This window comes from Salmo trutta, chromosome 15 (genome assembly GCF_901001165.1).
Source record: "Salmo trutta chromosome 15, fSalTru1.1, whole genome shotgun sequence".
NCBI lineage: Eukaryota > Metazoa > Chordata > Actinopteri > Salmoniformes > Salmonidae > Salmo > Salmo trutta.
Genome location: NC_042971.1, coordinates 58383353 through 58443682, shown reverse-complemented (window position 1 = coordinate 58443682; position 60330 = coordinate 58383353). Strand labels below are relative to the sequence as shown.

The window sequence follows — 60330 nt, the reverse complement described above, 5'->3', positions numbered from 1 at the left end:
ACTTGCGTGCTATTGTTTGTACAGATGAACGTGGTACCTTCAGGCGTTTGGAAATTGCTCCCAAGGATGAACCAGATTTGTGGAGGTCTAAAAAAAAATTCTGAGGTCTTGGCTGATTTCTTGTGATTTTCCTATGATGTCAAGCAAAGTGGCACTGAGTTTGAAGGTAGGCCTTGAAATACATCCACAGGTACACCTCCAATTGACTCAAATGATGTCAATTAGCCTATCAGAAGCTTCTAAAGCCATGACATAATTTTCTGGAATTTTCCAAGCTGTTTTACGACACAGTCAATTTAGTGTATGTAAACTTCTGACCCACAGGAATTATGATACAGTGAATTATAAGTGAAATTATCTGTCAACAATAGTTGGAAAAATGACTTGTGTCATGCACAAAGTAGACGTCCTAATCGACCGGCCAAAACTATAGTTTGTTAACAAGAAATGTGTGGAGTGGTTGGAAAAACGAGTTTTAATGACTCCAACCTAAGTGTATGTAAACTTCCAACTTCAAGGGGTTTATGTACCCTTTTGATTCAACTAGCCATCAACAAGGTAATGCGGTAGTAATGAAGACATGGCGTAATGGTTACACTGAGTTTACTGGGTCATTAAGTGTTACAGATTCTGGCGTGGATGGATCCAGGCTTGTTGTAGATATATTTATTTATACCTACTCCTATGGTCATTGATTGTCCATAAGAGTTGACAGCACAAACGGATTTGGGACCAGGCTAGATGGATGCTAAATAACATCAACAGCAGTTTGCAACTCATTTCTTCCCCAGTGAAAAACAGAGACACTGCTGAATGAATATAAGACAAAGGACAAGGCCAATAAGTTCATAGACCGACACTTTGGTGAATATGACACCAACATGGACCCAGAGGAGAGAGGTTTTCAATGGAGAGACGTAAGATCCGATACAGGCAGACACACGTCTCTTGTTCTCTTCTCTGCCCATTTGACATAAATCACAAAACTATCTCCAGCAGAGCTGCACTTTGGCTGCTTTTAGCAACGAGGGTGTATTTAACACCACACAGTAAGTTGGACATTGAATTTTATTTAACTTCTGGCTTCGCGCTGACTTTTTTTTTGCAACCCAATACAATAGGGAGCAATGCTAGTGTATGTAAATACAACCGCATTGCTAAAAGCGGCTACAGTTTGGCTGACCCTGTGCTCCTCTGAAATATGTGTGTTGTGGGGGAGAAGAAGGACATGTACAACCTGAATGAGGAGGAGTTGACCCACACCGACCAGTCTCTGTCTGAGATGGAGAAGCTCAACGACTTGGTAGACAGTGATGATGAAGCCGATGAGAAAGGAATCCTCTCAGGTGAGATACATTTTTACATTTACGTCATTTAGCAGACGCTCTTATCCAGAGCGACTTACAGTAGTGAATGCATACATTTCATACAATTTCATACATTTTTTTCTGTGCTGGCCCCCCGTGGGAATCGAACCCACAACCCTGGTGTTGCAAACACCATGCTCTACCAACTGAGCTACAGGGAAGGCTATACACAATGACCCTAGACTTCACACAATTGGTGGGGAGCTGTAGACCAGGGTGAGAGAGAACAAGAAGGGGTGGAGGAGATGTATTTTTTTTATTTCTTTTTTTATTTCACCTTTATTTAACCAGGTAGGTCAGCTGAGAACAAGTTCTCATTTACAACTGCGACCTGGCCAAGATAAAGCACAGCAGTGCGACAAAAACAACAACACAGAGTTACACATAAACAAACGTACAGTCAAAAACACAATATAAAAATCTATGTACAGTGTGTGCAAATATAGAAGAGTAGGGAGGTAGGCAATAAATAGGCCATAGAGGTGAAATAATTACAATTTAGTATTAACACTTGTCAAGTCGCGTCAATTCGAATCTGGTATTAGGATATAAACAAACCATGCAACTTTGTTTTGCAATGATTATTTAATTCATCTTTAAGTAAATAGAATGATAGTACAAATGGAAAATATGATGATATATACGGTCTCTCTGTGACACCACGCAGGGCAGACAGAGAAGAGAGCGACACATCCTTTGTTCATGCTTAAATACTCTGACAGAGATAGTTCCCGCTCACTGCTGGCCTGTCAGAGGGAGGAGGAGCGTGGTTTAAACTTGCTCATCCTATCGTCGGCGCGCAGGCTGTTCCCAGCCTCGTGACGCACTTCCTGTCGCCGGGTGTAGTTCTTGTCTTCAGCAGTTGACTTATCTGTAGTTTATATACTTATTATTGTAGCATAGCTTCCCCAGTATATTATATAGGTTATGCAAACAAATAGCCAGTTCAACCCTAACACACTGGAGTGATAAATGTGCAGATGATGATGTGCAAGTAAAAATACTGGGGTGCAAAAGAGCAAGAGGGTAAGTAATAATATGGGGATGAGGTAGTTGGGTGTGCTATTTACAGATTGGCTGTGTACAGGTACAGTGATCAGTAAGCTGCTCTGACAGCTGATGCTTAAAGTTAGAGAGGGAGATATAAGACACCAGCTTCAGTGATTTTTGCAATTCGGTCCAGTCATTGGCAGCAGAGAACTGGAAGGAAAGGCGCCAAAGGAAGTGTTGGCTTTGGGGATGACCAGTGAGATATACCTGCTGGAGCGCGTGCTATGGGGTGAGTGTTGCTGTGGTGACCAGTGAGCTGAGATGAGGCGGGGCTTCACCTAGCAAAGACTTATAGATGACCTGGAGACAGTGGGTTTGGCGACCAACATCTAGCAAGGACCAGCCATCGAGAGCGTACAGGTCGCAGTGGTGGGTAGTATATGGGGCTTTGGTGATAAAACGGATGGCACTGGGATAGACTACATCCAGTTTGCTGAGTAGAGTGTTGGAGGCTATTTTGTAAATGACATCGCTGAAGTCGAGGATCGGTAGGATAGTCCGTTTTACGAGGGTATGTTTGGCAGCATGAGTGAAGGATGCTTTGTTGCTTTCTAGATTTAATTTTGGATTGGAGATGCTTAATGTAAGTCTGGAAGGAGAGTTTACAGTCTAACCAGACACCTAGATATATTATGAATTTTTCAGTACATATGTGGCAATTATTTATTTCAGAAGGAGCCAGCAAAACTAGTGTACGTTTATGTGCACTAGGTCATTGGACACCATTAGACATGCACGTGGTTATTCTTGTAACTGTTATGGCCAACTATGGTTACACCTCTTGGGTTTTTTCCAGAACAGGCCTGTTCCTTTCAGAGGAGTAAGCAGGATAACATGTATTGGTTAGTCCTGTAGAGTGGTCTGAGAGGTCTGTTGCTATGGTCCTACGTGACTCTACAAGTTGAATGTCCTAATATGAAGGCAATATGATAACGGTGGCTAAATGCCAGAGGTGATGAGCCATTAAGAGGAGTTACTATGAGGATGACGTAAGAAGGACAAATGTATAAGTATTCTGTGCCAAGACCGGAAGGCAGTTGTTTTCATGATCCAGCTCGGATTTTATTATGAAGTAATAAAAAGTCTATTTGAACTCACATGCTCTGGTATTTATGAAATATGATTGACCAAATATTTCCATGACAGTATTTGTAGTTGTCCACATATTCTAGCTCAGAACCGTCCAGAGTAGTGATGCTAGTCAGGCAGGAGGGTGCGGGAAGCAATCGGTTGAAAAGCAAGCACTTAGAGGACAGTTGTATGGCGTTGAAGCTCATTTGGAGGTTTGTTAGCACAGTGTCCAAAGAAGGGCCAGATGTATACAGAATTGTGTCGTCTGCGTAGAGGTGGATCAGAGAATCACCAGCAGCAAGAGTGCCATCATTGATATATACAGAGAAAAGAGTCGGCCCGAGAATTGAACCCTGTGGTATCCCCATAGAGACTGCCAGAGGTCCAGACAACAGGCCCTCCGATTTGACACACTGAACTCTATCTGAGAAGTAGTTGGTGAACCAGGCAAGGTGGTCATTTGAGAAGCCAAGGCTATTGAGTCTGCGGTGTGATGTGGTGAATGTGGTGATTGACAGAGTCGAAAACCTTGGCCAGGTCGATGAAGACGGCTGCACAGTACTGTCTTTTATTGATGGCGGTTATAATATCATTTAGGACCTTGAGCGTGGCTGAGGTGCACCCATGACCAGCTCGGAAACCAGATTGCATAGTGGAGAAGGTATGGTGGGGTTCGAAATGGTCGGTTATCTGTTAACTTGGCTTTCGAAGATTTTAGAAAGGCAGGGCAGGATGGATATAGGTCTATAACAATTTGAGTCTAAAGTGTCTCCCCCAATACGAAAGAGAGGTTGAATAAGCTAGTAATAGGGGTTGCAACAATTTCGGCGGATCATTTTAGAAAGAGAGGGTCCAGATTGTCTATCCCAGCTGATTTGTTGGGATCCAGATTTTGCAGCTCTTTCAGAACATCAGCTGTCTGGATTTGGGTGAAGGAGAAGCGGGGGGGCTTGGGCAAGTTGCTGCGGGTGGTGTTGAGATGTTGGCCGGGGTAGGGGTAGCCAGGTGGAAAGCATGGCCAGCCGTGGAAAAATGCTTATTGAAATGATAAATTATCGTAGATTTATCGTGTTTCCTATCCCAGTGGGCAGCTGGGAGGAGGTGCTCTTACTCTCCATGGACTTTACAGTGTTCCAAAACTTTTTGGAATTAGTGCTACAGGAAGAAAATGTATGTTTGAAAAAGCTAGCCTTAGCTTTCCTAACTGACTGAGTATATTGGTTCCTGACCTCCCTGAAAAGTTGCATATCGCGGGGGCTATTCAATGCTAATGCAGAATGCCACAGGATGTTTTTGTGCTGGTCAAGGGCAGTCAGGTCTGGGGTGAGTCAAGGGCTATATCTGTTCTTAGTTCAATTTTTTTTTTAATGGGGCATACTTATTTAAGATGGTGAGGAAAACACTTTTGAAGAGCAACCAGGCATCCTCTACTGACGGGGTGAGGCCAATATCCTTCCAGGATACCCGGGCCAGGTCGATTAGAAAGTGTTTTAGGGAGCATTTGACAGTGATGAGGGGGGGTCGTTTGACCGTGGACCCATTACGGATGCAGGGAATGAGGCAGTGATCGCTGAGATCCTGGTTGAAGACAGCAGAGGTGTATTTAGAGGGCAAGTTGGTCAGGATGATATCTATGAGGGTGCCCATGGTTACGGACTTACGGTTGTACCTGGTAGGTTCCTTGATAATTTGTGTGAGATTGAGGGCATCTAGTTTAGATTGTAGGACGGCCGCGGTGTTAAGCATGTCCCAGTTTAGGTCACCTAACAGTACGAACTCTGAAGATAGATGGGGGGCGATTAATTCACACATGGTGTCCAGGGCACAGCTGGGGGCTGCGAGAGAGAAGGGGGTAGAGGAGAGGAAGAGAAACAAATAGGAGGTAATCTATGAGTAAGTAAAGATGTACGTAGTGCTACCTCTTATTTTTAAAGACAAAAATACTATCTGTTGAAGTAGGGACCATAAAGATGACATTTTCTCATCCATCTGTCCTCCAGCCAAGCTGACTGCGTCCTACGTCGGAGGAGGCCTACTGAGAAGGAAGACCCCAGGAGAGAAGGACGATAAGGGGAACCACAAAGCCAAGTCCAGACAGCAACTCCTCGAGGAGCTCATCTTCAAGTCCAAACAGGAAAAGGTGAGCTTCCCTCACCTATTAGAGAATATGCTTTATTGTCGTCATAGCCCCACAGTGGAGGTAATGTCATAATACCCATAAAACCTAGCCATCAAACAGGGAAATGGTTTTTCCATCATGCATTTTTCCCATATGTGATTTTAGAAACACTTAAGGGCTGTGTTTCATGTAGACTTACCCTGGCGGGACATTTTGATAACCATTTAAATCTCTCTGACAAGGTAACTTTTTGTCTGATAGAGAGGCATCGTTAGGCAAATCATGGTTGGGTCTTCCTTTATTAATCTGTAATGGACTGTAGCCCCTGCCACATGCGGAGGGTGTCAGAGCCTGTGTAGTATGATTACACTTTATTCCTATATTGTCCTTTTGATGACTCTTTGGAGGTCGTAGCTGGACTTCTTGTACTTGTTTCTGTCCTCAGCCATAGCATTAGGGTTGTCTGCGATAGCCCTGTGTGCGGTCGTCCTTTAGTTTAGCGCCAACCTCTATGTTAATCCAGAGGTTGGAGGAGGTTCTAAATCCAGAGGTTTTGATTGGAGGAGCAGCGAACCTTAGTGTACAAAGTCTGCTGACGCATTTCCTAATGAAGCCAATGATGGTGATTATCTTACCTTATTGTATGTCTGTGGGTAATTTAAACAATAAGACCAGAGTGGGTGTGGTATATGGCCAGTATACCACGGCTAAGGGCTGTTCTTAAGCACGATGCAATGCGGAGTCCCTGGACACAACCCTTAGCCGTGGTACATTGGCCATATCTCCTAAACCCCCTAGGTGCCTTACTGCTATTATAAACTGTTTACCAATGTAATTAAAGCAGTAAAAATTATTGTTTTGTCATACCCGTGGTATACGGTCTGATATATCACAGCTGTCAGCCAATCAGCAATCAGGGCTCGAACCACCCAGTTTCTAATATGAGTTGACCATCATGTTTATGGGTTTTGATGTCATCATCCCTATCCCAATATGAGTAGCCATGCCTTCTGTTTCTCTTTATAGGATGGGAAGTGGAACATCAAGAAGGAGGAGGGAGAGATGGAGGGGGGTGACGATGAAGAGGGAGGTGAAGAGGAGGAACCTGAGGAGGAGGAGGATAGCCACTCAGACCTGGACTCTGATCAGAAAAGCGAGGGAGGAGAGCATGAGGAATAAGAGAAGGATGAAGAGCCTGCAACTAAAACTCAGCTGAGCGAGGAGGAGAGGAAAGCCCAGGCGGAGGCAGCTAAAGCAGAGCTCCCATACACTTTGAGGTAAGACCCTGTGTTATAGGATCCAGTTTGTATAGGTAAAGGACTAATTCCTTACTACATCTAGACCTTGAATGATTTTCTGGTTCCAAATTGAAAGCTAATATTGATTTATCTTTATTTTTTATCCCTTTATTTATTTTTTTGAATTTTAAAAACATCCTTTCTTTCTCTCTCTCTCTCTCTCTCTCTCTCTCTCTCTCTCTCTCTCTCTCTCTCTCTCGAGTCCTCTAACAAAACAATATACACTGATTGTACAAAACATTAGGAACACCTGCTCTTTCCATGACATAGACTGACCAGGTGAATCCAGGTGAAAGCTATGATCCCTTATTGATGTCACTTGTTAAATCCACTTCAATCAGTGTAGATGAAGGCGTGGAGACAGGTTAGAGAAGGATTTTTAAACCTTGAGACATGGATTGAGACATGGATTGTGTATGTGCCATCACAGGGTGAAGGGCAAGACAACCGATTTAAGTGCCTTTGAACAGGGTATGGTAGTAGGTGCCAGTTGCACCGGTTTGAGTGTGTCAAGAACTGCAATGCTGCTGGGTTTTTCACAGTTTCCCGTGTGTATCAAAAATGCTCCACCACCCAAAGGACATCCAGCCAACTTGACACAACTTTGGGAAGTATTGGGCCAGCATCCCAGTAGAAAGATTTTGACACCTTATAGAGTCCATTCGCCGACAAATTGAGTCTGTGCTGTTGGCAAAGGAGGGATACGGGGGGGTGCGACTCAATATTAGGAAGGTATTCTTAATGTTTTGTACACTCAGTGTACAGTTCTTCTTAGTGGTTATTTCAGAATGTCTCCACCCATGTTCACTGTACACCTGTCCTCTACTCCTCCCAGCTCCAGAGAGCTACAGTGATCTGAAGGGCCTGCTCCAGGGCCATCCTGCTGACCACCAGTGTATCGTCCTGGCCAGGAAGCAGAAGTCTAACCACCCCAGTCTGGCTATGGGCAACAAACTCCAACTACAGGTTAGTGGAGTTTACCTCAGCCATTTCAACATGGAATTCATGCTAATATTTGTATATACACAAATATAAATTGCACTGAAAACAAATATATTGCTATATCTACCTGTAAATGTATAGCCTATTTCAGTTAACTACTGTGCCGTTCTCTCGCCCTCAGAAATGATTTGGCTTTCTGGAGGCGTATGTGGATAAGTTGGCCACCAGGAGTCCACCAGAGTTTTCCACAATAGACAAACTAATCCTGTGAGTAACACTCCACAGCTCCCGAGTGGCGCAGCGGTCTAAGGCACTGCATCTCAGTGTCACTACAGTCCCTGGTTTGAATCCAGGCTGTATCACATCCGGCTGTGATTGGGAGTCCCATAGGGCGGCGCACAATTGGCCCAGCGTCGTCCAGGTTTGGCTGGGGTAGGCCGTCATTTTAAATAAGAATTTGTTCATAACTGACTTGCCTAGTTAAATAAAGGTTAAATAAAAATAAATTATACTCTCTGTACTTATGCTACATTACAGTCTCTCACCATACATACCATAAATGAGATACACTACACTGCACTACAGGTTTCTGTACTATAGATGTTGCTGTCCTAAGCCAGTAATGGTCCTGGTTTGGGCTTTTTTTATGTAACTTGTGATCAAAATGTCCTGTATCTACCTGCTGCCTCCCAGGCAGATGTATGGTCTATGTCAGCTGTTTCCTGAAGCTGCCTCCAAGGCAACGCAGACGGCCCTGGGAGAGAACGCTCACAGCTTGGAGGAGGTACTGGAGGTCAAGGGTCGGGCCGTCTTCCCTCGCCTCGATATGGTACTTATATGGTTCTGGTTCCTACCTCTTGTTGTCACTGAACTATTATATTTTTCTGCGTGAAACACTGCACAACATGTCAGGTCAGGAAAAAAGACCGGGAAATAGCCGTCTGACAAATGTGGATTCTGTTCCATTCGTTTTCTGACAGTGAGCTCCCGACTTCTGTGCGAATTGTTTTGTTCTGTCAAGTTGACATGTTGGTGACGTCACTCTCACTCTCTTTCTCTGTTGTGCTCTCTCTCTTTCTCTCTCTCTCTCTGTTTTCAGATAATTTACCTGAAGATAACAGCGCTGCTGTTCCCCACCTCAGACTTCCGTCACCACCCCAGCCCTACTGTACATCAGCCAGGCCCTCACCAAGGTTATTATACCAGCGTGTGTGTGCCTGTGTCAAGTTGTCTGGAATGGAAAAGTTCTTCCTTCACCACCATAGAAACACAAACAAGCATGTTTCTCAGCAATTATAAAGACTTCTCAATCACCCTCTCCTCTTCTTCTCTGTTCTCAACTAATCCATCCTGTCTACCTTCTGAAGGCTTATCTTTCATAGGATTTCATCATCTCCATCTCCTATCCCCTTCGAATCAACCCTTTTCCCAACCCTCAGTAGAAGTCTCTCTTGGCCTCCAGTCTCCCTTTTGAAGGGAGTTGGAGATCCAGACCTGGATTCAAATACTATTTGAAATCTTTCAAATACTTTCAGCGTTTGCTCTAGCCTGGTTGGAGTGCCAGATGGGCGGGGTTTGTTACTATTCAAGTGGATCCATTGTGCCAGGCAAGCTCAATCAAGCACAGCTAAAGTATTTGAAATGATTTCAAATAGTATTTGATTCCAGGTCTGCATTGAACCAGTTTGAGAGGAGAAGAGCGGCGTGTTCTCGCTTTGATCGTGATGTTTATGTAGAGGGCTCAGCTCCAGATGTTGCTCAATTGTTTCTGTTGCCACATGCCTGCACTTTCATTAAGACTCAGACTTTCCTTTTGACCCAAGGAGTCATGTTGTTTTTCTGTGTTGAATATGGTGGTGTTGTCAAAGCAAACTTGCCAGGGGAAAAGATGATGAAAGGAAGTTGTATTATTATGTAACATCCACACTCCAACAGCTTAATGAGTTTGAGGTTATGTGAACAGGCCGGAGAACATCAGAGCCTTCCCCAACACAGATAATTGGTGGTATCACTTCCCTGGCTAGCAAGATGAAGCTAAAGATGGCAGTTGGAGAAAAGACCAGAAGTGTCAAAGGTCATCGAGTAGTAGGAGATAGACATTGTTTTTCATATTTATGTTTGTATTATGGTTGATCTGCATATGTGTATGTTTGCCTCGTTTTAGTACGTTAGCAAAGTTGTGATTTTTGACTAGTCATTTCACTAGTGTGTGTGTGTGTGTGTTTGTGTGTGTGTGTGTGTGTGTGTGTGTGTGTGCTAGGGTTTCTGTACCATAATGGGGTATTTGGTATTACCTGAAGTGCACACAAGGGATGCACAAAACAAAACAATTGAAACATGGATCTTGATCCAGGAAGGGATTGATTGTCTCTGCTGTAACCAAGAAGCTTGATCTTGACATCTAGCCACTTAGCTAGCAAGTTAGCAAACCAAATCATAGCTGGGCTGCATATAATTTATTTGGCACATTTTAGATAGTTATATAGATTTTTTTTTTTTAAGGTATTGAAAATCATACAGTCGGTATGTCTAAATACCCCAGTATGAGTGTCAAACCGAACACTTTGTGCGTTCACGAGTCCATCTCAAACGCTAGTTGGTGAGTTTTCTAGGGCTCCACTGAGCCCCCCGAATCCTCTCATCGACTCGGCGCCCTTGGCAGCAACATCTTCCCATTTGTCTTACCATGTTACCTAGCAACAACAGTCACTACAACGACGCCCTCAAAAATAGAATAAATCAAGATATCTGCAAATCATTTGATGTTTAATTTCGAAGTTGTCTTTGTTACATATAGGTAAGGAGTTATGTTTTTTTGTTGTTAAGTTTGATCATGTAAGTTACACAAACTGTTCATTATTAACTAGTTACGCGTTAGCCTTCATATGAAACCAGAGAAGATAACCAACCAGTTAACGTAGTTAATGCAACACTAAATGCAATGCTCCTTCCATAAGCTAGCTACTGTATGTAGTAACATTATTTCATCACAATGAGCGAGGTTTAATGAATAGCCTGCTCTGCCCCGAGTCAGTACAGTAGCGAGTCAGTTGCTGTGTGTTTAGTTGAGCCAATGTTACAACGTAGTGATTGGTGCTTTGGTACGGACTGACTGCTGGGAACATGTCTACAACATCAGCAAGCTGTCAAACTATCGTAAATAAGTGACAAGCTACATGCTGTTTATCAGATCAGTGCCTAACATCCGACCTTAGCTAGCTATCTACAATTCCATCCCTGTGTTTGTCAGTGAAGCTAACTATCAGCAGACAGACTACAACAAGCTAAAACCAGCTGATGAAATCACTGGCGACTGATATACTATCACATATTTTGTAGAGAAATGTCTTTTTGTTTTTACAACGTTTTCACTGTCTATCGGAGTAACGTCTGGCTGCCCAGGTCCCCTGTACCCATGTTTCGTAGCAAGTGAGTCATGCTATTTTGTTATATTGATAAGTGGCAGTTGGGACGTCGACTGCGCATCGTCTCAATGCTAATTTTGTCCAAAACACTTTCAGACTCGAGTGATCACTATCTAACACAACAGCAGGTAGCCCTTTATCAAGGGGCCAATATTCGGTTTTAGATTCAGCCGGTACATACAGTATATCGTCCAAGCCTAGTGTGCCTGTGAATGTTTGTCGTGATTTCTGCCTAGAGGATGTGACATCAGGCCTGGGGTGCTGCCTTTCTGTAGAGTACCTCCTTCTCCAAGATGAGCTCAGGACAGAACCTCAACTTCCTGCTGGGTGTACGACAGCTGGCCATGCCAGACAAGACCTCTACAGGTAATGGTGTTACTGTCTCTCTATCTTCATGAGTTATTGCCCTATCTTCTCAGCAACTCACTTGGTCCTATTCAAACCTTTCTTATTGGACAAATTCAATTAGGTCCCTCCTCATTTCAGCCTCTTTGCTTCCATTTGGTTCTATGACCCAGGTTAGCAGTCTAATACCAGGGTTGGAGGCAAACGTCTGTAGCACATTTATTTCTGGAGCAAACGATTGCTGAAATCTGCTTTATCTAATTAGCGGTCGTTTGTAGCTCAGTTGGTAGAGCATGGTGCTTCTAACGCCAGGGTAGTGGGTTCGATTCCCGGAACCACCCATACGTAAAATGTATGCAGGTATGACTGTTAGTTGCTTTGGATAACATTGTCTGCTTAATGGCATGTATTATATTATTAGAACATCGCTACAAACTGAAGTCCATTAAGTCTATCAACATGAACCGGCGTTGAGATCTTCACATCTAGCATAGCTTAAATTCTGCCGATGACGGCTTGGCATAGCTGTGAAACTATTTCACCGGGCACTGCTAGTGCCATGGTGTCCTGACTGCACTCTACAGCACTCTGTATTATTGGACTGTGGCTGGCAGACACAGCGAGGCAATCACAATAGAGACAGGCAAGCAGTCATAGGTTGTTGGTTATTTATGTGTTCATTAGGACCACAGTGGACGAGCAGCGTTCTACTGCTCTGATGTCACAGATTTGATGATTAACAATGGAATTCTGAGAGTGAGAGAGACCAGGCCTACGTGGCTGACTGAGTTGCATAACAGCACATAATGAGACTACACACAGCAGTGTGGATTGACATGTAAACTGACATCACAGTGGGTGTGGCTGATTATACTACTACGGTACTGAAGGCCCGGTGGCTGGGTAGACTGCAGGGTTGGGGTCAATTTCAAATCATTCAATTCAGGAAGTAAAATCAAATGTTACTCATGAGGAGTCCTTTGTCTCATCAAAGCCCTGTCTGTTTTAATTTGAAAATGCTCAGGCCGATCCCCTCCGTCTGAGCCCCAGGCCCCTGGCATGACAGGCTGCTGTGTGGTCTTCCTTCCGTCCAGGTTACTCAGTGGTGCCTCCCTTCAGGCAGAGCTGGAAGGGCAGTGACCCGCTGGTGCTGTCAGAGCCTGCCTCTGTCTGCCACGCTGCAGCTCACCCTCACCACTGATCTGGGCACAGACCACTACAGTTGAGACTGAGAGAGCAGATCTGTAAGGTGGAAGTGATCTGGTGGAAGCACCACCACAACACTGATTCTACCTATCCAGACCGTTCAGATACACAGCTACACTGATTCTACCTATCCAGACCGTTCAGATACACAGCTACACTGATTCTACCTATCCAGACCGTTCAGATACACAGCTACACTAATTCTACCTATCCAGACTGTTCAGATACACAGCTACACTAATTCTACCTATCCAGACCGTTCAGATACACAGCTACACTAATTCTACCTATCCAGACTGTTCAGATACACAGCTACACTGATTCTACCTATCCAGACCGTTCAGATACACAGCTACACTAATTCTACCTATCCAGACTGTTCAGATACACAGCTACACTGATTCTACCTATCCAGACTGTTCAGATACACAGCTACACTGATTCTACCTATCCAGACCGTTCAGATACACAGCTACACTAATTCTACCTATCCAGACTGTTCAGATACACAGCTACACTGATTCTACCTATCCAGACCGTTCAGATACACAGCTACACTGATTCTACCTATCCAGACTGTTCAGATACACAGCTACACTAATTCTACCTATCCAGACCGTTCAGATACACAGCTACACTAATTCTACCTATCCAGACTGTTCAGATACACAGCTACACTAATTCTACCTATCCAGACCGTTCAGATACACAGCTACACTAATTCTACCTATCCAGACTGTTCAGATACACAGCTACACTGATTCTACCTATCCAGACCGTTCAGATACACAGCTACACTGATTCTACCTATCCAGACTGTTCAGATACACAGCTACACTAATTCTACCTATCCAGACCGTTCAGATACACAGCTACACTAATTCTACCTATCCAGACTGTTCAGATACACAGCTACACTAATTCTACCTATCCAGACCGTTCAGATACACAGCTACACTAATTCTACCTATCCAGACTGTTCAGATACACAGCTACACTGATTCTACCTATCCAGACCGTTCAGATACACAGCTACACTGATTCTACCTATCCAGACCGTTCAGATACACAGCTACACTAATTCTACCTATCCAGACTGTTCAGATACACAGCTACACTGATTCTACCTATCCAGACCGTTCAGATACACAGCTACACTAATTCTACCTATCCAGACCGTTCAGATACACAGCTACACTGATTCTACCTATCCAGACTGTTCAGATACACAGCTACACTAATTCTACCTATCCAGACTGTTCAGATACACAGCTACACTAATTCTACCTATCCAGACTGTTCAGATACACAGCTACACTGATTCTACCTATCCAGACTGTTCAGATACACAGCTACACTGATTCTACCAATCCAGACTGTTCAGATACACAGCTCCACCTCTACACTGAATCTACCTATCCAGACCGTTCAGCTACACTGATTCTACCTATCCAGACTATTCAGGTACACTGATTCTACCTATCCAGACTGTTCAGATACACAGCTACACTGATTCTACCTATCCAGACTGTTCAGGTACACTGATTCTACCTATCCAGACTGTTCAGGTACACTGATTCTACCTATCCAGACTGTTCAGGTACACTGATTCTACCTATCCAGACTGTTCAGGTACACTGATTCTACCTATCCAGACTGTTCAGATACACAGCTACACTGATTCTACCTATCCAGACTGTTCAGCTACACTGATTCTACCTATCCAGACTGTTCAGCTACACTGATTCTACCTATCCAGACTGTTCAGCTACACTGATTCTACCTATCCAGACCGTTCAGCTACACTGATTCTACCTATCCAGACTGTTCAGATACACAGCTACACTGATTCTACCTATCCAGACTGTTCAGCTACACTGATTCTACCTATCCAGACTGTTCAGATACACAGCTACACTGATTCTACCTATCCAGGCCGTTCAGCTACACAGCTACACTGATTCTACCTATCCAGACCTGTTTAGATCTCTATGTTAAACGGTTAGGCCCAATGTTAAACGGATTAGGGAACAAATTGTTCTGTGTGTCTTCAGAGATGAGACCGAGATCAGGCAGGCAGTGAGTGTGGGCAATGGGATAATTACAATTGGTCAGAATTAGTCAGCAGTGTTCTATTGCTCCTTCACACTACATCTGGTGTGTAGGCGGAGGGAGCGAGGGAGCGAGGGAGGGAGGGAGCGAGGGAGGGAGCGAGGGAGGGAGGGAGCGAGGGAGGGAGCGAGGGAGGGAGCGAGGGAGGGAGCGAGCGAGGGAGGGAGGGAGGGAGGGAGCGAGAGAGGGAGCGAGAGAGAGACTGAAGCAGTATAGCAAGTAGGCCATGTCCTATGAAAGTGCCAGGACCTCCTCTGCCATTATCCAAGCCCTTATTCTCAATAATAGGTTTAGTAATGAGGTGTCAAATTCAAGTGGACCCCTCTGAAGTTATTGAGTGGGACGATGTAGGGTGCACCCTATTAGTGCACTAGTTTTGACCAGGACCATTAGGGAACAGGGTGCCATTTGGGATGCCATTGTAGTGTAGGAGGAGGAGTGAAGAGTGTTGAGGTGGATGAACTAGTGCTATTCTGTCATCATTGTCATCAATATATGTGCTGCTGTTAGTTGTTGGCTTGGCACGGTAATTGTATAATTGTGTAACTGACGATTGTCAAATCACATTTTATTTGTCACATGCGCCGAATACAACAGGTGTAGAGACCTTATCATGATTATGGAGGTACACCACCAAGAAAATAAAATAACCGTCATAATCGTTTTAAGAACTTCATTTTCAAGTTTTCTCAATTTTGTGATATCCAATTGGTAGTTTACAGTCCTGTCCCATCGCTGAAATTCCCCTACGGACTCGGGAGAGGCGAAGGTCGAGAGCCACACTGCCAAGCCACACTGCTTCTTGACACACTGCTCACTTAACCCAGAACCCAGCCGCACCAATGTGTCGGAGGAAACACCGTCCAGCTGGCGACCGAAGTCAGCATGCAGGAGCCTGGCCCTCCACAAGGAGTTGTTGGAGTGCTATAGGACAAGGAAATCCCGGCCGCCAAAACCTCCTCTAACCCGGACGATCATAGGCCAATTGTGCGCCACCTCATGGGTCTCCCAGTCACAGACAGCTGTGACACAGCCTGGAATCGAACCCGGGTCTGTAGTGATGCCTCAAGCACTGCGATACAGTGCCTTAGACTGCTGCGCCACTCGGGAGGCCAAACAGTCTAGCCAGTTTTAGAATGGTGTTGTGGAACAAACAGCTGACTGAAGACGGCTGCAGCCAATGTGCTGTTGAGTCTGTTTCCGTGGCAACATGGAATCTTTACGTGATGAAACTTTGTTGCTTTTTGTTTTGGAGCAAATGAGTATCATTAAATACATGTACCCAATTCCTTAGTAAAAACAGCACCCACTTCGTGGCAGTCAGGAGCAAAGGAGAGGAGACCGATGACCGTCACAGCCCTAGTTACTTTATTTGAGCAGTAATGATACTGGCACCCATTTTCCTGTTTTAAATCAGTTGATTGTTTCCTCTGAAACACACACACACACACCCTCTACTCATAAACCATTTATACCCATAGCCACTTGGTGTGTGGTTATATCCTAATTGTCTAGATTCTTGTGGGGCTTACAAAGACCGATGCAGGGCTATGCTGAGTGAATAGACGGAGTGAGTGTGTGTGTGTGAAGTGTCAGCCCTGTGGTAATTATCAACACTGTGTTAGCTGCTCGGAATCAGCCTCAAGAGATTAGAGTCAGTATGATCCTGTAGGGTAGTGGACTGCATTCACACACTCCTCCCCCGGGCGAGAGAGAGAGAGAAGTGTGTATGTTTTCTGTGTGTCGGAGTGAGTGTGTTTTTCCGTTAATTCCTATGTGCCTGTTTGTTGAAATGGTCATTAAATCAGTGTGTACTTCTGTCCTAATGATGTCCCACCGTCTGTCCTCTCCTTAGGCTGTCTTTGGCCACTTGTCTGGACCTGCTGAAGTGCTGCTCCTCACTCTACAGAGAACTCACTTCCTGTAGCCACATCTTCCAGCCAATCAGCATACTGCTCTCCAAACACCGGCGTGTCAAAATGTGCCCTACAGCCTTACAGGTGAGTGGAACTGCATTGTCAGCAAGCCCTGGGCAAATGTTGCTTTTTGACGCTAAATTAGTGTCCAAAATCGAGCATGGAAAAATAAAAAAGTTTGTTTGCTTAAAAGAAGCAGTGGTCACCTTAGTGTCCCTGTATGTAACACTATGGTCAGGGTCAATTTCAATAAGGGGAATTGGAATTTCAATTTACTTCCTGAAATGACTGACTTGAAATGAAATTGACCCCAACCCCGGACTACCCCTAATTTCCCTGTCTGCCGCTACAGGGAGTCCTTGTTTTTGTCCATCACCAAATGGGAATAGTGGTCAATCAGTAGAAAGATGCTTGTTCACAGCTCACCCTCACTGAAATGTAGACTATTTCACCACTAGTTGTCAATGATTGCAAGTCTACATGTTTTGTTATAGGAGGTTTTCCTCTACACAATGGAATGTATTCTAAACACGTATGATCTTCTAGCTGGTTAGTGAGTGGATGGTATCTGACAGCAAAACACCCTTTTTACATTTTTACCAAGCAAAGCAGCGCTTCCTATTTTCCTTTTATCTGTGGATGTTGACTGACTGATTTAACTCGTATTAGACAGTTGTAATATAACCTTGTACTTTGTGTTTCTGTTATCCCAGGAGGATCATGGAGAAGAAGAAACCCATTCCTCCTAAACTGCTCACACCAAAGATTGTGGAAGTGTGAGTAAGACCTCTGAATTCAGTCATTTGTATAGTATGCCTTTCTGAAGATGGGATAGAGAAGGAAGATATTCCTCTGGAGTGTCACCTTAACCCATGTTGCTCACACCAAAGATAGTAGAAAAATTGTAGAAGTGTGAGAGACCGTTGATTTGAGTTAGTTGTGAAGCATTACTCCTTGAAGATTTAGGTAGTGGAACTATTTCCTCGTTAGTGTGTTACCTTCACTTAGCTGTAAACCTTAACATTTGAATTACATTTTTTACATGGCATTCATTTTGAACTTTCTCTAGATTCTTCTTTTTTTTTGTCTAGACTGGACTATGGGAAGAAGCGAGGGAACATGAAGGAGGAGAAGGAGAGGTTAAACCAGAACTATCAGAAGGAGTTTAAGGGAGCTCTGACCGAGATCCGTAAAGACACCAGCTTCCTGGCCCCAGAGAAACTCAGCGAGGTCATGGGCAGGTCTGTAGGACATCCTTCTCTCTTAATCAATCAAAAAGTTACTACATTTTTTATAAAGCATTTGATTTGGTCTGGCTAGGGTTTGCACTTTTGGGACTATTTAATTGGTTCCAGGCAGCCAGGCTCAATTAAACACAGCTCAACTATTTGAACTACTATTTGATTCCAGGTCTACACACTGCAAAATATACTTTTACATGTAGAAATGACCTGACGTTTTTGTGTGTGTGTAGGGATGCGAAGAGGAAGGTGAAGGAGCTGTTTGGCAGTCTGGCCACTCAGGAGGGAGAGTGGAAGGCTCTGATTCACAACTGAAGATGAGAAGGAACAGCAGACACTGATCTATTCACAACTGAAGAGGAGGAGGAGGAGGAACAGCAGACACTGATCTATTCATAACTGAAGAGGAGGAGGAGGAACAGCAGACACTGATCTATTCATAACTGAAGAGGAGGAGGAGGAACAGCAGACACTGATCTATTCATAACTGAAGAGGAGGAGGAGGAACAGCAGACACTGATCTATTCATAACTGAAGAGGAGGAGGAGGAACAGCAGACACTGATCTATTCATAACTGAAGAGGAGGAGGAGGAACAGTAGACACTGATCTATTCATAACTGAAGAGGAGCAGGAGGAACAGCAGACACTGATCTATTCATAACTGAAGAGGAGCAGGAGGAACAGCAGACACTGATCTATTCACAACTGAAGAGGAGCAGGAGGAACAGCAGACACTGATCTATTCATAACTGAAGAGGAGCAGGAGGAACAGCAGACACTGATCTATTCACAACTGAAGAGGAGGAGGAGGAACAGCAGACACTGATCTATTCACAACTGAAGAGGAGGAGGAGGAGGAGCAGCAGACACTGATCTATTCATAACTGAAGAGGAGGAGGAGGAGCAGCAGACACTGATCTATTCATAACTGCTTTGTACTGTCAGTTACAGACTTTGTAGTATTTTTTTTATATTTTTTTGTTTTCACCATTGTTGACTAAAATTGCTGAGAACAACTACAGTACAAACGTATTCAGACCCCTTGGATTTCATTTAGTTACAAAGTGGGATTAAAATGGATTTCATTTAGTTACAAAGTGGGATTAAAATGGATTTCATTTATTTTTGATACATTTTTAACTAAAATAGTTGCACCCCTTTTCCCCTCAGAATATCCTCAATTCGTCGGGGCATGGACTCTACAAGGTGTTGAAAGCGTTCCACATGGATGCTGGCCCATGTTGACTCCAACGTTTCCCACAGTTTTGTCAAGTTGGCTGGATGTCCTTTGGGTGGTGGACCGTTCTTGATACATACAGGAAACTGTTGAGCGTGAAAACCCCAGCAGTGTTGCAGTTGTTGACACTCAAACCAGTGCGCCTGGCCCTTACTACCATACCCTGTTCAAAGGCACTTAAATCTTTTGTCTTGCCTATTCGCCCTCTGAATGGCGGACATACACAATCTGTCTCAATTGTCTCAAGACTTAAAAACCCTTCTTTAACCTGTCTCCTCGCCTTCATCTACACTGATTGAAGTGGATTTAACAATTGACATCAATAAGGGATCATAGCTTTCACTTGATCAGTCTGTCATGGGAAGAGCAGGTGTTCCTAATGTTTTATACACTTACACACCAACTATACAAATGTGTAAGTGTTCTGCCCCTTTGTTTAGGAAATCCTAAATGAGTTCAGGAGTAAAAATTTGCTTAACAAATGACTTAAGGTACGTGGACTCAATCTGTGTTAAATAATAGGGGTTGGCATGATTTTTGAATGACTAACCCTTTCTCTGTCACCCATACATAAAACATCTATAAGGTCCCTCAGTCAAGTGTTACATTTCAAGCAAAGATTCAACTACAAAGACCAGGGAGCTTTTCAAAAGCCTCAAAGAAGGGCAGTGATTGGTAGATGTGGATGATTTATTAAACCACCCGGACACATCAAAGATGCAGTCGTCCTGAACTGAGCAGGAATGAAACTGCTCAACAAGGCACTAAAGTAATACTGCACTAAAATAAACAGCAATGGAATAGAATTTTGGCCTAAATGCAAAGCCTTAAGTTTGGGTCAAATCTTACACAATACATCACTGAATAACTGCCTCCTTATTTTCACTCATGGCGGTGGCTGTGTCATGGTATGGGTATGCTTGACATCGAGCTAAATAGAAACGGGATGGAGATAAGCACAGTCTGCTTTACACCAGAGACTGGGAGCAGGACAATCTACAACACAATACCAAATCTACACTGGAGTTGCTTAACCGAGAAGAGTGAATGTCCCTGAGTGGGTCAAATTACAATTTTGACTTGCTTGAAAATCTATGGCAAGACTTTGCTGTCTAGCCATGATCCCCAACACCTTGACAGAGCTTAATGTTTTTTTTTTAAAGAATAATGTGCAAATATTGCACAATCCAGGTGTGTGAAGTTCTTATTACCTATGAAAACTAATCTGTATTCAATGCCAAAGGGAGCTACATTTTAGTTATTTAATTTCTATTCATTTTTTTTTATAATTTATCTTCCACTTTGACATTACAGAGTATTTTATGTAGATATATAAAATACAAAAAATACATACATTTTAATCCCACTTTGTACCACAATAAAATGTGAAGAAATCCAAGGTGTCTGAATACTTTTGCGAGGCACTGTTTGTGTTGGTTGATATTAATCGAGTCGCTTTGTTCTAACCAGTGTGTATAGAATGCTTATGGTTTTCATGTTATTGACTCTTGACAATGACACATCCTATCATGAAAATGTGTTCTACATTTTGAGTGTCGACTCCTTTCACCACTATGGGTCAAGGCCAGGGTATGCAGTATCTATTTGCTATACTTGAAATGGAATTCAAATGTTCTTCCTCTGTCCCAATAGCCTTTGCGTTGACTTATCTTACTATGCACATTTGCAAAAAAAGTATGCATCTGTTCAAAGCCATAAACATTCTATTTGTATTGATGATATTCTAATACAAGGTGGATAAGAACTTCTACTTCTCTAACAACAAACCCAGTCATTTTAGATTGACACTGTTTAGAGATGCACAATTATTACCAGAAACAAACCACAGCAGCTGTAATGCACTCAAGTCAAGCTTTGTTTATTAAGTAGTACTTGGTATACATTTATGTGAACATCTTCAGTTATGTTACATCAAATGAAAATAGGTGGGGTAAAGGGGGTTTAAATTACATTTCAAATAAAGGTGCTGTGTTGTTTTGACGAGTTAACCATACGGTAGCACAGCGTGACATGACAAGGGTACTCCAACGTTTGTGGGAGGTTGACAGGGGCGGGCAGGACTGGGATGAGGGGGTGGGGTTGACAGGGGTGGGCTGGTTGGGAGGAGGTGGTGGTGGGGGGGGTTGACAGGGGCGGGCAGGACTGGGATGAGGGGGTGGGGTTGACAGGGGTGGGCTGGTTGGGAGGAGGTGGTGGTGGGGGGGTTTGACAGGGGCAGGCAGGATTGGGAGGAGGTGGTGGGAGGTTGACAGGGGTGGGCTGGTTGGGAAGGTGTAATGGAATGTGCTAGGGGTTGGGCTGGGGTTGACAGTGGGTAGGGGCAGAGGGAAGGTGGGGGGCTGATGGGGTGGGAGGGTAGGTGGAACAGAGGAGTGAAGATAGGGGGAGTTGACAAGCTTGGTGGTAGGGGAGAACGTGGGGTGCTCAGACAGACCGTCTGACAGCTGGGTGAGTCTCCACACTGCAGGACACTGAGGTGGTCCTCTCCTCTGTGACAGCTCCTACAGGGGAGCAGAGAAACATGGTACGTATAGAGGTTGTCAAAAACACAGTGAGCATAGACAGAAACTAAATAGAACAATTTAGGAATGATCTAATCTGGGAGTCTACCTTTTGATCTGAAGCGCTCCTCTGTCTGGAATGATATTTAGACACCTAAACAATGGGAATAAAAGTTGCTCTATTTTAAGTGTTAACAGTGCTCTGCTTGCAAGCAGTATGATCAGTGCTTTGTAAATTTGACTTGGGAATTATTTTCTGATATCACCACGTTTCTTCTGTAAACCTCACACTTTGATGAGCGCTAAAGAAACTTGTATTAATGTTTCCCCAACATTTCCCTCCAATCTGACATGACTCATGCCCTACTAGGGGAGCTGTTACCCATCCACGATGACCATTAACCAACATACCTTAAGCTTCTGGTTGTTTCCCTGCAGAGATCCCCAGCCTGCTCTCCTCTCCCTCCAGCAGCTTCCTGTAGACGGCGATTTCAGCGTCCAGCTTCAGCTTGATGTGCAGCAGCTCTTGGTAGTCGGCCAGGTACTTGCCCATCTCCATCTTGGTCTCGCAGAGCTGGTGCTGCAGCTGAGCAATGATGCCCTCCAGGCCTCCAACCTTATCCATGTGGGCCATCTCCATGTCCTCCAGTTGCTGCTCCAGGGCAGCGTTGCTCGCCCTCAGCCCGTCGATCTGGTTCTGGAGGTCTGTCACCTGGTTGTGGAAGGTGGTGATCTCTTCTTTCATGGACTTCATCTGTTCTTCTTTCTTGCCGGCGACTTCTTTGAGGGTTTCGAACTTGCCCTTGTACCACTTCTCGGCTTCCTGGACGTTCTTGGCCGCCACAGTCTCAATCTCGGCGCGCATGTTGCGGAGGTAGGCGGCGAGGTCAGGGCGGTCACCGTCGAGTTCTGTGGTCACCTTGGAGTCCTCAATCTGCTTCATAAGGTCGGCAACTTCCTCGTCATGCAACTTCTTGAGGAACTCAATCTCGGCCACCAGCTGTTCGACGCGCTTCTCGAGCTCAGCCTTCTGCAGAGTGGCGTTGTCAACGTCTTGACGGAATTCCCTCAGGATCATCTCTGCCTCCTCTGGAGATGGGACAAATAGAGAGTGGATGAGTTAGAAACACAACAGCAGTGATGTTAGTACTCTATACAGTATTGGCATCAATTGTATTTGATGGGGTGTATGATAAGCCTGTATACACACTAATCAAGTGTGATTGTACATAGGAGGAAAATATCTGGTTCCATTTTTCATGCAAACAAAAGTACAACATACCCTCTCCAACAACTGTTTATGTCTATATAAAAGTGACGTGAATCTATACGATTAGTTTCAGCAAATCTCCCCACTCCCCAGACAGTGGTCAGTGTGAGACTGAGACCCTACCTTTAAGTGACAGCTCCTCTTCCAGTTTCATTCTCCACACCTCCACCTCCTCCTCAATGTATCCCATCTCGATATCAGCAGCTCCCTTCTCATTGGTCAAGGCTTCGATCAGCTCCCTCATCTCCTTGAACTTGAGGTTGTATTCTTCTCCGATGCCAGTGGGGCCTCCCTTGAAGCGGCCCTGTAGCGCAGCCAGCTCGGCCGTCAGTAGGGCGTTCCTCTGTTCAAGGGCCTGGACTTTCTCGATGTAGCCTGCGAACCTCACGTTTAGCTCTTGCATCTCCTCCTTCTCGTTGGCATGGACCTGGTGTATCTCTGTGCCCAACTCCACGGCCGAGGACCCTTGGCCGCCCTGGTATCCGGAGCGTCCACGGTTGTTGTACGAGGATCCACGGCACCGGGAGGGAGAGGGGCTCTGAACCCGCATACTGCTGCGTGTCCCACTCACCTGCAGGGACTGGGATTTCTGGGAATAGGAAGATCCTCTCATGTTTGGTTCTCAATGTGCTACAAAGTGTCTTCTAGAATCAGATTATTTGTTTGTTCTTGAATATAGTTCCTGTTCCACTAAAAAGGAAGGCCTCTTCTGGTGTTCTCTCCCTTTGCTGGCTCGCCCACCTTGCTGCTGTGCTGACAGTCTCTCAGATCGACCTGTGGCTTTTATAGGGCCGCAAAGAATGTCTCAGACTCCCTTGAAAATCTTGCAGGGTTTTGACATGTTTTAAATGTGGATCATTACTCTCTTCAAAGACCTGCAGCACCACAGTCTTCATTTGCTAGCTAGCATTGCATTGTTAGTAGTGGGGGTGGGTGGAGTTTGCTCAGCCCTAACGCCTCCATATGAAATAGTGATATGAGCATGTATGCCCGCTATTTTTCACTCTCTTCTCACTTAGGGCGCCGCTAGGGACTCGAGAAGGTGTGAGGCAGGGTAGGGAGGGCATCAAGCGCATTGGAAAACGATGACGAAGTGACTTATGTTCTTCGGCAACAGTTTTTCCTGTAAGACTTTCTGACCCATGGTCCATCATATATGAATCAAGGTGTCAGACACCAGTCTCCAGTGGAGACATTATTTAAACAATACAATTAACCTCCAAGAATACCAAGAGACTTCCTAAGGCTGGTAATGGCATTAAGGAGAGCAGTAGGGCTCCTGCTTCATTTGAGTCTCTCTGTAGTCTCAGGATATGGACTACGCCAAACAGGGCAGTAATAATAGTAAAGCTATGTCTTGATATTTTAGATTCAGGTGCCTCTATTTGTGTTAGAAAAGTATTTTACTGGAACTATGGACAACCACTATTTATTAGTAAAAATGGTTTAAAGCACCTGCAACTGCACACTATTGAAATGTTTGGCGATGTTTTGACTCTAAGTGGTAATCTGAATTGACAAAAAGGGAAATCTGCATAATTGATGAAACACTACTGGTTATGTTTGATGAAACACTTGGTTTTGATGATGAGACACTGTTGGTTTTGATTGATGAGACACTATTGGTTATGATTGATGAGACACTATTATTTTCTGTAGTTTGTACAGTTGGTTCACACACTCTGTTCCTCCTCACTCTGTCACGTCCTGACCTTAGAAAGTGGTTATTTTCTATGGTAGAGTAGGTCAGGGTGTGACAGGGGGGTTTTCTAGTTTAGTTTTTCTATGTTGGGTTTTGTTTGGGATTATCTCCAATTAGAGGCAGCTGGTCCTCGTTGTCTCTAATTGGAGCTCATACTTAAGTAGGGTTTTTTTTCACCTGGGTTTGTGGGAGATTATTTCTGAGTTAGTGTATGTTTCTACTCTGCGTCACAGTTTGTTGTTGTTGTTCATTCAGTTTATTTGTGTATGTATTGCAAAGTTTCACAGTGAAAATAAAGTGTGGAACGACACACATGGTGCACTTTGGTCCGCTCCTTCCCACGACAACCGTGACTCGAATCACATTTAAAATCAATATACAACCTATTTTTTCACGACATTTTTAATCCACTCTACATTCATGGACATGAGATTATTGCACTTTTAAGTGATATCCTCTGGGTCCACATTGTACAATTTGTTACGCTGAGCGTAGCCTAGTGGTTAGAGCGTTGGACTAGTAACCGAAAGGTTGCAAGATCGAATCCCTGAGCTGACAAGGTACAAAATCTGTCGTTCTGCCCCTGAACAAGGCAGTTAACCCACTGTTCCTAGACAGTCATTGAAAATAAGAATTTGTTCTTAACTGACTTACCTAGTTAAATAAAGGTACAATTAAATACATAAAAAATATATATATGTCTGTTACCCAAATAAATGAATGGTGTTACCAAATGGTGAAGTATTGCCCTTGTACTAGCTAACATTAGCTGTGTCTAACATAGCTAGCTGTGGACTATGTGTGTATCTATCTGTGTGATGCCTTCAGCCCCTGTCGGCAGTCCCCTGCGAGGGATCTACGTTCATGGATATAAGATGACATGTCTTCACCAAATGGTGAATACCTCGATATACTGTACCACATGTTTAGTAGTGAGTCATGATTAGCTTGCTGTTAGCGTGACGTGAGAGGGTGTAGCCATCTGCCTGCCTCCCCTGTGAGGGCATCAGCCCTGAGCAGGTTCAATCGCTAGTCTACATTCATTGACATGAGATGACTTGTCTTCTTGACCAAAGTAATCATGAATTAATTAATATGTACTGAACAAAAATATAAACACAACATTCAACAATGTTCATATAAGGAAACAGTCAATCTATGGATTTCACATGACTGGGAATATAGATATGCATCTGTTGGTCACAGATACCTTAAAACAATGGGCCTCAGGATCACATCACAGTATTTCTGTGCATTCAAATTGCCAATGATAAAATGCAATTGTTTGTTGTCCATAGTTTATACTGACCATAACCCCACCATGGGGCACTCTGTTTACAACTTTGACAAACTGTTCACCCACATGACACCATACACATGGTCTGCAGTTGTGAGGCTGGTTGGACGTACTACCAAATTCTCTAAAACAAGGTTGGATGCGGCTTATGGTAGAGAAATTAACATTCAATTCTCTGGCAACAATTCTGGTGGACATTCCTGCAGTCAGCATGCCAATTGCAAATCAAAACTTGAGACATCTGTGGTATTCTGTTGTGTGACAAAACTGCACATTTTAGAGTGGCTTTTAATTGTCCATAGCACAAGGTTCACCTGTGTAATGATCATGCTGTTTAATCATATGCCACACCTGTCAGGTGGATGGATTATCTTTGGCAAAGGAGAAATGTTCACTAACAGGAATGAGAAATAAGCTTTTTTGTGCGTATGGAACATTTCTGGGATCTTTTATTTCCGCTCAGGAAACATGGGACCAACACTTTACGTTTGCATTTATGTTGCGTTGATATTTTATATAATAGCTCATGTCCAGTAGATAGTCATGATGATTAGCTAGCTAGCTGTGTGTATCTGTATCTGTGATGCCTCCAGCCCCAGCCAGTCCCCCCCCATTGAACCCAATAACCTTTTTTCATAACAATTTCCCTCTACATTCATGGCCATAACCAAATTGTGAAGTAATACCCAATATTAGCTAACATTAGCTATGTGTGCTGTGTAGAGGGATGCATCTGCCTGTCCAGTCCCAGTCAGCCTTATTCCCCTGTGAGGGCATCAGCACGGAGCAGGTTCAATCTCTAGTCTACATTCATGAACTTGACATAACTTCTTCTGACCGAATGAAGTAATACTGTTGTATTACCCAAACATTAGCTATGTATTACATGGCTATCTCTGTGTGGGTGTGTCTCTGTATCTGTATAATGCATCCAGCCTCAGTCATTCCCCTGCTAGGTCATCAGCACTGAGCAGGTTCAATCTCTAGGGCGCATGTTAATTGGCTTGGGCCTCTGCTGTGACAGGAGTCACGGAGACCAACCCTGCAGGCTCCAACCACACACTAGGTTTCGTCCCAAATGCAGGCCAGGGTCATATTGAGGAAGTAGGTAGGAGGAAAATGTGTTATGAAATGGAAAACGGACAGAAACAAGCTTTCTTATTGAACAAGATCAGGTAGTACCACTTCGTCGAGTCATTTCGTGTCTACTTAACGCATTCCAGGTTTACAACTGTCACTTAAGTTTGTGACCTAACTTACCCTGTAGACCTGATAACTGTAACCATGTTTACAAGGACTTTAGAGGACGCTGTTACAAGCATTTCGCTACACCCGCAATAACATCTGCTAAATATGTGTATGTGACCCAAAAAAATGGATTTGATTTAGAGTGTTGTTGAAGTGCACAGTTGCCCTTTTGACTCTAGGGTTGTTTAGTGGCAGAAGGGTGTAGAAAATAAACGTCTCTACGGCACCAGAACTGACAACAGATGTCATGACTTCCACCGAAGTCAGTTCCTCTCCTTGTTCGGGCGGCGGTCGGCGTCACCGGTCTTCTAGCCATCGTCGATCCACTTTTCATTTTCCATTTGTTTTGTCTTGTTTTCCTACACACCTGGTTCTCATTTCCCTCATTAAGTGTTGTGTATTTAACCCTCTGTTCCCCCCATGTCTTTGTGTGGAATTGTTTGTTGTAAGTGCTTGTGCACATGTTTACTGGTGCACGTCGGGTTTTGTGTGAGGGTTTCTCTTTGTTTTGTGTGAGAATCACCTCGTTAAAACCCCATGAAGAGCATTATCTGAAACATCTGATTTACATCATCTTGAGTCTCTGGTGATTAAGATGTGTTTGGCACTGACTACACACACACACACACACACACACACACACACACAGCTGACACACACACACACAGCTGACACACACATACACACACACACAGTTGACACACATACACACACACACACACACAGCTGACACATACACACACACGCACACACATACACACACACACACACACACACACAACTAGTGTCTTTGGGGACTGTCACTGCCTTCTGTCCCATTTCCTTCAGCCCCCACCGTGTCACGTGTCTCTCTGAGCTGATATAATGAGGATATGTTGCCTTAAGACCATGCTGAGACTGGCGTTGGTGGTGGAAAAGCCTCTATCAAATTCACTCAATTCAATTTAAGGGCTTTATATTTTTTAATTCACATTGCCAAAGCAAGTGAAATAGATAATAAACAATAAAAAATGAACAGTAAACATTACACTCACAAAAGTTCTAAAAGAATAGAGACATTTCTAATGTCATATTATGTCTATTTACAATGTAACGATGTGCAAATAGTTAAAGTACAAAAGGGAAAATAAATAAACATAAATATAGGTTGTATTTACAACGGTGTTTGTTCTTCATTGTTTTCCCTTTTCTTGTGGCAACAGGTCACAAATCTTGCTGCTGTGATGGCACACTGTGGTATTTCACCCAATAGATATGGGAGTTGATCAAAATTGTATTTGTTTTTGAATTCTTTGTGGGTCTGTGTAATCTGAGGGAAATATGTGTCTCTAATATGGTCATACATTTGCCAGGAGGTTAGGAAGTGCAGCTCAGTTTCCACCTCATTTTGTGCCTTCCCGCGGCCTTTCTCAATAGCAAGGCTATGCTCACGGATTCTGTACATAGTCAGTCTCAGTGGTCAGGTATTCTGCCACTGTGTACTCTCTGTTTAGGGCCAAATAACATTCTTGCTTGCTCAGTTTTTTTGTAAATTCTTTCCAATTTGTCAAGTAATTATATTTTTGTTTTCTCATGATTTGTTTGGGTCTAATTGTGTCCTGGGGCTCTGTGGGGTCTGTTTGTGTTTGTGAATAGAGCCCCCAGGACCAGCTTCCTTAGGGGACTCTTCTCCAGGTTCATCTCTCTGTAGGTGATGACTCTGTGGGGTGTGTTTGTGAACAGAGCCCCAGGATCAGCTTGCTTAGGGGACTCTTCTCCAGATTCATCTCTCTGTAGGTGATGACTCTGTGGGGTGTGTTTGTGAACAGAGCCCCAGGATCAGCTTGCTTAGGGGGCTCTTCTCCAGGTTCATCTCTCTGTAGGTGATGACTCTGTGGGGTGTGTTTATGAACAGAGCCCCAGGATCAGCTTGCTTAGGGGACTCTTCTCCAGGTTCATCTCTCTGTAGGTGATGGCTCTGTGGGGTGTGTTTGTGAACAGAGCCCCAGGATCAGCTTGCTTAGGGGACTCTTCTCCAGGTTCATCTCTCTGTAGGTGATGGCTCTGTGGGGTGTGTTTGTGAACAGAGCCCCAGGATCAGCTTGCTTAGGGGGCTCTTCTCCAGGTTCATCTCTCTGTAGGTGATTTGCTATGGAAGGTTTGGGAATTGCTTCCTTTTAGGTGGTTGTAGAATGTAACGGCTCTTTAGGATACCATCAACCCCACAGGCCTTTATGGGTTGGATGGTTTGTATTGTGTCCTGTAGTTCATTCAATTTAATTGGAGAATCCAGTGGGATCTTGTAGTCTTTAGTAGTTGATACTAAGATTTGTATTTTATCATGTATATGCTTTTGATGTTTGTTCTTTGTTATAGAGCCAGAAAGATTGGAGAAGTGTTTATCCATACTTCGCTGTTTTGGATAGATAACTCTTCGTGTTGTTGTTGGTTTAGAGTTTTCCCAGAAGTGGTTAGATTCTATGGATTCTTTAATTACAATGAGCTGATTTCTGACGTGCTGTTCCTTCTTTTTCACATAGTGTATTTCTCTATTGTTTTAGTGATTCACCATAGTGAAGGAGTTGGTTCAGGTTTTCTGGGTCTCTATGTTTTTGGTTGGACAGGTTTCTCAATTTCTTATTTAGGTTTTTGCATTCTTCATCAAACCATTTGTCATTGTTGTTAATTTTCTTAGGTTGCCTGCTTTAAATTGTTTGATTTGATAGGGAAGCTGAGAGTTCAAATATATTGTTTAGGTTTTTTTACTGCTAAGTTTACACCTTCACTATTACAGTGAAACATTTTGTCCAGGAAACTGTCTAGAAGGGATTGAATTTGTTGTTGCCTAATTGTTTTTTGCTAGGTCGCCACAGACTAGTACATGTCCCTGGGCCTGGAAATTGTTGGATCTCCCCCTCCAGGATGGAGAAGCTGTCATCGTATGGGGCTTCTATTGGAGGGATATAGGTAGCACACATGAGGGCATTTTTCTCTGTTGAGATCATTTCCTCATTCATTTCTAGCCAGATGTAAATTGTTCCTGTTTTGACTAATTTAATAGAGTGAGTTAAGTCTGCTCTATACCAAATTAGCATACCCCCTGAGTCTCCTCCCTGTTTCACACCTGGTAGTTTGGTGGATGGGACTACCAGCTCTCTGTAACCTAGAGGGCAACTAGTGGGTCCCTCTCTATACCATTTTTCTTGTAGGATGACAATGTCTGTATTTCCGTTTTATTTGATGAAGTCTGGGTTCCTGCTCTTTAGGTCAAAGGTAGATGACCTCAGACCTTGTTTTATTCCAGGATGAGATAGTAAAAGCTTTGTGTTCCATAGTGTCTAGTGTTGTTTTTGTGTGGTTTATGCCCGGACCATCACAGTAGGTGTGAGCAGAACATGTTGAGCATCTGATACATACCTCGGTCACAGGGTGGGGGGCATGGGGTGGGCAGAAGGGGCATATATGGTGTATACAGTATTCCCTCCCCCCCTCCCTCCCTCCCTCCCTCCCACTCCAGTAATGGGCTGAACTTCCTGTCCCTCTCTCTCTTTCCCTCTCTCCCAGTCCAGTAATGGGCTGAACTTCCTGTCCCTCTCTCTCTTTCCCTCTCTCCCACTCCAGTAATGTGCTGAACTTCCTGTCCCTCTCTCTTTCCCTCCCTCCCACTCCAGTAATGTGCTGAACTTCCTGTCCCTCTCTCTTTCCCTCTCTCCCACTCCAGTAATGTGCTGAACTTCCTGTCCCTCTCTCTCTTTCCCTCTCTCCCACTCCAGTAATGTGCTGAACTTCCTGTCCCTCTCTCTCTTTCCCTCTCTCCCACTCCAGTAATGTGCTGAACTTCCTGTCCCTCTCTCCCACTCCAGTAATGGGCTGAACTTCCCCTCCCTCTCTCCTGTTCAGAGCTTAACTTTCCCTCTTCCTGACAACAGTATGACAGATAGGATTTATTGTGATGGTATTGGATGATGGTGATAAGTCTTCAAAACAGGACCTCTTATTGATTGTCTGCTGCTTCTCATCTCTCAGTCGGCTCGCCTGTCACATACTAATCTTGTACTGTGAGAAAGCAGGCAAACCATAGAAATAGAATGTCTAGAATGGAAATCCTCTACCAGGTCAGCCATATTGAGTTTACCAGTCACAGCCATAGTGAGAGGTTCTATAACCCTTCTATGGCAAACAGGCAAACACACAGCTGTTGTGAATAGATTAAATAAGGCAAACTGATAAATAAATATTCTTCATTTTTTAAAATTTATACTTTATTCAACATTTAACAAATGTAACTAAACTCCATGTTACAGTTAGTTGAATTGTTTGGTTCCATGCTTGTGTTTGTTTCAAACTCCACCCAATATTTTATCTTTATCACTGACCTCAACCCAGAGTCTCTTAGAGCGTTCACAGAACATAAAAATACAGCATATGAATCCATAAATACCTCATATAGCACTGTAGTCCACCACAAACAACTGTGAAGATTTACACACAAAAATAGAGTATGGTATACTTAATTTCAAATTCATATAGTCGTTATATCATTATGTAGCTACTTAGGTGCTTTTTCATAAATTATAATACAGTGCACTTCACATATAGTGATAATCTGTGCAGTACTGTCAGCGGTTGATCACTATACAGTATTCACTATTAACAGAGTGTACTGTATACAGTATTCACTATTAACAGAGTGTACTGTATACAGTATTCACTATTAACAGAGTGTACTGTATACAGTATTCACTATTAGCAGAGTGTACGGTATACAGTATTCACTATTAACAGAGTGGTGTATACAGTATTCACTATTAACAGAGTGGTGTATACAGTATTCACTATTAACAGTGTGGTGTTTACAGTATTCACTATTAACAGAGTGGTGTATACAGTATTCACTATTAACAGAGTACTGTATACAGTATTCACTATTAGCAGAGTGTACTGTATACAGTATTCACTATTAGCAAAGTGTACTGTATACAGTATTCACTATTAACAGAGTGGTGTATACAGTATTCACTATTAACAGAGTGGTGTATACAGTATTCACTATTAAACGAGTGGTGTATACAGTATTCACTATTAGCAAAGTGTACTGTATACAGTATTCACTATTAACAGAGTGGTGTATACAGTATTCACTATTAACAGAGTATACTGTATACAGTATTCACTAACAGCTTTTCACTGAAGGTGACAGCTGGACCAGAAGGGCATATAGACTGCCCTCAGGACTGACTGACTGACTGAGACACCAGGACACACACACACACTGAAGTACACACACCATCACACACACACTCACTGATGTACAGAAACAAATATACACACTCTCACACACACACACACTGACGTAGGCTATACACACACACACATATCGTCACACACACAGCACAGACTCCATTGAGGACCACAACGAGGCACGAGGGGACTTGGCAGTGCGACATGGAATGTTTTACTCGTTGATTCTGGATGGTTACAGTAGTTCTGCCTCGTTGTGAGATAATGCACTGTACTCTAATAGCCATCAGAATCCTCCTGCAAGTACAGAGAGGGAAAAGTTATCATATTTGTGTAATAACTGATAACAAATGATCACAAAGTGAATCCAAAACATACCATAGATGATGGGTGATGATGGGTGATGATGGTGGATGATGGTGGATGATGGATGATGGTGGATGATGGTGGATGATGGTGGTTAATGGGTGATAATGGTGGATGATGGGTGATAATGGGTGATAATGGGTGATGATGGTGGATGAAACCCAAAAACATTACTGTGAACAAACAGGAACCCCGCCCTTCTGAACGGAAATCCACAACAAAAGAAACAATTAAACACAAACAAAAACTATGTAAAACAATCTGATGAATGAAACATGGAGGATGATGACTCAGTAAAAATGGGAGGATAATGAGGAGTTAACCATTAATCACTGATTCAATGACTCAGTTTGAGCCTCTGTAATCTCAGAAATCAGGGCTCTCCAACCCTGTTCCTGGAGAGTTACTGTACCGTCCTGTAGGTTCTGTCTCCAACCCTGTTCCTGGAGAGTTACCGTACCGTCCTGTAGGTTCTCTCTCCAACCCTGTTCCTGGAACGGTAATTCTCCAGGAACAGGGTTGGAGAGAGGACCTACAGGACGGTATGGTAAGAGTGACGGTAACTCAGAGAACCTACAGGACGGTACGGTAACTCTCCAGGAACAGGGTTGGAGAGAGGACCTACAGGACGGTATGGTAACTCTCCAGGAACAGGGTTGGAGAGAGAACCTACAGGACGGTACGGTAACTCTCCAGGAACAGGGTTGGAGAGAGAACCTACAGGACGGTATGGTAACTCTCCAGGAACAGGGTTGGAGAGAGAACCTACAGGACGGTATGGTAACTCTCCAGGAACAGGGTTGGAGAGAGAACCTACAGGACGGTACGGTAACTCTCCAGGAACAGGGTTGGAGAGCCTTGGTGTACAGCCTCGGACACTGAGGTTTCATCTACAGAAAGCCTGTTGGAATAGTGATCTAGAAGATGTTAAGAGTGATGGTAAATGTCCTACCTCTGCAGCATCATCCCCCTCTGGGTCCGCTGGAGACTCGTTGATGGGCAAGTCTTTAGACATAGCATCTTCATCCTGCAATAATAACACATTCACTGACCAGTTCAACAATGGAGAAGTGTTGGAAATAACCCTATTAGACTATCGTCAACACCTTGTGTTAGTTGGATGCTGCTGCAGTATATTCCTCTTGTTGGTAATGACAACCATACTAACACAACACAACACACACACGGCAGAGAGTAGAGCTTGATTAGTGCTTGGCATTGGTATGACCTTCTCTAATAAGATACACAGGTGACACACATAGATCCACTCCCAGGCTACCGGCTGACACAACCTCAGAGTTACAGGGTAGTGCAGACCCAGGTGCTCTCTCTCTCTCTCTCTCTCGCTCTCTCTCTCCCCCCTCCCTATCTCTCTCTCCCCCCTCCCTATCCCTCTCTCTCTCCCTCTCTCTCCCTCCCCCTCCTTATCCCTCTCTCTCACCCTCTCTCCCCCCTCCTCATCTCTCTCCCTCCCTCCCCCTCCTTATCCCTCTCTCTCTCTCCCTATCCCCCTCCCTCTCTCCTGCTCTCTCTGTCTCTCCCTCCACCTCCTTTTCTCTCTCCCTCCCCCTCCCTTTCTCTCTCTATCCTGCCCCTTCCATATCTCTCCCCACTCCCTATCCCCTCCCCACTCCCTATCCCCTCCCTCTCTCCCGCTCTCTCTCTCTCTCTCTCTCTCTCTCTCCTCCTGCCATTCCATTTAACACCGCCCACCGTGTCTCCATCTGTTCACGCAGCAGAGCCAGAGACAGACACACACACACACACACACACACACACACACACACACACACACACACACACACACACACACACACACACACACACACACACACACACACGTCATCTCCCAACACTCACCATGGCCAATAAATACTGTTTCTACTGTTCTACTTTCTATTCTGCTAATCATCTCAAGAAACCAAAAGACATGAAAAGTATGTGGACACTTCAAATTTGTGGATTTGGCTGTTTCAGCCACACTCGTTGCTGACAAGTGTATAAAATAGAGCACACAGCCATGCAATCTCCATAGACAAACAGTGGCAGTAGAAAGGACCATACTGAAGAGCTCAGTGACTTGTATAGTTAGTTCTGTACATGATAATACTTATCCTATAAAGATAATATCTTATCCAGCTAAGTATTAACTTGTAACTAAAGTAATACGTTCATTCTTCACAATTTCTTGAGCCTTTAATTTCCCATATGAAACATTAACGAGATATTGATTGTGTTCCTCTTGTCTAGTGGCTCATCAACAGGACATAAACAGAACAGCATTTGTGACATGAGTCAGTCTCTGGGAGCTGATGAGGTGGGTTCTCTGTTCTTCCTTACCAGCACAAATCCATTTACCAGCCTGAGCCGTCTCCTTCTCACACAGACAATAACCAGCAGGTCTGTGTCTGTCTGTCTGTCTGTCTGTCTGTCTGTCTGTCTGTCTGTCTGTCTGTCTGTCTGTCTGTCTGTCTGTCTGTCTGTCTGTCTGTCTGTCTGTCTGTCTGTCTGTCTGTCTGTCAGTCAGTCAGTCAGTCAGTCAGGGTTTCCGTTAGGAAAATGTGGAGCAGAACATTTGACCGGCAACATTTTAAACTAAATAGCCTATTTCAAACAGACTCTGGGACAGTGGTGGGAAGATGGATCCCTCATTCATACAACCAGTTGGCCTAAGCTACATAAACATTTTAAATAAACGTTAAAAAACAATGAGTCTGATGCAACAGATCAAAACGTTTAGCTTAAAATGTTGATAAACTACTATTTCTTCACATTATAAGTGCAGCAATGCCCACAAGGCAGTAGGCTACCTGACTCCCCACAAGGCGGTAGCCTACCTGCCCCCCCACAAGGCGGGTAGGCTACCTGCCTCCCCACAAGGCGGTAGACTACCTGCCTCCCCACAAGGCGGTAGGCTACCTGCCTCCCCACAAGGCGGTAGGCTACCTGCCCCCCACAAGGCGGTAGATTACCTGCCGCCCCACAAGGCAGTAGGCTACCTGCCGCCCCACAAGGCAGTAGGCTACCTGCCGCCCCACATGGCGGTAGGAAACCTGCCCCCCCACAAGGCGGTAGGCTACCTGCCCCCCCACAAGGCGGTAGCGTACCTGTCGCCCCACATGGCGGTAGGCTAGACGTGAATGTTCATCCATAATGCAATTAGCGAGAAACCACTGTTGTCAAACGGGCACTGCACATGCATACTGCCTCCAGCTCATTGCAAAGTGATGTGTGACGCGCTGCTGAAGCCTGCCTTCAGTTGCCGTTTGATACCACTTTCAAAACAACTGGGAACTCGGAAATCTCTGAGTTTCAACTTCAGTGGGTTCAAGATTACAGGGAAAAATACGAGCTCCGACTGGGAAAAATAGTTTTGAACAGTCATCAAACTGGGAATTCCAACTCGGAAACACAGGCCTGTTCCTAGAGCTCTGACTTTCTGACCTGAAGATCACTGACGTCATGATTTGACCTCGTATTTTTCAGAGTTCCCAGTTGTCTTGAAAGCACCACAAGATGCTGTAGCAGCAGCTCTGGCACTGTTGGACAGATTTCCACTCAAAGGCTCTGTATCTGTATGCTGTATGCATGTGATAAATAAGATACATAACGAATATAAACATAACAAAGATACATAAATACAAATATAAATGATTCAAATTAACCTATAGACCGATAAACATGACCAGTCAAATGTATTTCCATCAATGAAGAGGCTAAAAAGCGTTATTTCACAATAGGGTTTTTTCTTCTTTTCCCGGACAATTTTATTTATCAGCTTTTCTATTTTTTAATCAGACAAAAGCCGGCTATTACCAGCTAATGGAAACCCCGGTGTGTGTGTTCTATCCAGCACACAAACAAACAAGCAGCATCCACAGTCTTCCTCCTTGTTTGTCAGACAGCCCATCTCTCACACTGTCTAATTGATGGCTGGTGGCTGGCTGCTGTGGACAACCACATGAAAGTGGATCACTCCCTCGCCTGCTGTTCCCTTGCTTGCTTTAGGAAGGAGGGATGAGTGAGACAGAGAGGGATAAATAACGGTAACGAGAGATGGAGCCTGGGTCGGAGACCCCTAGGCAGAGAAGCCCCTTTGATGGGCTCTAACATGGGGTCGGTCGGTCGATTGGACCTTTTTAATTTGATCGATAGCAATGGCACTGTAACGACTGGCGCTCAGAACACAAGCAGGGAACAGACAGGCACTAAGGCTACCTCCAAATGAGATCAATCCAATTCTGTGCACAGTCTCTGGCTTCGCCCCAAATGGCACTCTATTCCCTACATAGTCCACTACATTTGACCAGGGCCTATAGTGCACTACTTTTGACCAGGACCCATAGTGCACTACTTTTGACCAGGGCCCATGTAGAGAATTAGGGACACAGTCTCTGTGTTTTCACTCTGACACCCGGAGGACACAATTAGGCGTTACACAGAGGACATGATAAAGCGTTACACAGGGTTTGGAGATAAAGAGCTAGGTGACCAATCAATGGCCACAGGAAATACCACAATCAAACCTCTTTCAAAACAAATAAAATGGACGTAACAAAATGTGGGAAAAAAAGTCAAGGGGTCTGAATACTTTCCGAACGCACCGTATAATGCTGAAGACATTACTCAACTGCTGATTACCAGAGTGGTTACAAGGCGTTGTCTACTGTCCACACCGTATAATGCTGAAGACATTACTCAACTGCTGATTACCAGAGTGGTTACAAGGCGTTGTCTACTGTCCACACCGTATAATGCTGAAGACATTACTCAACTGCTGATTACCAGAGTGGTTACAAGGCGTTGTCTACTGTCCACACCGTATAATGCTGAAGACATTACTCAACTGCTGATTACCAGAGTGGTTACAAGGCGTTGTCTACTGTCCACACCGTATAATGCTGAAGACATTACTCAACTGCTGATTACCAGAGTGGTTACAAGGCGTTGTCTACTGTCCACACCGTATAATGCTGAAGACATTACTCAACTGCTGATTACCAGAGTGGTTACAAGGCGTTGTCTACTGTCCACACCGTATAATGCTGAAGACATTACTCAACTGCTGATTACCAGAGTGGTTACAAGGCGTTGTCTACTGTCCACACCGTATAATGCTGAAGACATTACTCAACTGCTGATTACCAGAGTGGTTACAAGGCGTTGTCTACTGTCCACACCCAAATATTTATTGATTTATTTATTTACATTTCACTACTTTATGTTATTCATCAGTGGCATTTGTGTGTGTGTGTGTGTGTGTGTGTGTGTGTGTGTGTGTGTGTGTGTGTGTGTGTGTGTGTGTGTGTGTGTGTGTGTGTGTGTGTGTGTGTGTGTGTGTGTGTGTGTGTGTGTGTGTGTGTGTGTGTGTGTGTGTGTGTGTGTGTGTGTGTGTGTGTGTGTGTGTGTGGGTAATTATCGTTATGAAGTCCTTGATTTTCGGGCTCAGATTTTGTTTATCATTTCTTCTCAGTAGCATAATCACAGCCTAATCGTGTAATCCCCTAGAATGATGTCCCACTAAACACTAAATTAATCTGTGAGTGTCCGTGTCATGTAACCCCTCTAGTCATAAACAAAGGAGGAAGGGAGCTAAACACTTTTTTTCTAATTAGTGAGCTTTTCTCTCTGATTGATGTTGTTGATTTGTTTTTACGATGATGCCACTGTACAGGAAATGTGTGTGTATGTGCATGCATGTGTGAGTTTGTGTGTGTGTGTGTGTGTGTCTGTGTGAATAAGGGCAATTTACAGATAATGAATGCAGTGATTGTTGAGTACCAGACACATCAGCTGTATGCTTCGGGTGGCTAATTCACCTGGTAGATTAACACGGTTAAAGCCACAGTCTGTCATTTGTTTTTTTAGACAATTGACAGCCCCTCCACCTGTTTTGCTATAGAGCTGAGGGATGGGTCTGGAGTATGTAACCATTCTCAAATGCATAGATTGAGTTGAGTTGTATTAAGCTCATTAGGAAAGTTATATCCCTTCAATAACCAATGGGTGTTTGTTATTCATTGAATTGACCATTGAACAGCAGTAAATAGTGCACATTGTCCCTTTAACTGAGAGAACATGTAAGAGCAGCCTGAAGAAACCCTGTTGCTCTGCTGTTGGTTTGAAGATGAATCATCACTACTACCACAAGGCTTTACTTTTATCTATCTGAGACTCTGTTGGCTTTTGTTTTGAAAGAGAGACAATCATTTTTCATCATCAGAGACCGTCAGGGCTGCAAATTGTCTCAGTCTTTCAGGATATTGGACCTCACTTCTCTCCCTCTCTCTCTGCCTTCCTTCATAAAAACAGACTTTCAAACAGACGATGGAGAATCCATCCTGCTTTATATGACTGAGAACTAAGAACGCCAGAGACCATAAGAGAAGAAGAAGCTAGCTGTAGAGGACTGAAGGTCAGGGTCCATTTTGACACAGACAGGAGCAGCCAGTGAATAGCTGTCATATAAAATGGATCGAATGTGGATCGAATGTTTCATTGAAAATGGAGGACAGCATTGAAACGCAACAGGCCCGTTCTGATGAAGTTTCAGTATAAAAACGATTAGCAATGGTTGCCTCTGTTTTCACTCCTAGCATGTGATGTTAAAGTTTATCCCCTGACAAACATGTATTCAGTCAGACGACCAAAAAGTACACACCAATACTTTCTCCTTATGAGAAAGTTTAGCCACAGAGAACCACAACCAATGCACTGCTAATGTGATGGTGAGACAGTGACCATAGCTGAGATAGAAAAGAACCACAACCAATTCACTGTTAATGTGATGGTGAGACAGTGACCATAGCTGAGATAGAAAAGAACCACAACCAATTCACTGTTAATGTGATGGTGAGACAGTGACCATAGCTGAGATAGAAAAGAACCACAACCAATTCACTGTTAATGTGATGGTGAGACAGTGACCATAGCTGAGATAGAAAAGAACCACAACCAATTCACTGTTAATGTGATGGTGAGACAGTGACCATAGCTGAGATAGAAAAGAACCACAACCAATTCACTGTTAATGTGATGGTGAGACAGTGACCATAGCTGAGATAGAAAATACGTTCCCCCTGAAAACACGTTTGTGCTGAAGAAGAAAAAGTAAGCCACCTGTTTGTCATTCATCTCAATTCAATAGGTTGTTGTGAAGGACGAGAGAGAGGTGGAAAGTGTGTGCCTGAGGGAAAGTATCAAATATTAAGAAAGAAAGGCATCGCTCTCAAGTATCATTCTCACCTGTTTGGCTGGGTCTTTCTTGACCAATCCGGTCGCAGCAGCGATATTCCCAGCCCCCTCCACAGTCTTGTTGCACACTGCTGTGACACCTGTCACCATGGCACCGCCCACCTGGGACACCCCAGTCACTGTTTTACCTGCAACTGTGGAGAGAGAGAGAGAGAGAGAGAGAGGAGAGAGTCAGAGAGAGAGAGGAGGGGGAATAGGGAGAGGTTAACATCCAGGGGTAAATACTGTATCTCATGGTTAGAGAAGATACTGTTATAATATGGGGGAAGGTTAGTGTTAGGACACAGGCAAACACACTACCAGGATACACTTCCACACGCCACCCCCAGGTGGCAGCAGCCGGGTCTAGGTGCTGAGCTAAGCCTTGATAAGCACATAAGGTGATGTCAATTAAGGTGCTGGTCTGACAGTGTCCCAGCTGTCCCGTGAGGCTGCTGGGTTTGTTTGGTGGCCATGAGGCCTTTCCTTTGTTTTTGAGTCTTTAGTTTGGGCATGCCTGTGGTATTTTTATATTTTGTACATATGTGACTCATTTCAGGAAACTAGGCGTATGTCGCAAGTCACAACTTCCCAGGAGAGGCGTTTGAATGTTATTTTTAATTTGATCAAAATTGTTATGGCAGAAATGCCTTCTTGAACATTTGAACTTTCATGTGCCTTAATAACAAACTTGTATACCATCTGTAAATACGGATAAAGTTGTTAAATTATGAGCTTAGTTGGTTTAGCCACAGAAAAAGGCAGGATACTCCCACTAGCCATGATTGGCTGAGATAATGAATGGGCTGAACATGCCGAGAGATGAGTTTCCGATTGGTCTGCCATGTAGCACCTTCTGTCTATAAAATGAGCTGCTCGTTATGAGTAGATAATCCTTTCTACTGCAGTTTTTTCTAAAGGTATAACGTTAGGCATGGAGTCTGGACCTTCACTTCCTGATCACAGGCCACACCAAGTTTGCCCCCGACTGGTGCTTCGGCCTCATCAAGCAGCACTTCAGAAAGACCAGAGTGAACACTTTGTCTGAGATTGCTGGTGTTGTGAAGGACAGCACTGTGACAGGGGTCAACATCCCACAGCTGATTGGACTGGAGGATGGTACGGTGCTGGTGGAAAGCTATGGCTGGCAACAACACCTGGCTCTGTACTTCAGGCCGCTGCCACAGATCAAGCAGTACCAGCACTTCAGGTGAATATCATTTTCATTGCACTGTATGAGGTTATTCTTCTTATCTAAACTTGGAAGGTGAATTGATGTTATGCAAGGTTGTTATTTCTTCTCAATTTTGTTTGTTATTTCCTGTTTTACAGCTTTGATACTCTGGAGCCTGGTGTTGTTGTCTCCAAGGAGCGTTCGGACTCAGTCGGGACCAGGTTTCAGCTGCTGCGCAACGCTGACATCCTTCCTCCCATAGATGGTCTGCCTGTAGAAGCACCACCTGGACACAGCTAGACAAACGTATCTTTTTGAGAAAATCAGGGAATCTTGCGACGAAGAGGCAATGGACATCACATGCCCTGCACCAAAGTCAAGGGCAGGACAGAAACAGGCTCCCCGAATATAGATTCCCTTGTTCATACGTGTTCCGGACGGACCAGTTCATCACTGTGGCGAGTTCCCAATCATCAGCACTATCTGCAGTGCCGCTAGTCACATGACTCTCTCCAACACCCACACCATACAGTACCTGTCAGAGAGAGAATTCCAAGAGTGTGGAAAGCTGTCATCAAGGCAAAGGTGGCTACTTTGAAGAATCTCAAATATAACATTTATTTTAATTTGTTTAACACTTTTTTTGGTTACTACATGATTCCATATGTGTTATTTCATAGTTTTGATGTCTTCATTATTATTCTACAATGTAGAAAATAGTAAAAATAAAGAAAAACCCTTGAATGAGTAGGTGTCCAAACTTTTGACTGGTAGTGTACGTTGCTGCTACTATTCATTTTTTATCCTGCTGCTCAGCCACTTTACCCCTGATTGTATGTATATGACTACCGCATCTATAACTGATATGGATATTGTTCTTGTACATACTGTATAACTACCTCATCTATAACTGATATAATTATTGATATTGTTCTTGTACATACTGTATAACTACCTCATCTATCACCAGTATAACTGATATGGATATTGATATTGTTCTTGTACATACTGTATAACTGTCGCATCTATAACTGATATGGATATTGATATTGTTCTTGTACATACTGTATAACAGTCGCATCTATAACTGATATAATTATTGATATTGTTCTTGTACATACTGTATAACTACCTCATCTATCACCAGTATAACTGATATGGATATTGATATTGTTCTTGTACATACTGTATAACTACCTCATCTATAACTGATATGGATATTGATATTGTTCTTGTACATACTGTATATTATTTAGTTCTTTCTCTACTGGCATTGACACTTGTTTTTTTCCCTGTATATTGACATTATGTATTTTTGACATTGCTACTATGCAAGTAACCATTTCACTGTACCGTTTACAGCTTCTGTAGAGACCCATCCACTTATAGCATTTCTTTCACATGACCCATTCATTTAGACAAGTGTGTCATCTAATATTTATCAAATCTTTTTATCTGGACACTTTCTGTTTACCTGGAATTTTTCCTTTTTGTAGGCTACTACTTTTACCACTTAGTCTTAATCTTTACTACACTACTCACTGTTTAGCACATGACCTCACATGTGAATCCTTAATGAGATGGGTGGGGCTGGCTTAAGAGCGTGTGAACAATGCTGATTGGGTGTAGACAAAGAAGAGCTCTCCAGTAGGTGTACCAAAACATTTAAAGGTTATTTTCTCAAAGTGGAGTTACAGGTTTAGCAACTTTCAAAGCAGAATTACTTTCCCATTGTTCCTACAAATGCAGTGCATGATATACCATTTTGTAGCTTTGTGTCTCTGCTTTTATCCAATGAAAAAACACAATTTCAAATTTTGCTACATAAGATCGAATCAAGGCGGTCGGTCACATATTTATGTTTTGTCACCATATGAATAAATCATAATCTATCTGGTCTGTAGAGTTGGAGCTGGCCTTGGATCAAGGTTGCGGACTCCCTTGCCACATGTACATTCAACACCTAGAGGCATACACTCATTTCTCACAGAGATGCAAATCAAATCAAATTTGATTTGTCACATGTGCCGAATACAACAGATGTAGACATTACAGTGAAATGCTTACTTACAAGCCCTTAACCAACAATGCAGTTTTAAGAAAAAAAACGACAAAAAAAGTCAGAGATAAGAATAACAAAATGCACATTTTAAAAATCAGGTTACAGACCAGGTAGCTAGGTCTAAGACCCCTAGACATACGGTAGCCTAGCTATTGGTTACCTATTAACCTGGTCACAGATCTGTTTGATAAAGCCAAATCCTATGGTCTGGATTGTTTACTACAGCACAAACATATTTGGGACCACGATAGATGGGTATTCCCCTATAGATAATGGATTCCCATGGATAATGGATTCCCATTCCCATATTAAGGTACAGGAACTAAATTCTCTCTGTATATATTAACCATAGTAACTTCTGCTCTACTCTAGGCTTGGCAGGGACGGCTTATGCAAGGCTATAACCAGAAAACCTGATTAATCTAGTGAGTGGAGGCCATGACAGCAACAAGACATGACTCAAAGGAGGATGCAGCCAGGCACACACGCACACACACACACGCACACACACACACGCACGCACGCACGCACGCACACACACACACACACACGCACACACACACACACAGACACACACACCATTCACTCCAATCATAAGACATTTCAGGTACTGAGGACATTCAACATGTTGCCTATCTTTCAATTCAACGGCAAATGTGAACAGCTGAACAGTGACTCCAAGACAGAGTGTACGCTGTCTCTTTCAATTCAATGGAACATAATGAATTCTGTGAGCAGTGACTCTATGACGGAGTGTATAGGCTGTTAAGGTGAGTTGTATAACATCACTGGTATTATTACTGTGATGGCATTGGTGTCACAAACAATATAGACCATGTCCTTGATTTTCATGACAATATGATCTCTGCTGGCTTTCCTGTTAGTGGTTTAGTGTGTGTGTGTGTGTGTGTGTGTGTGTGTGTGTGTGTGTGTGTGTGTGTGTGTGTGTGTGTGTGTGTGTGTGTGTGTGTGTGTGTGTGTGTGTGTGTGTGTGTGTGTGTGTAAAAATCAGGATTTAAACTAACTGTGTACAGTAGATTATATTCTATAAAATAGCTTAAATGTTGGTAATGGTGACATCCAACCTACCTGTTGTGACTCCATCTTTTGTTTTGTTGCCTATGAAAAGAACAAAAACAGGTGAAAGACAGGTGACAAATAATTAACATCCCATTTAATGATCTTAAAAAAGCACCACTGTCATTCAATAAAATGATCACTTTATATTGGCTGATCAAAACCATTGTCATACAGAATTTCTAACATTCAACATTGCAGAAATGATTCAACAGGAAGTAGTAAAAAAATCAGCATGTAGGCTACTATTGTCCACACCTACCGACAAAGATAACACCATCTTTTGTCATCTCAGCCGCCCCAGTCACGCCCTGCTTCGTCTTCTCTGCCGCTGCCACGACCCCATCCTTGGCTTTTGAGAACCCCTTCATTAGCGCGTCCATGACTGTCCAAATTAAACAGCAACAGCTGCGGAGATGTCAAAACGTGCAGTGCAATCAGCTCTGTGAAGAACTTCTCGGTAACAAGTGGTGTTATGGTGTGGGAGGGAGGAGGAGCTTAGGGTCTAGTCACCGCCCACCTTTGTCTTTCTTTTGACAGCCAGGTCGGTTTATCTGCCTTAAAGACCAAATGCAGTCATTTTTATATCAATATCAAATCCTTTCTGGGTAACATTTAAGTACCTTGCTTTTTTTTGGGGGGGGGGGGGGGGGGGGGGTTATCTGGCTCAAAGCCCCCACCCCCCACCAAAAATAAATACATACAATTTTAGCCAAAATATATTTCTCGAGCAAGAATTTAGCTAGGACTGACTGGGGGTAATCTGGGTGGGGAGGGAAAACTGAAAACAAGCTGTTATTGGCATAGAGGTTTGGAACTTTCTTTGAATTTACCACATGGGGATGTCACCATGGAAAGCCGAAACTCCTGCCTATGCAAACATGCTGATTTTAAGGTCTTGTGGAAATTATATTTTCAACCAGCAACTATCTGGAAATAACACTGATCAAATGTTTTCTCACTTTTATAGTGTTAGTTTGATCAGATGTTGTACAATATGATACAGAACACAGAAAAAACGGAATTTTGACTGCACTGGGCCTTTAACATGTATTAAAATTCGCTTACACATGCATGCCAATTGACAGACGTTATAGAGAAACAAAAGGCAGGTAGCCTAATTCCCGTTTGAAGACTTGGTGATGCCAACTAGACTAGACTAACCAGTCTAACCTAGAACACCTGTTGGCAGCACACATCACATCTGTTCTCCAGAAACGTTGCCTCTCCATTTGAAGAATTGTATTATAGCTACATTATGTCACCACAACTCAGCCTACTTTTGTGATGAACAATCCCGATACCCCGTCTTACATTTTTAAATAGAGAAAATAAATCATATTACCAATTTTTTTTAATGGAAATAATGAATTATAAAACAAAATCTATCAAGATATTATCGACTGGTGTTGGAAAAAAATGGCATTCGATTTTCTACAAACCTGTGGATTGTTCGCACACCAGTAATTACCTTCCAACTTCCCTTTCGACGCTGAAATTATTCTTATTTTAAAGACAATTAAGCCCTTATGTCCTAGAGGTCGAGAAAAACCTGTTGCCTTGTGTTGAAACCGATACGCTTCTCCGCTTTGGAACCAGTCAGAGAGCGCACGGAACCGCGTGGTGCTGATGCTGGGAGAGCTCGAGACAGAATGGTTGCTTTACCGTCTGCATCCCACAACCTCGTGCACCCCCCCACACACACACGCTCCCCAATGCCCATCTCATAGGAGCGTTGATTACGTGGCAGCCCAAACTGACCAACACTATTCTCCTGTGCGTGGAAGGTTGACCTTGTGTTGTCCATCCACGCTAGTTAGTCATCAATCATTTGAACGAAAGTCTATGACACATAAACGAACCCGATGACACATGCGTGGTTGAACATCCATCCGCCATATCATGAACATTTCACATCATCAGACAATGTGCTAATAAATCATAATCGATTTGACTACGTGATGGCTTGATTTTCTATTGTCTGATATTCAAAGTATAGGCTTAACATAGAGCAAAACATCTAGCCTAGAACATGATTCTGCGTTACACTAAAGCCCACCTCCTATAGCATGTAGAGCCTGTCATTGTGAGCTCCCAAAGGAGGAAAGTTCATCTTACATGCTCCAGAAAAATGAAGAGAATTTGATCGGGCCTGTACAGCTTGATTGGAATGGAGTTTAATAGAGTTCGCTGAGCTACTCTTGCATGACGACCCAAAGACTTAATGCCTCTATAGGCCCTATAGGCTTCGGCTTGGTGAGATAATGCAGTTGATTAGCCTACACATGTCATCATTCATCATTAATCAAACAGTTCTAGCCAATATAGTAAATTCTGGTGGGTGGTTGTGATGGGTGGATATGGTGGGTGGTTATGGTGGGTGGTTGTGGTGGGTGGTTGTGATGGGTGGTTGTGGTGGGTGGTTCAGGTGGGTGGTCATGGTGGGTGGTCGTGGTGGGTGGTCATGGTGGGTGGTTGTGATGGGTGGATATGGTGGGTGGTTATGGTGGGTGGTTGTGGTGGGTGGTTGTGGTGGGTGGTTGTGATGGGTGGTTGTGGTGGGTGGTTGTGGTGGGTGGTCGTGGTGGGTGGTCGTGGTGGGTGGTCGTGGTGGGTGGTCGTGATGGGTGGTCGTGGTGGGTGGTCGTGGTGGGTGGTCGTGGTGGGTGGTCATGGTGGGTGGTCGTGATGGGTGGTTATGGTGGGTGGTTATGGTGGGTGGTTGTGATGGGTGGTTCAGGTGGGTGGTCGTGGTGGGTGGTCGTGGTGGGTGGTCGTGGTGGGTGGTCGTGATGGGTGGTCGTGGTGGGTGGTTGTGATGGGTGGTCGTGGTGGGTGGTTATGGTGGGTGGTTATGGTGGGTGGTCGTGGTGGGTGGTTATGGTGGGTGGTCGTGATGGGTGGTTATGGTGGGTGGTTATGGTGGGTGGTTGTGATGGGTGGTTCAGGTGGGTGGTCATGGTGGGTGGTCGTGGTGGGTGGTTATGGTCGTGATGGGTGGTTATGGTGGGTGGTCATGGTGGGTGGTGGGTGATTATGGTGGGTGGCTATGGTGGGTGGTCATGGTGGGTGGTGGGTGACTATGGTGGGTGGTTATGGTCATGGTGGGTGGTCATGGTGGGTGGTGGGTGATTATGGTGGGTGGTTATGGTGGGTGGTCATGGTGGGTGGTTGTGATGGGTGGTCGTGTTGGGTGGTTGTGATGGGTGGTTGTGATGGGTGGTCGTGGTGGGTGGTCGTGATGGGTGGTCGTGGTGGGTGGTCGTGGTGGGTGGTCGTGGTGGGTGGTTATGGTGGGTGGTTATGGTGGGTGGTCGTGGTGGGTGGTTATGGTGGGTGGTTGTGATGGATGGTTATGGTGGGTGGTTATGGTGGGTGGTTGTGATGGGTGGTTCAGGTGGGTGGTCATGGTGGGTGGTCGTGGTGGGTGGTTATGGTGGGTGGTTGTGATGGGTGGTCGTGGTGGGTGGTTATGGTGGGTGGTCATGGTGGTTGGTCGTGGTGGGTGGTCGTGGTGGGTGGTCGTGGTGGGTGGTTGTGATGGGTGGTTGTGATGGGTGGTTATGGTGGGTGGTTGTGGTGGGTGGTTGTGGTGGGTGGTTGTGGTGGGTGGTTGTGATGGGTGGTTGTGGTGGATGGTCATGGTGGGTGGTTGTGATGGGTGGATATGGTGGGTGGTTATGGTGGGTGGTTGTGGTGGGTGGTTGTGGTGGGTGGTTGTGATGGGTGGTTGTGGTGGGTGGTTGTGGTGGGTGGTTGTGATGGGTGGTCGTGGTGGGTGGTCGTGGTGGGTGGTCGTGGTGGGTGGTCGTGATGGGTGGTCGTGGTGGGTGGTCGTGGTGGGTGGTCGTGGTGGGTGGTCGTGATGGGTGGTCGTGGTGGGTGGTCGTGGTGGGAGGTTGTGATGGGTGGTCGTGGTGGGTGGTTATGGTGGGTGGTTATGGTGGGTGGTCGTGGTGGGTGGTTATGGTGGGTGGTCGTGATGGGTGGTTATGGTGGGTGGTTATGGTGGGTGGTTGTGATGGGTGGTTCAGGTGGGTGGTCATGGTGGGTGGTCGTGGTGGGTGGTTATGGTCGTGATGGGTGGTTATGGTGGGTGGTCATGGTGGGTGGTGGGTGATTATGGTGGGTGGCTATGGTGGGTGGTCATGGTGGATGGTGGGTGACTATGGTGGGTGGTTATGGTCATGGTGGGTGGTCATGGTGGGTGGTGGGTGATTATGGTGGGTGGTTATGGTGGGTGGTCATGGTGGGTGGTTGGGATGGGTGGTCGTGTTGGGTGGTTGTGATGGGTGGTCGTGGTGGGTGGTTATGGTGGGTGGTCGTGGTGGGTGGTTATGGTGGTTGGTTATGGTGGGTGGTCGTGGTGGGTGGTTGTGGTGGGTGGTTGTGGTGGGTGGTTGTGATGGGTGGTTATGGTGGGTGGTTATGGTGGGTGGTCGTGGTGGGTGGTTGTGGTGGGTGGTCATGGTGGTTAGTTATGGTGGGTGGTCGTGGTGGGTGGTTGTGGTGGGTGGTCGTGGTGGGTGGTTGTGGTGGGTGGTCGTGGTGGGTGGTCGTGGTGGGTGGTTGTGGTGGGTGGTTGTGGTGGGTGGTTGTGATGGGTGGTTATGGTGGGTGGTTATGGTGGGTGGTCGTGGTGGGTGGTTGTGGTGGGTGGTCATGGTGGTTAGTTATGGTGGGTGGTCGTGGTGGGTGGTTGTGGTGGGTGGTCGTGGTGGGTGGTTGTGATGGGTGGTTATGGTGGGTGGTTGTGGTGGGTGGTTATGGTGGGTGGTTGTGATGGGTGGTTATGGTGGGTGGTCATGGTGGGTGGTTGTGATGGGTGGATATGGTGGGTGGTTATGGTGGGTGGTTGTGGTGGGTGGTTGTGGTGGGTGGTCGTGATGGGTGGTTGTGGTGGGTGGTTGTGGTGGGTGGTTGTGATGGGTGGTCGTGGTGGGTGGTGGTGGTGGGTGGTTGTGGTGGGTGGTCGTGATGGGTGGTCATGGTGGGTGGTCGTGGTGGGTGGTCATGGTGGGTGGTCGTGATGGGTGGTTGTGGTGGGTGGTTGTGGTGGGTGGTTGTGATGGGTGGTCGTGGTGGGTGGTTGCAATGGGTGGTCATGGTGGGTGGTCGTGGTGGGTGGTTATGGTCGTGATGGGTGGTTATGGTGGGTGGTCATGGTGGGTGGTGGGTGATTATGGTGGGTGGTTATGGTGGGTGGTCGTGGTGGGTGGTGGGTGATTATGGTGGGTGGTTATTGTCGTGGTGGGTGGTCATGGTGGGTGGTGGGTGATTATGGTGGGTGGTTATGGTCGTGGTGGGTGGTTGTGATGGGTGGTTCAGGTGGGTGGTCATGGTGGGTGGTCGTGGTGGGTGGTTATGGTCGTGATGGGTGGTTATGGTGGGTGGTCATGGTGGGTGGTGGGTGATTATGGTGGGTGGTTATGGTGGGTGGTCGTGGTGGGTGGTGGGTGATTATGGTGGGTGGTTATGGTCGTGGTGGGTGGTCATGGTGGGTGGTGGGTGATTATGGTGGGTGGTCGTGGTGGGTGGTGGGTGATTATGGTGGGTGGTTATGGTCGTGGTGGGTGGTCATGGTGGGTGGTGGGTGATTATGGTGGGTGGTTATGGTCGTGGTGGGTGGTTGTGGTTGGATGACAGTTTGCTATGGTCGTGGTGGGTGGTCATGGTTGTGATGGGTGGTCATGGTGGGTGGTTATGGTCGTGGTGGGTGGTTGTGGTTGGATGACAGTTTGCTATGGTCGTGGTGGATGGTCATGATTGGATAACAAGCATCATGGGAGAGATGATGACCGTTGGAACACAAACAGATGATGTCACACACTGTAATGACAAATAGCATCTCTGTATCTGATCACCTACCCCCCTCCTTCCTTCTTCCCCCTCCATCCTCCACCATCATCCCCCTCTGTGTTTCCTGCTATCTTCTCCTGCCTCGTCACCAACCTCACCCTCTTCCCCCTCTTTCCCTCTGCCTCCACGCCCTCCTCATACCCCCTGCCGTCCCGTCCCCTCTCTCGTCTTGCCACATCCTGTAGACCACCCTCGGGGCCCAGTCAGTCTCTCTCTCTTTCTCTCTCTCGCTCTACACCATCTCTCTCTCTCTCTCTCTCTCTCGCTCTCTCTCTGCGCCCTCTCTATCTCTCTCTTTCTCTTTCTCCCTCTCTCTCACTCTCGCTCTCTCTATCTCTCTCTGCACCATATCTCTAGCTCTCTCTTTCCCTCTCTCTCTCTCTCTCTCTCTCTCTCTCTCTTGCTCTCTCTCTGCACCCTGTCTCTCTCTCTCTCACTCTCTCTCTCTCTCTGTTTCATCTCTCTGTTTCAAGCTGATAGTTACAGTTACAGCGTTTCCTCCTAAAATCTTCTGGGTTCGGGATGCCAAATTTGTATTTTTTGTCAAAATCATAATGACAAAATGTGGTGTGATATCCTGCTTATTACAATGGCACTGTTTGAAATGTTTACTTGACAACAGGTGCTATATGTAAATCTATATAGGCCTAATTACAGTGTTTGTTTTCTGGGTTAGGGCTTTGGCCAGATAAACATTGATTCTTGTAACTGTCCATGTTTGTAGTGTAACACAGTTTTCCAACAGAAAATATTGCTGTGTCTGTGCTACAGTAACTATATTCACCTTTAAATGATACACTGTATTTGAATCTCATAATTATACTAATTCTTCCACTATGCCATTCTAAAACATGCAAGACAATGACTGTGAAGAAGCCTGTAAAAACAGGATAGGGCGTAAACCTGTCCCTCTGAGGACCAAACTAGTTTGCTGGGTTGGATACTGAATCGCCACAAGGTTGCTGGCTAGAGCAGTATGGATGCTGTCTTGACTGACTTGTCACACACATCACCATCAACCAACACACTGGAGATCTGTAGGGTTCTTTAATGAGTAACTGTACATAGTGGTTTTCCATAGGTAGAAAAGAGAGACCATATTATAGTACACAATGATATGCAATTATAACTGTAAGAGGCATACAACAGAAAGGCTAGATCAACTTAGTTTACTAGAATATTTACATTTTTACATTTGAGTAATTTCAGCAGACGCTCTTGTCCAGAGCGACTTACAGTAGTGAATGCATAAATTTTCATTTTTTTGAATACGCAATGTAAACATAATGAAATAAGGCTCTAAGCAGAAGTGAATACAGAAGAGAATCCAATCCCGATGGTATATATGTTTTAATAGGCTGCTATTACATCTAAATGGAAGGATAATGAAGTAAAAGAGAACATGAATTACAATAGCAGAATACAGCGGCAGTCTATATACTGCTACACAGTACAGTTCTGGTATGTTTACATGACGGTGAACTATAATGTGGCCGGCAAGGACACGTGACCACCACCCAGGTGTAATAAACTGCATACTGACCATAAAATGGCGTACCGAGCTAGAGCACTCACTATACAACTTAAATCTGTTATGAATCTCTACTAAGCTGCCCCAGTTACAAGCCGGCTGTACAGTGTAACAAACTCTGCATAGAATAAATGCTATAACAAAGCTATGACTGTCTTATAAGCATAAACATAACTGCACCGTGTCCATTGCGCATCGAAAAATAGTTAGCCTAGCTAACTGGAGACTGAGATTTGACAAAGATCTCTGGAGGATCTGGAGGAAGCAGGACCATATCAGCAGAGGCTAGTAGGATCTCAAAGGCTGGAACAGGCAGATCGGAAAACAGGCTGGAACAGGCAGATCGGAAAACAAGCTGGAACAGGCAGATCGGAAAACAGGCTGGGTTGACAGGACCTGGACAGCTGGCAGACACTTCTGAAAGACTGCATGCTGAACTTGGAAAATAAGAGGGGACAAATCCCCCCAGGGTCGGAAAGGCTTGGTTGGCAGGGCTTAACTTTGATGCCTACATCAACTTTAGACAGTGCTCCTATGGCAGGGACTGACTGGCACTCCGAGGCGTTGGCTGGAGCGGAAGGAGGATGCTTCTCCAGGTTAACTACCCCAGAACGAGGCTTGATTCCGCCCCCAGAGTGGGGCTATGTTGCTCCTCCGGGACAAGGCTTGGTCCTTCTCCCGGAACGAGGCTTTACTCAGGAGTGATGGTGGAGACAGTGGCTGACTTTCTAGGGGAAGGCTGAGAGGGACACCAATGAACAGCTTCGGCGGATTGACCAGGGGGAGAGGTCATCTTTGCGGCCACTGGCAGGTCAGGGAGGGGTGGACGTGTGTCCTCTTTGTTGACCTTATGTGGTGCCATTGTCCTTTGTGCAGGCACTGGCCTGACTCTTTCCAGCCTCTCCTTACTTGACCTCTGTGGCGAGCTGGTGCGTGGAGGTGGTACTGGGGGTGACACTTGCCAGGACAGGTGCCTGATCTCAAGTATGACTGAGACAGGCCTGACGTCACGTTTAGAGCAAAATGACTCTGAGCTGCCGAGGACAACCCCTGAGGACAACGAGGGCTACATGATTACGGTTTCCAAAAAGGACGTATGTATGTCATTCTGACCTGTAGCATTCACTTCCGCCATCATCAAGTACTTCGAGAGGCTAGTCAAAGACTACAGTACATCACCTCCTCCCTCTCTGACACACTCAACCCTCTCCAATTCACCTACCGCCCGACAGATCCATGTACGATACAATCACCATTGCACTGCTCTCATCCACCTGGACAAGAGGAATGTATATGCTGTTCATCGACTACAGCCCGGCCTTCAAAGCCATAGTGCCCTCTAAGCTCACCACAAAGCTCACAGCGCTGGCACTAATTTCCTTCTAATGCAACTGGGTCTTGGTCTTCCTGACTGGCCCCCACTAAATTAAATCAAATCAAATTTTATTAGTCACAATCGCCGAATACAACAGGTGTAGACCTTACAGTGAAATGCTTACTTACGAGCCCCTAACCAACAATGCAGTTAAAAAAATACGGATAAGAATAAGAAATAAAAGTAACAAGTAATTAAAGAGCAGCAGTAAAATAACAATAGCGAGACTTTATACAGTGAGGTACCGATACAGAGTCAATGTGCGGGGGCACCGGTTAGTTGAGGTAATATGTACATGTAGGTGGAGTTATTAAAGTGACTATGCATATATGATAACAACAGAGAGTAGCAGCGGTGTAAAAGCAGGGGGCAATGCAAATAGTCTGGGTAGCCATTTGATTAGATGTTCAGGAATCTCATGGCTTGGGGTAGAAGCTGTTTAGAAGCCTCTTGGACCTAGACTTGACGCTCCGGTACCGCTTGCTGTGCGGTAGCAGAGAGAACAGTCTGACTAGGGTGGCTGGAGTCTGACAATTCTTAGGGCCTTCCTCTGACACCGCCTGGTATAGAGGTCCTAGATGGCTGGAAGCTTGACCGCAGTGATGTACTGGGCCGTACACACTACCCTCTGTAGTGACACTGATGGCAGTGATGCAACCAGGCAGTGATGCAACCAGTGAGGATGCTCTCGATGGTGCAGCTGTAGAATCGTTGGAGGATCTGATGATCCATACATTTACATTTTAGTCATTTAGCAGACGCTCTTATCCAGAGCGACTTACAGTAGTGAATGCATTCATTTCATACATTTCATTTCATGCATTTTTTTTTTTCTTTTTTTCCCCATGAGAATCGCACCCACAACCCTGGCGTTGCACACACCATGCTGGCGTTGCAAACACCATGCTCTACCAACTGAGCCACAGGGATGACCCATACCAGATCTTTTCCGTCTCCTGAGGGGGAATAGGCTTTGTCATGCCCTCTTCACAACTGTCTTGGTGTGTTTGGACCATGATAGTTTGTTGGTGATGTGGACATCAAGGAACTTGAAGCTCTCAACCTACTCCACTGCAGCCCCGTCGATGAGAATGTGGGCGTGCTCTGTCCTCTTTTTCCTGTAGTCCACAATCATCTCTTTTGTCTGGATCACATTGAGGGAGAGGTTGTTGTCCTGTCACCACACAGTCAGGTCTCTGACCTCCTCCCTATAGGCTGTCTTGTCGTTGTCGGTGATCAGGCCTACCACTGTTGTGTCATCGGCAAACTTAATGATGGTTTTGGAGTCGTGCCTGGCCGTGCAGTCATGAGTGAGCAGGGAGTACAGGAGGGGACTGAGCACGCACCCATGAGGGGCCCCTGTATTGAGGATCAGTGTGGCGAACGTGTTGTTAGCTACCCTTACCACCTGAGGGTGGCCTGTAAGGAAGTCCAGGATCCAGTTGCAGAGGGAGGTGTTTAGTCCCAGAGTCCTTAGCTTATTGATGAGCTTTGAGGGCACTATGGTGTTGAACACTGAGCTGTAGTCAATGAATAGCATTCTCACGTAGATGCTCCTTTTGTCAAGGTGGGAAAGGGCAGTGTGGAGTGCAATAGAGAATACATCATCTGTGGATCTGTTGGGGCCGTATGCAAATTGCAGTGGGTCTAGGGTTTCTGAAATAATGGTGTTGATGTGAGCCATGACCAGCCTTTCAAAGCACTTCATGGCTACAGACGTGAGTGCTATGGGTCTGTAGTCATTTAGGCAGGTTACCTTAGTGTTATTGGGCACAGGGACTATGGTGGTCTGCTTACACCATGTTGGTATTACAGACTCGGACAGGGAGAGGTTGAAAATGTCAGTGAAGACACTTGCCAGTTGGTCAGCGCATGCTTGTAGTACACATCCTGGTAATCCGTCTGGCCCTGCGGCCTTGTGAATGTTAACCTGTTCAAAGGTCTTACTCACATCGGCTGTGGAGAGCGTGATCACGCAGTCTTCAGGAACAGCTGTTGCTCTCATGCATGTTTCAGTGTTATTTGCCTCGAAGCGAGCATAGAAGTAGTTTAGCTCGTCTGGTAGGCTCGTTGTCACTGGGCAGCTTTCGGCTGTGAGCTGTCAGAGCAGCTCACAGATCACTGCACCTGTACATAGCCCATCTGTAAACAGCCCATCCAACTACCTCATCCCCATACTGTATTTATTTATTTATCTTGCTCCTTTGCACCCTAGTATCTCCCCCAATATCTCTACTTGCACATTCATCTTCTGCACATCTACTATTCCAGTGTTTAATTGCTATATTGTAATTACTTCGCCTCCATGGCCTATTTATTGCCTTAACTCCCTTATCTTACCTCATCTGCACTCACTGTATATATACTTTTCTTTTTCTACTGTATTATTGACTGACTGTATGTTTGTTTATTCCATGTGTAACTCTGTGTTGTTGTATGTGTCGAACTGCTGTGCTTTATCTTGGCCAGGTCGCAGTTGTAAATGAGAACTTGTTCTCAACTAGCCTACCTGGTTAAATAAAGGTGAAATACATTTTTTTTTTAAAGATGTCATCACCTCCAGCATTGTTTACATCATATAAGAGTGAAGTCCGTAGGTAAGGCTACACACATTTCCTATAAATCAATGTCCTGTATGTATTCTATATGCATTCTAACTTACAAGTGATCGTTGCATCACAGAGAATATAGAGATGCATATCTGTGGAATAACAAAGGAAAGAATGTAGTATATTCCACTCTAACAACAATTTACTTGTGTTCATGGACCGCTTCCAAAGACATAATTGTGGTGTAACGCCATTATTTGTTGAGCTTAGTTGCAAGAGTGATCATCTTTCTCTCGTTAACAGAAGTGCTTCCTTGTTGACGAATGTGAATTTCGGAGATCATTGCTGTTCCTCTATTTCCATATTACCCACGAGAGGAAATAACTAGGGCTGTTTTGAGAAGATGTATGTGTGTGTTGGTGTGTGTTGGTGTGTGTTGGTGTGTGTTGGTGTGTGTTGGTGTGTGTTGGTGTGTGTTGGTGTGTGTTGGTGTGTGTGCGCTCCTACTAACACATTCTCAAGTGGTAAAAATCAATACTGAGATATTTTTTAAACATTTTTCTCAAAACAGAAAACTGGACAATTAAACTGATGTTTATGTTATGTTAGATTTTAATGAAAGTAGTGAACGAGATATGGAAACAGACACAGCCAATTGATCTCAGCGTATTTTTTTGACCACAGTATTGATGAGTAACACAATTAATAATCAAGCTCCAATGTTGCCTCATCTCCCCATGTTCATTAAACATATTTCTCCTGTGACAGGAGGGAAGGGGAATCACAAAATCTATTTTTCCGAGAGCCAAGGAAAGAGGCCAGTATATGATATATGAGCTAGTCTCAGCCAAAATGAAGACTATTGAACATTTTCTGAAATCAATGGCATCTTTTACTGTACTATGTAGACTGTTATGACATTAGACTACGAACATAATATACTCTACGGTCATATCAAAGTTACAGGGATCTCTGCTACTTTTAGAGTTATGATCAATTTGTAAGCTTTACCAACATAGTGAATGTGAAAATAGATTCAAAATGGTCACCCTCTGCTGGTGATTTGCAGAATGTGCAATTATACAAGTTAAAGGAGGGCTATGATTGTTTACATTGTCTACTATGCCAATTTCTCTGTATGAAATGGTCCATAACTTTAAAACTAGCAGAGATCCCGCTCTTAAACTTTGATATGCTCATATAGTATATTATGTTCAACAATATAAAGAAAAATTTGCCAAATCAAAAATATAAATATTCAATATTCATGTTTATATATTTTTTAATATTCATAAATGAATGTATTTGTTTTAATTGAAATCGAAATACCACTCATATTACAGAGCAAGCGGTAAAGCTTCATATGATATCAATTGCTTTGTAGCATCTACAGATTAAACATTATGGCATCTAAAGGAGGCCAACTTTGATTAACTATTTCTCAGTTATGCTTTTAGATACAAATGTCAAATATACTGTCACGCCCTGACCTGAGAGAGACGGTTTATTTCTCTATTTTGTTAGGTCAGGGTGTGATATGGGGTGGTCATTCTATGTATTTTATTTCTATGTTTTGGCCAGGTATGGTTTCCAATCAGAGGCAGCTGTCTATTGTTGTCTCTGATTGGGAACCATACTTAGGCAGCCTTTTCCCACCTGTGTTTTGTGGGTAGTTGTTTTCTGTTTTGTGTTTTACCTGACAGAACTGTGCGCTTTCGTTTCCATTGTTTATTATTTTGTTTAAGTGTTCTGAGTAAAAATAAATATCAAGATGAACACTTCCCACGCTGCACCTTGGTCCCCTCATTGCGACGGTCGTTACAGAACTACCCACCACAACTGGATCAAGCAGCGTGCCCGGGAGGAGATGGATTCCTGGTCTCTAGAAGAGTGGGAGGAGAGAATCGACTGGACTTGGGGGCAAGTAGTGGATAGGTATGGAAGCCTGCCGGGGAGGCAAGGAAGGAAGCACGAGAGGCAACCCCAAAACATTTTTTAGGGGGGGGGGGGGGCACACGGGGAGATTGGCGGAGTCAGGGTTGAGACCTGAGCCAACTCCCCGTGCTTATCGGGGTGAGCATGTGCCTGCTTCTCGCACTCTCCCTCCAGTGCGCCTCCACAGCCCAGTACGTCCTGTGTCTGCTCCTCGCACTCTCCCTCCAGTGAGTCTATTCAGCCTGGTACGCCCTGTGCCTGCTCCACGTACCAGGCTGTCAGTACGTCTCTTCAGTCCGGTGAGACCCGTTCCAGCACCACGAGAGAAGCCTCCAGTGATGATCCATGGTCCGAAGCCTCCAGTGATGATCCATGGCACGAAGCCTGCAGTGATGATCCATGGCCCGGAGCCTGTATGGATGATCCATGGCAAGAAGCATGTAGGGATGATCCATGGCCCGGAGCCTGTAGAGATGATCCATTGCACGAAGCCTCCAGTGATAATCCATGGCCCGGAGCCTCCAGTGATGATCCACGGCACAAAGCCTCCAGTGATGATCCATGGCGCGGAACCTGTAGAGATAATCCAGGGCATGGAGCCTGCAGCAACGGTCCCCAGTCCGAAACCTACAGCGACGCTCTCCAGTCTGGAGCCTCCAGCGACACTCCCCAGTCCGGAGCCTCCAGCGACGCTCCCCAGTCTGGAACCTCCTGAGACGGCCTGCAGCCCAGAGTCTTCAGCGGCGGCCTGCAGCCCAGAGTCTTCAGCGGCGGCCTGCAGCCCAGTCTTCAGCGGCGGCCTGCAGCCCAGAGTCTTCAGCGGCGGCCTGCAGCCCAGAGTCTTCAGCGGTGGCCTGCAGCCCAGAGTCTTCAGTGGCAGTCTGCAGCCCAGAGCCTTCAGCGGCGGTCGGCAGTTCAGAGCCTCTGGCGATGATCCACGGTTTGGTTCCTCCGGCGACACAGAAGCGGGGGGATCAGCGGGCGGTGTGGGGGCTACGCCCCGAACCAGAGCCGCCGCCAAGTATAGATGCCCACCCGGACCCTCCCCTATAGGTTCAGGTTTGCGGCCAGGAGTCCGCACCTTTGGGGGGGGGGGGGGGGGGGGGATACTGTCACGCCCTGACCTGAGAGAGACAGTTTATTTCTCTATTTTGTTAGGTCAAGGTGTGATTTGGGGTTGGCATTCTATGTATTTTATTTCTATGTTTTGGCCAGGTATGGTTTCCAATCAGAGGCAGCTGTCTATCGTTGTCTCTGATTGGGAACCATACTTAGGCAGCCTTTTCCCACCTGTGTTTTGTGGGTAGTTGTTTTCTGTTTTGTGTTTTACCTGACAGAACTGTGCGCTTTCGTTTCCATTGTTTATTATTTTGTTTAAGTGTTCTGAGTAAAAATAAATATCAAGATGAACACTTCTCACGCTGCACCTTGGTCCCCTCATTGCAACGGTCGTTACATATACAGTGCCTTCGAAAAGTATTCAGACCCCTTGACTTTTTCCACATTTTGTTACGTTTCAGACTTATTCTAAAATGGATTAAATAAATACAAATCCTCAGCAATCTACACAAAATACCCCATAATGACATCACAATACCCCATAATGACGAAGACAGGTTTTTATAAATGTTTGCACTTGTTTGTACTTGTGTGTACAAGGTAGTTGTTGTGGAATTGGTAGATTACTTGTTAGATATTACTGCATGGTCGGAACTAGAAGCACAAGCATTTCGCTACACTTGGATTAACACCTGCTAACCAAGTGTATGTGACAAATACACTTGATTTGATTTGATTTTAAAAACAAACAAACAAATGATTTACATAAGTATTCAGACCATTTGCTATGACACTCGAAATTGAGCTCAGTTGCATCCTGCTTCCATTGACCATCCTTGAGATGTTTCAACAACTTGATTGGAGTCCACCTGTGGTAAATTTTATTGATTGGTTATGATTTGGAAAGGCACACAGCTGTCTATATAAGGTCCCACAGTTGACAGTGCATGTCAGAGCAAAAACAAAGCCATGAGTTCGAAGGAATTGTCCGTAGAGCTCCAAGAATCAAATAAAATCAAATGTTATTGGTCACATACACATGTTTAGCAGATGTTGTTGCGGGTGCAGCGAAATGCTTGTGTTTCTAGCTCCGACAGTGCAGTAATATCTAACAAGCAATATCTAACAGTTTCACAACATATATCCAATACACACAAATCTAAGTACAGGAATGGAATTAAGAATATATAAATATATGGACAAGCAATGTCAGAGTGGCATAGACTCCACACATACATACATATATACATACATACATACATACATACATACATACATACATACATACATACATACATACATACATACATACATACATACATACAGTAGAATATATACATATGAGATGAGTAATGCAAAATACGTAAACATTATTAAAGTGACTAGTGTTCTATTTATTAAAGTGGCCAGTGATTTCAAGTCTATGTATATAGGCAGCAGTCTCTAATGTGCTAGTGATGGCTATTTAACAGTCTGATGGCCTTGAGATAGAAGCTGTTTTTCAGTCTCTCAGTCCCAGC

The 60330-nt window shown here is 44.7% G+C and overlaps 2 protein-coding genes and 1 pseudogene across 6 annotated transcripts; 1 reads left to right on the top strand and 2 right to left on the bottom strand.

The window, feature by feature from the left end:
- The first annotated feature begins 572 nt into the window (after positions 1-572).
- LOC115148353 (nucleolar protein 14-like) lies at positions 573-18501 on the top strand (annotated as a pseudogene).
- Positions 18502-21497: 2996 nt separating this feature from the next.
- LOC115149448 (desmin) lies at positions 21498-23890 on the bottom strand. 2 transcript variants are annotated; one of them, XM_029692314.1, is made up of 4 exons: positions 23247-23890; positions 22265-22942; positions 21963-22007; positions 21498-21853 (listed from the first exon to the last, which is right to left on the bottom strand). In XM_029692314.1, exons 1-2 carry the CDS (start codon positions 23734-23736, stop codon positions 22266-22268), a joined length of 1167 nt encoding a protein of 388 aa, XP_029548174.1. In that variant the 5' UTR covers positions 23737-23890; the 3' UTR covers positions 21498-21853; positions 21963-22007; position 22265. The 2 variants fall into 2 exon arrangements, with proteins under 2 accessions (XP_029548174.1, XP_029548175.1); XM_029692315.1 differs by lacking the exon at positions 21963-22007.
- Positions 23891-31586: 7696 nt separating this feature from the next.
- On the bottom strand, positions 31587-46141 carry LOC115149447 (alpha-synuclein). Of its 4 annotated transcripts, none has more exons than XM_029692311.1 (7): positions 45945-46141; positions 44765-44910; positions 44515-44544; positions 40202-40344; positions 33909-33983; positions 32969-33156; positions 31587-32887 (listed from the first exon to the last, which is right to left on the bottom strand). In XM_029692311.1, exons 2-6 carry the CDS (start codon positions 44883-44885, stop codon positions 33127-33129), a joined length of 399 nt encoding a protein of 132 aa, XP_029548171.1. In that variant the 5' UTR covers positions 44886-44910; positions 45945-46141; the 3' UTR covers positions 31587-32887; positions 32969-33126. The 4 variants fall into 4 exon arrangements, with proteins under 4 accessions (XP_029548171.1, XP_029548172.1, XP_029548170.1 ...); XM_029692312.1 differs by having other exon boundaries at positions 45974-46141; XM_029692310.1 differs by lacking the exon at positions 45945-46141 and having other exon boundaries at positions 44765-44974.
- Positions 46142-60330: the final 14189 nt, after the last annotated feature.

Excerpts from the sequence above, each read along its gene's own strand:
- LOC115149448 (XM_029692314.1), bottom strand. The coding sequence starts at position 23,736 with ATGAGAGGATCTTCCTATTCCCAGAAATCCCAGTCCCTGCAGGTGAGT. Across the intron at positions 22,943-23,246 it reads AGAGGAGCTGTCACTTAAAG|AGGAGGCAGAGATGATCCTG; the intron begins GTAGGGTCTCAG and ends TCCCATCTCCAG.
- LOC115149447 (XM_029692311.1), bottom strand. The coding sequence starts at position 44,885 with ATGGACGCGCTAATGAAGGGGTTCTCAAAAGCCAAGGATGGGGTCGTG. Across the intron at positions 44,545-44,764 it reads AGATGGTGTTATCTTTGTCG|GCAACAAAACAAAAGATGGA; the intron begins GTAGGTGTGGAC and ends TTCTTTTCATAG. Across the intron at positions 40,345-44,514 it reads AAAAGATGGAGTCACAACAG|TTGCAGGTAAAACAGTGACT; the intron begins GTAGGTTGGATG and ends CTCTCTCCACAG.